Source organism: Cricetulus griseus, chromosome 2 (assembly GCF_003668045.3).
Source record: "Cricetulus griseus strain 17A/GY chromosome 2, alternate assembly CriGri-PICRH-1.0, whole genome shotgun sequence".
NCBI classification, from domain to species: domain Eukaryota; kingdom Metazoa; phylum Chordata; class Mammalia; order Rodentia; family Cricetidae; genus Cricetulus; species Cricetulus griseus.
Window position 1 is genome coordinate 19,695,005 of NC_048595.1, and position 69,266 is coordinate 19,764,270.

Sequence of the window (69,266 nt, forward strand, 5' to 3'; positions counted from 1 at the left end):
TGCATGCCTTTAATCCCAGCATTTAGGAGGCAGAGGCATGTGGATCTCTGTGGGTTCAAGGCCAGCCTGGTGTACATAGTGTAGCTCTACAGAGCTTCATAGTGAGATCATATCTCAAAACACCAAAATAAATTTTAAATATCTTTATCAAGCCGGGCATTGGTGGTGCATGCCTTTAGTGCCAGCACTCAGGGGGCAGAGGCCAGCCTGGTCTACAAGAGCTACTTCCAGGACAGCCTCCAAAGCCACAGAGAAACCCTGTCTGGGAAAAAGAAAAAAAAGAAAAAAAAAAAACTTTATCAAAAAAGAGCAGCCAGGGGCTGGAGAGAAGGCTCAGAGGTTCAGAGCACCGACTGCTCTTCCAGAGGTCCTGAGTTCAATTCCCAGCAACCACATGGTAGCTCACAATCATCCATCATGAGATCTGGTGCCCTCTTCTGGTATGTAGATATACCTGGAAGCAGAATGTTGCATACATAATAAATAAAATCTTCAAAAAAAAAAAAAAAAAAAAAAAGGCAGCCAGATCAGTTTATGTATTGAGTTTCAGGATAGCCAGGGATATACTGACTCTGTCTCAAAACAAACACCACTCACAGAAACAAAATAAAAATTCAGGTCATTTTTCTCTTCAGAACCATGAGTTGATCAAAGGCTAAGCTTCTATTCACTGTTCACTCAAACCCCCCCCCCCGGGGGGGGGGTTCCTAGGGCCTGCCCATCGGCAGCACTCAACTGCAGGTGGTGAGTTCTCTCTGGCAAAGATGGTGAGTACAGTCAGCCTGTTTCTACAGGGTTTGCACCTGCAGATCCAACCACTCTGAAACTACTCAGAAAATAACTGCATCTGTACCAACACATAGACTCCCCACCCCATCATTATTCCCTAAGTAACACTATTTGCATAGTGTTTACATTGCATTAGTTTCTGTAAAACATCTATGGAAAACTTATTGGTTGGTTTTGAGATAAGCTCTCACTCTGTAGCCTGTGATGACCTCAAACTTAAGTAATCGTCATGTCTCACTCACTTCCATAGCGCAGGAATTCCAAAATATACACCACCATAGCTGGTGAGAATTTTTTTTTCCTGATGTTGGAATTGAACCCAGGGCCTCATATAGTCTAGCAAAGTACCACTGAAATGTAACCCCAGCACTTGCTAACTTTTTTTGAGAGAGATTATTTAAAGTATGCATGAGGATAAGTATAGGTCTAAACAATTACACCATTTTGTAACAGTACCTGCAGATTTTGGTATGCACAGGGGTTCTAGAACCATTCTTGAGCACACTGAGAGCGAGTGTACAGTGGGCTGCCCCTAGTTCCCTGACTTAACCTCTGCCAAGTATGTGTGGCTAACATACAGGTCTAGGGCACAAGTTCCTCCCAGGACTGCCACCCCCTGTCCAGTACCTTTGTCGTAGTAGACACTCATGTCCACGTCCCAGTCATCGGCTGTCTGCTCATCAAAATCTACAGGGACAGAAGCAAGGGTTAAGGACTCTTGAGTTCTTTGGTTCTCAGGCAAGGCCAGACCCAGGACCTTGCACAAGCTAAAGGTGCTCTACCATCGAGCTCTGTGTCCACCCCAATGACTCTCAGTTGGGCTTCGAGCTAAGCCTACTGTTAGACAAATATTCCAGGTTCTATCCCAATTCCTCATTCCAAAACAGGATGAATAGTCTGCATTTACACAGGATGGAAGTCATTTCCTAGCTTTATTTGGACTGTCAGGGAATCCACTATGTGGAACAGAGGCCCCAACCTTGGTTTGACAGGCTTTTCCGGACAAAGCCCATGTATTAAAGGCTCAGTTCCAGGCACAGCGGGAAGTAATGGGACCCTTAAGAGGTAGAGCTTCATGCATGACATTAAAAGAGACCATAGGACCCGGTCTCTCCTTCCTTCTCTCTCCCTTGCATCCCAGCCATGAGGTGAATAGGGGTCCTGCACATGTACTCCAACCATACTGTACAGCTTCGCCACAGGCACAAAAACCAACTGCCCATGCCCTGAGACGTCCAATCTGAGCCAACTCTCCTCTTTAGAAGTTAATTCATCACCGGTGTTTGTTACAGTAACCACAAGACTTACCTCCTTCCTCCTCCTGCCAGAACTGAGCGTCGGTGTAGAACACCAGGCCAGAGCCACCCTTCTCCCACTTGAGCTCAATCTCCTCCTCGAAGAGCCGCTCGGAAGTCCGCTCCTGCCTGGTCACGTCCTCATGCAGTGCTTCATGGCGTTCCCACTCCTCACATCGGTCATCGTCCTGGGAGATGGGGAGGGAGAAGTGACCTGCCTGTCTGACCTCCAGACCTCAGGCCTAGAAGGAGGAGTTTCAGGGCCCAGCAGGGACATGGGACCTGAACCCCAGCATCACACCTTCAGACTTCTCCAGAAGCAGTGCATTTAGACCTTAAAACCTTGACTGACTCCTGGCACCATGCCCCAGCCTCCCATGCCCAATGCCATCCCTCTGCTTCTCATGCCCAACGCACTCTTAGCTCTGTGCTCCTGGCCACAGCTCCTCCTCCACCTGCTTTGCTTCTCTACTTGGTCAAATCCTCATGCTAAGACCTCCAGCCTACACAAAGCCCGCTCAGTACACAGCTCTCTCACTTGTGTGTTCCTCAGTACACACCATTTAAGCCTCCTCAACATGGCACGAAGAAGGGCAAGGGCAAGGACCAAGTAGCATTTCCTGCTGCTCAGGCCCTTCCTATAATTGAGTTCCCGGAATAATCCCAGTGGCCCTGTGAGGTAAGTGCCATTATTCCCATTTTACAGGAGGGAACCTAGGTCAGAGGTAAGGCTGCCCCAAGAACAGCCGAACCAGCAGGCAATCCTAGGCCATGATCACACACAGCCTTTCCGAGCTTTCTTGGTTAAAAATTTAGCCTCTTCCAGGGCAAGAAATGGATCGTAGAATGTCTTAGAATTGAGCAATAATTTTTGCTTTTTTATTTATTTATTTTTAAATTTTTAATTTTTTGCTCATTGGTGTTTTGCCTGCACATATGTCTGTGTAAGAACGTCAGAAGCCCTGGATCTGAAGTTACAGCAGGAGTGAGATGCCATGTGGGTGCTGGGAACTGAACCAGTGTCCTCTGGAAGAGTAGCCAGTGCTTTTAACCATTGAGCAATCTCTCCAGCCCCAAGCACTGATTCTTACTACAGTGTGCTTCTACTAGACTTGTGTAAGGACAAGATGACTCTTGGCTTGATTCCCTGGGTACCTTATCCTGGTTAATCCCCAGTAGGCCACAGGAATCAATGCTGCAGAGGAGGCTCCAGAGGAAAGTGAGGGGGGAAATCAAATCACAGCCCTGGGCTGGGTCTCTCAAACACTGTGCCTTGCTTTCTCCACCTGGGAGGTGAAGGAGAGCATGGACTACATGGGGCCATCTCAAAAGCAAAGCAAAACAAATGAACAAATAAATAAACAAAAGGTTTCACAACAAATCCCACTTCACCTGATTCACGGAGAAAGGAGATGTCTATTTTGCTAACAAAGCTAAGACTAGAGAGGCTAGTGAGGCCAGAATAGAGGTGGACTAAGGCACCCGATGAAAGCCCAGAGGTGGGAGAAGCCTGAGAAGGAACTGGGCTCCCATCCTAACTCTGCTCCTACCTCTGGATACACTTCTGGGTAGATTCCTATACGTCTCTTGCTTGGTACCTTCCATCTGTGAAAAGGAGTTTCCCATAGCCTTCAATACTTTCTAAGAATTGAAGAGAATACACTTGAAAATCTCCTGATCAAAACTTGGCCCCCATCATAAAATATAAACAGAGTTTTATGTTCACTGCTGGAGTGCTTCTACTCCATGGAGGAACCTCCATGCTGTGACAAGAGAATGGTACTAATGCCTGGCTTTTCTTTTTTTCTTTCTTTTTTTTTTTTTTTTTTAAATCAGTCTCCTGTATCCTGGGCTGGGTTTGAACTTTATGTAGCTAAAGATGACCTTAAATTTCTGATCTTCCTGCCTTTACCTCCCCTAGTACTGGGATTACAGTTGTGTACCAGGCTGCCAGGTTTATGCACTCCGGGCTTCAAACTTGGGGTTTTGTGCTCGATGGGTGAGTATTCTACCAAATGAGTTCCAGCCCCGGCCCTGGCCGGCCACACTACTCACGTCATCAGAGTGAGACTCTTCTTCCTCTTCCTGCTGCCCTTCATCCTCAGGCTCATCCAAGAGGCTGGCTGGTGGATCTTCCAAGCGGGTTTCCTGGGGGATTTCCTCTCCCTCGGCAGTGTACACACGCTCTTCCTGCTCCACGGTCTCCGAGTCCTCGTACTCGAAGGGCACATTGCCATAGCGCCGGGAGGAGCCTGTCTTGGGGAACTGGAGCTGCAGCTGAGTGATGATTCGAGGTGGCAGACGGCAGGCCCGGATCAGGTCCAGGAAGACCCGCAGGGGCGTGCCCACATTGCCATTGGGCATCAGCACTGGTGGATTCAGCTCCGGTAGCTGTCTTAGGTCGGCTAGGGTAAAAGCTTCATTCTCTGCCTTCCGACTCTGTAATTCCTTCCGGGTCTTAAAGGGAAAGGGACCTAGATCTTAGGGAGAGGCGGGGAGAAAAATAGATGTTAAAACCCTAGAAGCTTCCTTTTGGTAATATTCAAGTCAGAGATAAATCTCAGTTTAAATCTGTTTCCTATCTGACACTGTTTCAAAATCATTTGTATAAAGTTCTTCATCTGGCATTTTGAAAACCTTGGCTCCCTTTTCCTGAACCAACGTCCTTGTGTTCCGCCCCCTTCGGCTGCCCTGGTACAGTAAACCCAATAGTGATCTCCCGTGCTCTTCCGTGTTTTCCTCTGCAGAGCCAGTTTTCCAGACGCTTGTGTTAGGTTAGAAGGAACCAAATTGCCTTTGTTTTCGTTTCGAGACAGGGTTTCTCTGTGTAGCCCCGGCTCTCTTGGAACTCAGAAGAGCCAAGCGCTGGGGTTAAAGGCGTGCGCGGTCACCGCCCGGCTCCAAATTTCCGCCAGTACAAACATCAACCCCTCAGCGAAACCGGAAACTCATCTACCCAGGCCTCTGCTTTGGTTTTTGTCTTTTAAGTCCCCGAGTGACACCAAGTAACAAGCTGAGGCTGGACATGTGCAGCCCTGTGCGGAACTGACTTAAAACTCCAAACGGCGGTAAACAGGCCTGGCCTGTCCCCACTCCCCGGGAAAGTGCGTCCGCCCCGAGCCTGCAATCCCGTCCACTGCCCTCACCCGAAGCCTCGGTGGGCAGCCGGAGCCTGCGGATGACACAACGCCCCGGGAGCCAGGTGCCCTGAGAGTCCAGCCACCGACGGCCCGAGTACATGCGCAGCAGCCGCCGAGCCTGGGCCGCTCCCCGCACCGAGACCACGCAGCAGCAGGAGCCGGTCGGGAGCGGAGCCGAGGCCCGGGCGTCATCGGGCGCTGTGGTCCGGGCCGCCGCCGGCGCAGGGCCCCTCTCCGGCCGGTGTCGGTAGTGGAAACACAGGAAGCCTCCGCCGCGCTGTTCCCGGAACTGGCTGAAGTAGCTCCGCAGCTGGGCCGAGCGAACGCCGGCGGGGATACCGCTCACCACCAGGTACACCGCCGACTCTTCCTCCAGCTCCCTGGGCGTCGCCATCTTGGGCGGTCACGTGATTGTCCGCAGCCAACTCTCGCGAGAACACCGCGGATCGGATTCCGCAGTTTTCCCAGGGTCTGTTTGGTCCTTGGAGCTGTGGTTTCGCTGCGCTAGGAAACCGTTTGTTGAGATGCACGGATGGTGGACGAGGAATCCCTCCAATGGGCTGGGCTGTAGCTCAGTGAGAGCAGGCCCGGCACGTGAGGGGAGCCAGCGCCCTGGAGGATCGGACTTTATAAAGCCAATCCAGCGGGGCGTTGGTGGCGCACGCCTTTAATCCCAGCACTCGGAGGCAGAGGAGGAGGACCAATGTGAGTTCGAGACCAGCCTGGTCTCCAGAGCGAGTTCCAGGACAGCCTCCAAAGCCACAGAGAAACCCTGTCTCGAAAAACAAACAAAAATGCACCTCTGTGGATGTAGGAAACTATTCCCAGCCACATGGGTTATTAGATGAAAACCCTGGGGCCAGCAGTGAACGACCTGCCTGCAAGGTGTTTGCGTCCCTTACCCGCAAACTGTAGAGATACCATGACTACCGGTGCGACACCTATGTGCAGCGCTCAGGGGGCCCAGAAGAGGGCGATAGATCCTCTGCAACTGGAGCCGACAGTTGCGAGCTGTCAGGTGGGTTCAGGTGGGTTCTGGGACCCCAACCCAGATCCTCTTCAAAAGCAGGGGACGCTCTTACGCAGATCCATCCCCCTAGCCTCATGGTGGTTGCACTCTTGAACTCATAACAACTGCAGCTCTGGCCTGAAGTTGGCCCTTCAACCTCCTATTCATGGGGGATGGAAACGCTCAGGTGTCTGAACCCCCTCCCTGAGAATTTATATGCTGTTGAAGGTTGATGGTAGGAAGGGTTATTCTATAACAATTCCCTCTGAATTGAAACATTGTATTCTGGGTGGAGACAATCACACAGTGATTAAGAGCTCTGGCTCAAATTCAATTTCTAGTACCCACTTGGCAGTTTACAACTATCTGTGACTCCAGTTCCAAGGGATATGATGCCTTCTGTCCTCTGAGGGCACCAGGCATGCATGTGATGCGCCGATATATACTTGCAAGCAAAACAACTATATATATATATATATATATATATGTTATATATATTATATATTGGCCAGGTGGTGGCACATGCCTTTAATCCCAGCACTCTGAAGGCAGAGGCAGGCGGATCTCTGTGAGTTCAAGTCCAGACTGGTCTACAGAGTGAGTTCCAGGACAGACTTCAAAGCTACACGGAGAAACCCTGCTTCAAAAAAAAAAAAAAAAAAAAAAGTAAACAACTCACAAGTCTCACTTTCTAAAACATAAGATTCTCTAAGCAGATATAAGCAGCAAGGACTCCTGCAGAACAGAGACTTTCTAACCGATCTAGCTGCCTGCAAGTACGTCAGGAACTCCAAGTATACAGCTTTTGTGAATCATCACCCATGTTGGGGTGACTTTTCAGTAATGTAATTGACTGCTTTTAAATCATCTGTGCTATGATAAGAAACCCCTCACCCATACTCCTGTAAATAACCCCAATAAATTCATTGGTTCATCAAGCTGGACATTGGGAGAACCATTGCTGTGAATTTTATGCAGCCTTTGGTCTATCATTGGTTTCCTATCAGGGTGAGGAGACCATCGTTTTCATTTCCTCCACAAAACTCACACTAAAGGGAGGGAGACGTTTTCTTTGGTAATGTAGCCACTGTTAAGGTGTCAATGCTCCTGTAAACACCACCTTACCCATGCTCCTGTAAGCCACCTTAAAAGGAACTCATTGGTTCACAAAAAGCAAACAAACAAAAACCTTCCGGCGTTGGTGGCACAGGCCTTTACTTCCCGCACTCATTAGGCAGAGGCAGGTGGATCTCTATGAGTTTGAGGCCAGTCAGGTCTACAGAGTGAGTTCCAGGACGGCCACAGCAGTTACACAGAGAAACCTTGTTTTGCAAAACTAAAAAAAAAAAAAAAAATAAATAATAATAATAATAATAATAATAAGTAGTAGTAGTAGTAGTGATGCTGGAGAGATAGCTCAGAGGTTAAGAGCACTGACTGATCTACCAGAGGTTCTGAGTTCAATTCCCAGCAACCACATGGTGGCTCACAACCATCTGTAAAAAGGTCTGGTGCCCTCTTCTGGCCCGCAGGCATACACACAGACAGAACACTGTATTCATAATAAATAAATAAATCTTTTTTAAAAAAGAAGAAGAAGGGAAGGAACGAAAGAAAGAGTATAAGGTTTAGAGGCTGCAGAGATGGCTCAGCAGTTAAGAACACTTGTTGCTCTTACAAATAACCTGGGTTTGATTCCCAGCATCCACATGTCAGCTGATAAGTGTTTAGAACTCCTGTTCCAGGATATCCAAATTCCTTCTTCTGGTCTCTACAGGCACTAGGCATGCACATGCTGTATAACAAGTTTAAGGCCAGCCTGGGTTACATGAGAGCCTGACTCAAAAAATAAACAGAGGTCCTGTATGTATTTGTCATGAGGTGTTTTGACAGTGTAAAGCTTGACCGGAGCCCTGTGACCCAGCATGGCAATGAGGGTTAAGGACCATGCACCATTCCCTTGTGTTCCTGAACATAGCTCATTGCTTGACTCATCAGACTTACATAAGAATCCTGAGTGAACCTGTTTACCCTCAGTGAGACCAGACAGATTTCAAATTGCAGTTTTTTGCTTCATAAAAACTTAGTTGACCTTCTTGTCCCTGCCAACCAAGCCTTGGATCAACTTCCTTCTTCCTGGGTCTTTGAACTTTGGCCAGCTCTTCCCTCCTTTTCCTCCAAAGCTCCCATAGGTTGGGCTGGCTTTAGAGCCAAATATTTCCCCTTTACTGACCCAATCAGCCCACCGTGCGTCTCTGCTCATCCCTCTTGCTCTCCCATGGCTCTTGTTCACTCTAACCTGAGAAAGAGAAACCCTTTTGCTGGTGAGATCCTTGAAGATCTCATGGTCAGGGTCAGAGCCTCTCAGCTCTGTTCCTGTCGACATAATTGCAACAGTTGCTTTTTTTCTAATCCTTTTTATTTATTTATTTTGTTTTTTTGAGACAGGGTTTTTCTGTGGCTTTGGAGGCTGTCCTGGAACTAGCTCTTGTAGACAAGTCTGGTCTCAAACTCACAGAGATCCGCCTGCCTCAGCCTCCTGAGTTCTGGGACCAAAGGTGTGTGCCACCACCACCCGGCTACTTTTTTCTAATCCTTAAAATGCCCTACTGAGTCTAGTTTTGTTGCTCTCTTGTTCTTCACTTGACAGTATATGTCAGTTTTCACCTGTTCATGAGATTTTGTAAAACATTAGCATTTTGTGCTAATAATCTCAGGTCTAGGTGGAGAAAGGAAGTCAGAAGCCAGAATTGTTCAAAGTAAAAAACTTAAAACAGAATTTAAGGATATATAAATACTCTATAAGTCAGAAAAAGCCCAGGATACAAAAGTAATCTCTGCACCTAGGAGGGTGAGGCCCGAGGTTTACTACAAGCTCAGGGCCAGGCTGGGTTACAGAGCATAAACCTGTCTCAAACATATAAATGGGAGGGATGAGAGAAAGAAAGCAAAACTCAAAGAAATTATTAACTAAAAATGAAGATGGTCGTTAGCTTTGGGGAAAATGATGTATGGAGAAAGAGCCTTTGGGATTGGTGGAGATGATGACTGATGCAACAACGAAGAGGACCACTATGCTGTCGTGCTTTGTATTTTGTAGATATAGTTTATAAACAATTTTTAAAGTTATATTTGTTCATGGATTTCATTTATTTTGGGGGCTTGTGGAGACAGGATTTCTCTGGGTAGCCCTGGTTATCCTAAAACTCACTCTAAAGACCAAGCTGGCCTCCAATTTACAGAGATCTGCCTGCCTCTGCCTCCCAAGTGCTGGGATTAAAGGCGTATTGTTAGGGGCTGGAAAGGTGGCTCAGCGATTAATAGCACTGATTGCTCTTCCAGAGCACAAGGGTTCAATTCCCAGGACTTCCATGGCAGCTCACAACTGTCTGTAAGCCCTATTCCAGCGAATCTAATTCTCCTATACAAGACATACATACAGGCTTAACACCAGTACACATGAACAAAACAAAACACAGGTCATTACCGTCGACTCCCAACATTATTCTTATTTTAACTCAACATTCATCTTAAAAGCAATAAGTCAGGTGTGATGGTGCACGCCTTTAATCCCAGCACCTGGGAGTCAGGGAAGCAGAGGCAGGTAGATCTAGGTGAGTTTGAGGCCAGCCTGGTCTAGGACTATATAGAGAAGCCTTGTCTCAGAAAAACAAAACAAACAAAAACTATCTTGCCAGTAAAATTCATTTGAAGTTAAAAAATAAAAGAAGTATGGGGGTCCATGCTAATCACATATAATTACCTAGTAAATGAAAAATAACTCTTTTCTTTTTTCTGAGAAGGCTCATTCCTGTCTCTCCAAACCCTACCCACTCAGAGAATCTCTGAATAAACAGAAGGCACAAAAAAAAGAGAAAAAAATCCCAGTTCCACATGCTTGGTGGCTAAGGCAGCTTCCTCCCTGAAGTTGCCAGCCACTCAAGTCCCCACCAAAACCATTCAGCTTTTGACCATACCTGGTTTGCCCTGACTCATAAAGATGGCACAGCTTTGGCTTTCCTCTAGCCATACCCTGCCATGAACATCAAATCCCCTTTGCTGGTTGTGACTGTCACCAGTCTTTTTTACCAGATTCCTTGGAGTTTCCTTTCTCTGTTGTTCTGTTTTGTGATACAAACCCTGTTCACACCCCCAGGTCCATTTCCCGCTGACCCCACGCACACTGGTCCTAGGTCACCTTTAGGAAGCATTCCTTGCTCCCTGGCACCGCTGCCTTTGCATATTCTCATCCCTCAGAAATGCCTCTCTTCTGCAAACTGCCAAACATTTCAGAGCAGTCAGCACTCCAGGGAAGCACTTCCCCACCTCCGGGCACAATGAATCACCAGGGACTGCTGTTCTCACGCAGTTCTGATCACTATGTTATAGTCACTTAGGTGTCTTCATCTGCTGGGGTGAGAGTGCTTCACAAGGGCGGGGTCTGGTCTCACTCATTCTCTGTCTTTTGCCCTGACATCTAACACAGTCTGGCCTGAGTAAATGTCTGGAGACACTGAGTGACACAGTGAGTGAGTGAGTGGATGGACAGATCATGGCTGAGCACCTCATCTTCTGCACCAGTATCAAAGGTTCCAGTGTGCACAAAGGCCCCCGAGGGCAGGGTGGCTCATGGCTGGGCACAGCATAGTCAGCTGACAGCTTCTGGCTGCCTATAGTACAGCCAGTGATTTGGCTAATAAGCTAGAGCTAATGATGGCCATAAAGCAGTACCCTAGGCTGCCCTGGAGCCACAATCATTCTCCAGCTCTAACTGAATCATCCTTGGCAGAGCCTCAGGACAGGGATCCTGTCTTAGAAGTAGATGAAAGGTTCAGGCATTATGCTGGCCTGCCCCTGTTACCTGGTGGAATCCACTCAGGCAATACCCTGGTCAGCCCAAGGTTCCATGGGAAAGAAGTCTGCACGCAGGTGCAGAGGACCCCTTTAAAAGATAAGTCCCTGCCCCTTTACGCTCTCTGTTCCTCTGTTTCTCTGTTCCTCTGTCCCGAGCTCTGTGCGCTCTCTCTCTCTCTCTATGGCGACTGGCCATGGCGGTTAGCCATTTACCTGTTCCTCTTCTTAGTCTCCCCATCCTACCGGGCCTTATAATAAACTTATAGTCAATATGTCTGTCTCAGCAATTTCTCTTTTCTTCTTTTTAAACAAAACAATAACAGTAGATGGTCAGTAACCAGTGGCTGAACTGACACCAGACTGCCTGATTCTGTCTGTGACTCACTCTGGCCTCTCCTGATGGCAAGAATTCTGCCTCTAGCATCACAGGAGTCTGAGCTCAAGTCTCAGTACAGTGATTAGCTTCAAACATCCAGAAAATTCCATACCCCAGCTGGGCCTCCTTCTTTCTCCTCTCCCAGGAAACAGGACACAGGCCCTATCCCAGGATGCTGATAATAGAGACAGTCTCCCAGCTCTGGAAAACCCACATGGAAGGAGTGCCGCTCCCCTTGTCCCACTGAACATAATTCTTTCTTTGGTTTTGTTGTATTTTCCTTGTGTTCCTTGCAGAAGAGTTCGAGTGAGGACACGGGGAGTGACCAGGGAGATAAAGAAACAGAAGTGGGGTTAGAAAGATGGCTCAGCCTGTAAAGGCTCTTATGGACCAAACTTCAGATCGGAATTCCACCCCTCCCCCATCCCATGGTACAAGAAGAGAACCAACTCCTGAAAGTTGTCCTCGATGGCTCTCCACACTGGTGAGGAGGCAGACAAACACACATCTGCACTCACACACAGAGAGGGGAGAGAGAGAGAGAGAGAGAGAGACAGACAGACAGACAGACAGACAGACAGACAGACAGACAGAGAGGCAGAGAGAGACAGAGAGGTCAGAGAGAGAGACAGACAGACAGAGAGGACAGAGAGAGAGAGAGAGACAGACAGACAGACAGACAGACAGAGAGAGGAGAGAGAGAGAGAGAGATCACACTTCCTGACCACACAGAAAGAGCAAGATTTTAAGAAGGAACAAGACAGAGTTAACAAGAAAAGCTATTTGGATGAATGAAAGATTAGGGAAGTTAATGGTGTGGCCTGGGAAGAGGAAAGAGAGAGACAAGAAGATGGCTTGAGGACTTGAGGTGGCCCAGCAGTTAACTAATAGAGGCCATAGACAGAAGATGACTCCAAGTGCCGGAATCCCTTTGATCAGGTCACCTGGAGGAAACACCTCCTGTGTCAGCACTGTGGGAGGGGCTGGGATGTGCCAGAGGGGGGCCTGGCAGGGAGAGGTGGGTGGCTCAGGCCAGGTCTGGAGATGGGGGCAGTGAGGGGCTTTTTCAACTCTAAAGGATTTCACTAAAAGGTTTCTCTGGGCTAGGTTGGTGGGGAATGGCTGAGAAGGTGAATGTCCAGGTCACCATAAAGGTCACTATGAGTGATTCTCTAGTTACAGTCCTGAATGCTGGGTAGAGCAGTTTGGCCTGCACTGTAGATTCTGAGAACAACCTGAAGATGTATAGGCATAGGTCTACCACTTAACTTTTCATTCATTCATTCATTCATTCATTCATCTGCTGAGACATCTCCTGTAGCCCAGGCTGGACTTGAACTCATTATGCAGCCGAGGATGATCTGGACCTTCTGGTCAATCTGTGTCCACTCTCAGATGCTCAGATTAGAGGTGAGCCTCACTCACGGGATTGGAGGTCAATTTAGGACTTGGTATATGCTGGACAAATTGAGCTACGTTCTCCAGCCATAATTTAATTTTTTTTTTTAAGTTTTTGATGTTTTGAGACAGGGTTTCTCTGTGTCGTCCTGGCTGCCCTGGAACTTGTAGACCAGGCTGGCCTTGAATTCAGAAATCAGCCTGTTTCTGCCTCCCAAGTTCTGTGATTAAAGGCATGCACTGCCTTTTTTTTTTTTTTTTTTTTTTTTCAGACATGGTCTCACTAAGCTGGCCTTGAACTCAGCATGAAGCCTGAACTCACGGCAATCCTTTTGCCTCAGCCTCCTGAGTGCTGGATGATTGGCATGAGCCTCCATGTTTAGTGAGGTCTGCCTACCTTTCTCTTTACTGTGACACAGGAGAGGATGAATCCCACAGACCTCCCAGCAGGTGGCATTCTGGAAGATCTCAAAGCCAGCCTGGTTATATAAGAAGACTCTATCTCATTTAAAAAGGGAATGGGGCTGGCGAAATGGTGTCTTAGTTACTTCTCTGCTGAGATAAAACACTGTGACCAAGGCAAAGTGTAACAGCCAGAATTTAATTGTCTTATAGTTCCAGAGGCTTAGAGTTTGTGATGGAGACAGAGGTAGGTGGCTGGAGTGGTAGCTGAGAGTTCACACCTTGATCTGTAAGCACCAGGCAGAGAGCTAACTGGGAATGGGGTGAGTCTTTTTTTTTTTTTTTTTTTTCCAAGACAGGGTTTCCCTGTATTGTTTTGGAGCCTGTCCTGGAACTAGCTCTGTAGACAAGGCTGGACTCGAACTCACAGAGATCCGCCTGCCTCTGCCTCCCGAGTGCTGGGATTAAAGGTGTGCGCCACCAACACCCGGCTTGAGGTGAGTCTTTTGAAACCTTAATGCCCACTCAGTGACATACCTCCTCCACCAAGTCAACACTTCCTAATTCTTCCCCAACAGCTTCCCCAACAGGGGGCTGTGTAATCAAACATGAGCTTATGGGGGCATTCTCATTCAAACCACCACAGATGGTTCAGCACCTAAGAGCACTGGCTACTCTTCCAGAAGACCAGGTTCAATGCCAAGAACCCATATGGTGGATCACAGCCATCTGTAACTCCAGTATCAGGGATCCTATGCCTTCTTCTGGCCTCTGAGGGCATTGGGCATGCACACAATGCACAGACATATCTGCAGGCAAAAATATCCACACACATTAAAGAAATAAACAGAAGAGCATTGCAGATTGAAGGTGTCTCCAAGCAGTATGCCCACTGTTGGGTGCACGGGTGCATTGTATCCTGACTATGTGGCTTGAGTACCTATGTTTTTCTGGGGGGGATCTGATACAACATGCTTTTCAATACTATGTGGGGGTCAGCTGTGTGTGTGTGTGTGTGTGTGTGTGTGTGTGTGTGTGTGTTAGAGAGAGAGAGGGAGCTGTCTGTGTGGGTGACCCTGGGCTGTATATCTGAGTTCTGTGAATCCTCGTTGTGGCATCTGAACTGTGTGGTTCTATATTAAGGAGGCTGTGGGAAGAAAGCACAGGGGTGTTTTTGGTGCTGGCACTGGGTATCCATAACTGGGAGGAGTCATGGTCCTAAGCTGAGAGCTTTAGAGCCAGGCCTGCCTGGTGATTCCTAGGCTGTTGCCCCTGAAAGAATGACCTCTCTCTAAGCAATGATTAACTTGGCCCCAGGAGAAGGATCCAGATTGTGGAAGTGAAGGGGTGGAGCCTGCTCAGCACAGGAGCAGATCTGAAAGCCCTGTAGGCAACTGTGCAGTTATGATTTCCTCCTGCTCAGCCTTCAGGTCAGTCACCCCAACCCAAGGTAACCAGGTCAAAAGATTCAACAAACAAAGAAGCACAGACATTAACCAATCAACACAGACTCTGGCCAGGCTCTGAATGGAGTAGGGCTGGAGGCTGTGGCCTGGCCAAGCACAACCTAGGTGACTAGAACACTGGGAATGGCCCTCTGAGGGGATGGTCCCAGGACTAGGGCAGAGCAGGGGACAATGGAATGGAGGAACTCAGGGACTCAGGACACAATGGTTTCAGACTTTGACAACTATAGTGACCATGCCATATGTTAAACCTCTGCCTGCCTCTAACACCTAATTTGTTTCCAGAGCAGCCCTGGCTGCTTTGTTCCAGTGCTGGGAGAGTACTGGACCAGTATCCTCTGTCAATACTAGAAGTGGGGACTTCAATGGTCAAAAATTCTTGAAAGTGAAGTGGCCTTGTCTATTTTGGGAATGGGGTGTTTCTGTGATTAGCTGCAATCCCAATTCCCCGGAGGAGGCAAGAGAGACAACCTCTAGGGAACAGTAACCTGAGAGGGGACAATGGAGACTCTGGAGACAAGGACAGAAAGTCCCTCTGCTCAGGGAGAAGGGCAAGAAGGTGGCAGGTAGTAAGAGGATGCTTTCTGGTGGCTTCTCATTCAGTTGTAAAATAAACCTTGTCCCCAGCATTGAGGTCACTGTCCCTCTCTAGAACACTAAGGAGCTGGTTTCTGCTTACATTCCAGGAGTTCCATCTGGCAAGAGGAGCATGCACCCTGAAGAACGGCTTGCCCCTTCCATAGGCAACCGTGGTGTCAGCAGGTCATACCTTTTATTACAAAAATCAATAACTTAATTGAGTTCTATACAAAGTCAGGAGGAATTCTGGCCTGAAGTACAGCCTCATTCATGCTCCCATCTCTGTCCCTGGCCCAAAGACTTTGGGGGGCCACCAAGGACCTATTAGGCAGTTAGTATACTGTGTCCAAACCAAGGAAGTCCAAGCTGGGGGCATGGCTGAGGTGAGGGCTGCTCCTGGGGAGTTGAAGCTCCCCTTTGGAAGCCCTGGATTCCACTCTGCAGGTCACCTCAGCCAAAGCATGTCTTCCAGCAGTTCAGCGATGTCAACATCTCCGATGATAGGGCGGAAGAAGAGATCCACCAGAAGGCTGCATGAAATGTTCTTGAGAGTAGAGGCCATGAGGAGGATTCGGGCCAGGCGGCCTTGGCTAGCAGGGTACCAGGGCTCCAGGACTTCACACAAGGCCCAGTGAGCCTCCTGCTGCAGGTGGGAGATGTGGCAAGAGGCATGGAGGCCTGGCACATCTGTGGCAGAGAGGGTGAAGAGGGCTGGTGAGCAGCTGCTCCGTGGAGGCTAGCCCAGGGTGTGAGAATGTTAGTGGCTCCCCCCCTCATATGCCGGGGTGCAATGCAGGGCCTCGTGCATACTAGGGCATGCTTGGCAGGCATTCTACATTTGGGCTGAACATTGCTGGTTCCTTTAACATGCCAGGCGATAGTTGTACCACTGAACTACATTCCCAGCCCTTACAGATACAGAAGAGACCTAATTGTTTGGTGGTGTTAGGCAACAAACCCAGGACCTGTAGCTCGGGAGGTAATACTTTACTAATGAGTTCCACGCATTGGCCCACTCTGCCACCTTGGAGGTTTCAATCACCATCTCCTACATTTTATTCCATTTATGTGGAGATAAGGGCTGAGACATACGAGTTAGAGAGATGGCTCTGTGGTTAAGGGCACTTCCTGCTATGACTGAGGACCTGAGTCCGGTTCCCACCTACATTGTGGCTCACAACTGCCTATAATTCCAATTCCTGACACCCTCTTCCGGCTTCTGTGAGCTCCCACCAGATGATACACATACATACAGGTAGAAACTTACACACATAAAATAATATCTAAATAATTCTTTTCTTATTTTGTTTTTTGAGACAGATTTTCGAGGTGGTGACACACTTTTAATCCCTGTACTTGGGAGGCAGAGGCGGTTAGATCTCTGTGAATTCAAGACCAGCCTGGTCTACAGAGCTACTTCCAGGACAGTCAGAGCTGTTACATAGAGAAACTCTGTTTCAAAAAACAAAACAAAAAGCCAAAACCAAAAAAGAACCAGAGGCCGGTTGTTCGTGGCAGGCCTTTAATCCCAGCACTCGGGAGGCAGAGGCAGGCGGATCTCTGTGAGTTCGAGGCTGGCTGAATTTGAATCCCAGCACTGCCACTGTGAGCTCAGTGATCTTGGACAAGTAGTTTCATCTTTCTGAGTGACCTTAGATGAGTAGTTTAAATCTCTGTGCCTTAGTTTCTTCATCTATCTAGTGGGAACAATGACAATACTTGTTGCCCACTACTGCTGTGAGGTTTAACCAAATCACTATTTGTAAAACCCTTAGGCTAAGTCCTGACATATGGGAAATGCATGTGATTCTTTGGTACTGTTACTGCCGTTTGGCGTTACACTTTAACTTCCAAGGCCTGTCTCTTGTCTTCCTCAAAGTTACAAAGAATATTTTCCCATGCCAGGCATGGTGTTAGTTTGAGGTCAACTTGCTTTACGTAGTGAGTTCTAGGCCAGCCAGGGTTCCGTGGTAAAACCGCCTCATTTCTCCTCATCGCCCCTCACCCCACCCCATCTGCTCTCCACCCAAGAAGTGACCACTCCCCACCCTTCCATTCTTTCTGTGTGGCCGCTCTGAACCCACGGAGGACTTTAACCTTCAGAACTTCACTGTGCAGCCTGCCCTTGAAGAAGGCAGACACTGCACACGGCGGTGTCTGCCTTACCCACTCTACCCTTCCAGCACAGCGGCAAAGACCAATCTCTGCATTAGCTTGACTTGCATTCCCAGGCCTGTTCTGCCTCTGCCTTACTGTGTGGCCTTCAGGTAGTTGCTTAACCTCCCTGTCTCTCCTGGGAGATACCTGTTTGGAGCTAACAAGGACGCAAAGAGACAACGATTCTTTTCCTGGACGGGTCCTGTCCCCTCCCAGCGTGGCCCCCATCCAGGAGTGTCTGGGAGCTCACCTGGGTTGAAGAGGATGGTTCCTTTCAAGTAGGCATACTCCTTGGGACCCAGCTCAAGGCTCCAGAAAGACTCCAGACAACGCTGGAGCCACTGCACGGCAGCCAGTGAGGGCTGTGGCCGGTCGGGTAGCTGGGTACCCTGCGTACCACTGCTGGGTTCCTCCAGAAGGATTTTTTTAAGTATACTGGGCACTGGAGCCTCAGCTATCTCAAAGGTCACAGTATCTTGGGCCAGCCCAAGCAGGAAGAGAGGGCCCCAGCAGACCCCCAGCAGCCGTCGCTGATCCTCATGGGGCAGGTGGCAGAAGGACGGCAGGTTCCTGAGGAACGCTACTGTCTTGGCTAGGACATCCAAGGCCTCCCGGCAGGTGCGCTGTGGAGCACTCAGACGGACAGGCCGGTGCTGCTGGCAGAGGCAGTGGCTGCGAGATGCGGGTGCAATGGGCCTGGCCCTGAGGCTGGGGCTTAGAAGCGCGTACAGAATAGCAGGGCGGCCTGCAGAGCCCTGGCAGGGGCAGCCCCCAGACTGGCTGGAGTTCATGGTTGGTATCTCGCTCCTGTTTCTTCCCAGCTATCGGTCCTCTGTACTGTGAGTGCTATTTATATCCTCGATGGCGGGAGGGGGAATGGCCGTGGAACCTTGACTCCAGAAGTCATGTTCATTGAAAAAAAAAAAAAAGCCAACATACACACACAATGCACACATACACTGACCCTGGCAGGACCGGAGGGGGAGGGGCACTGGAGCTCCACGTGGCGTTGCTATCGCTTTAGTCAATGAAGTGGCCATTGCAGGGCACAGGGCCACCTGCCCACTGCCTGGATGCCCTTTATCGGATGACTCAGTGTATAAACAAGGTCATTAACCCAGGCTGTACCAGGGCACCAAGGTCTCAGGTGCTCAACCAGCCAGTGGCTGTGACTGCTGCTGTTTCGATTGGAGCCCACTTTCATGCACACAAGACCAGGGTTCTCACTGAGCCAAGGAGCCAGCCAGAGAAAGCCAGCTAAGGCCTTGAATGCCTGACCCAGCCTGGAAGTGCCTTATCGCTGCTGTGTTTGCCTAACCTTGGGGCTCTGCTCCTGTTGTCGGTAAGGAACAGGCTGCAGGGAAGGGAGCCAGGTCCCTGGGGGACTTTGCTCATTGTACAGTCTAGGAGGTACCCCCTCCTGTGACTCCAGTGCAGAGGCCCCGTTGGAGGAAGGCCATTCCAGAGCCCCCTGCTCCCATTCTGTGCTCCAATAGCTCCAGAGGGGCTGGGCCTGCTGGCCCTTGCAAAATTGTTACTTACAAGGCTGCCAGTTACTGAGGACCCACTCTATATGGATCACTTTCCCTTGTAATGTTGAGAACTTCCCAGAGAAGTGACCTGCTCAAAGTCACTCCAACCAGAAGGGACAGAGCACAGATATGTCTGACCTCGAAGTCATCCTTGTTTGCCCCTCCCCCCCCCCCAATCAACTGTGCAGCTGAAGTGTGAATTTCCCAGCACAGGTGGCTAGCAGCTACCCCCACTCCCAGCCCCCAGCCCCTGCCTGGTCTGCAGGTGTGGCCCACCTATGGTGCGACTGGAAACATCTCTGCTAACACGCCGCTTCTCTGCCCTGGATATTTGTCTTCAGTGGTTAGAGGCGAGGTATGAGGGAAATGGGAGGTCCTTGGCTGTGTCAGGTTCCTGACCTTTGGCTAGCCTTGCCTAGCAGGTTTGTTGTCGCCACACTCTTGGGCAACCTGGTGCTCCGGATGAGGAGCCCTGGCATCTGGTCTTGGCTCCATGATTCCCAGTCAGCTGCTCTCCAGGGTTCTGTGAGCCTTGGTGGAGACAATCAGGGCTCCTGTGGTATTGGGACTTGACAGAGCAAGGTTCTGTGTAGGCCAAGAAGCTGCCCCCACTCTATCCTTTAGACAGGCAGCCACACTGCTTTCACTGTAGTGCTGTCTACCTCAGCCCAGGCCTCCTTAGGAAAAGAATAAACAATCTGTATGGCAAGGAACGGTAACAGTGAAAAAGCAAACACAGATGGACTGACAGAACCCAGTGAGGTGGTCCTCGAGTGATCCCGGAGGTTACATTCAGGTCTCAATCTCTTTCCCAGAATTGACACCAGAAGGATGATGCTCCTTTTTTTTTTTTTTTTTTTTTTTTTTTTTTTTTAATTTCTTGGAAGATTTATTATGTATACAGTGTTCTGCCTGCATGTCTGCCTGCTGGCCAGAAGAGGTCACCAGATCTCATTGTAGATGGTTGTGAGCCACCATGTGGGTGCTGATGAACTTAGGCCCTCTGGAAGAGCAGCCAGTGCTTTTAGCCTTTGAGCCATCTCTCCAGCCCTGGTGCTCCATACTTTTACTGTTGTTTGTTTTGTGTTGTTTCTCACTCTGTAGCCCAGGCTAGCCTTGAACTTGCACTGTTTTGCCTCAGCCACCCAGTTGCTAGAATTACAAGTCTGAGCTATTGAAAGATTTTAGTTTGCTGAGAGAAAAGTTTTGAAAGATTTTAGTTCACAGAGAGAAAAGATTTTAGTTCCCACAGGCCTCCGCCCATTACAAGGCAGTTGGCCCCAACCCCAGACACATCCTATGGTTTAGACGGGGGCAATCGCCAAGACAACCCTCTTTGGGTCACACCTGGCTGGCGGTTTTTCCTTTGTAGAAAAGCAGGTCACACCTGGGTGACCACTCTTAACATGAGATCACACTTTGTAATCAATCACTTTGTGCCCCTTGCCTGTATGCTGATCTGCGTTTTTTTCCTATATAGGGAGCTTGCACCCCATGCTGGGGTGTGCAGCTATCCCGATATTGCTGACACCCAAATGCGCATTCGTTCAATAAACCCTCTTGCTTTTGCAGCTCTTGGTCTGGTTTCTGAGTCTCGGGGGCTCCTCGGGATCCTGAGGCCCTTAGGGGTCTGGGGTCTTTCATTTGGCAAGCCAGCAAGGAGGTCAGAGGAAACCCCAGACTCATTACCGAGACTAAGAGGAGGTAAGTCCAGTCGGCTTATTTGGATTTATGTTTTCTGTTTGTCTGTCTATTTGGAAGCCCTGTATAGGCTATGCAGGCTTTGTAGAGACTCATGAGGTAGACTGATGGGTCATTCCCCTCTGAGTCTGCCCCTGGAGGACACTCCATGGGGAGTTTGGGTGGGCGAGGGGGAGCAGGCAACCCTCATCCCTGGGAGCGTACGACGCAAATCTCCGTTCCTGTTTGAATTTGTGGTTTCAGTTTAGCACCGATTTGCAGCCGCTCGGTCTTTGTTGTTTGGCCTGACTGTCTGTCTCAGTGTTTGTCTCTTTGTCTCTTTTTGTTTTTCACCATCTGACCACCATGGGACAACAACTAACAACCCCCTTAAGTTTGACTCTAGACCATTCAGGAGACGTTTGGGACCGAGCCAACAACCAGTCCCTGGACGTCAAGAAGAAAAAATTACAAACTTTCTGCAGTTCCGAATGGCCAACATTTAATGTTGGCTGGCCTCGGGACGGTTCTTTTAATCTTGAAATTATTTTACAGGTAAAAGAAAAGTGTTTGATTCTAGACCCTAAGGACACCCCGACCAGGTTTATCTAAGATGGGGATGTCTAAGAGAATCAAAAAAAGAGCAAAAAATAATAAAAATTTAAAGAGGGTCAAAAGAAAGTCATAAAAGTGTCAAAAAAGAATGTAAACTGTTTACTATGGGCTCTCATCTCTATTTATAATAGTAATATGGGTTAAAAATATTGATCACACCAGGTTAATTCTGTTTAAAGGTTTTAAAAATTCTGTATTAATTCTGTATACTTGTTAAAAGGTTCTATCTGTGATTTCTGGTATAAATGTAAATTTTATTATAAGCCAAAAGCCAAAACAAAAATGGTTCAAATATTTTTACTGTCTAATTCTAACAGCAGCCAGTCACTTATGGACATAGCTCAGAATTTATCTCCAAGCTCTAGTCATTAAATTTGGGTTATCAGAAATTCAGTTGTCTTTTTAATAAAGATAATATTAAAACTGTTTAACAATGGTTAAATCTGTCAAAAAGTTAAAACTAGTAACACTGGGAATTGACAACATAAATTTAGTAGTCACCCAGATGATAATGATTTTAAACACATCAAGGGTGCTTTATTTTTTATATTCTTACAAAAAGACATTAAAAGATTTTTAATTGTTCAAATTTATAAGGTTATAAGATATTTATGCTTCTGTTATATTGTTAATATTTGTGCTTAAATCAAAAGAGCTAAAATTTAAATTCACAGTCATAAGTTCCATATGTTAATAAAAAATTAAGCTGTTTATTTCTTATGGTACAGAAGACAATGACCTAAGTTTAACAAAGGGCTTAAAATAACTTCTAAGTCCATGGGTCTCAATTCTTTGGAGTTTTAAAAACAAAACTCTTTTATAAGGGTAGCCTAAGACCACCTGTATGTCTGATGTTTACACTGATTAAAGATAAACCTGACAATATAAAGTCTTAGTTTTATAAAAGTTGCTAACCTGTTATAAGATATTTAAAAATACAAGTTACTAGCCATTCTTATAAATAAACAAGTTGCCAGACTTACCTAGGCAGACTTCTAATATTACAGAGATCTACAGAATATGGCATTTAAAATGTTAACTAAAAAGTTTATAATATCAGACAGAAAATTCCAGATCCTGACAGTGATCCAAGGTCTCTAAAGAAGATTATGGGGCTCCATGGATTGTGATAACGCTGACCAGTGAGCATGATGCTCAGATGCTACACCTGCTGCCAGGCAGGACCAGGCTCAGACTGTGGACAGGCTACAGGACACTGGAGAATTGATTGCACCACCTTTGCCTAGACAAAATAAGGTCAGTCTTTACCATGTCCCTCTTCCACAGAGAGAAAAAAAAAACTCTCACTTTATAGACCTGGCGAAGATTTACTTCTGCCCCCAACACTATTGAGACTTGGATATGGCTAACTTTACATAGACTGGACCCTGTCATTTTTAATAGATTCAAAAACTATATAAAATTTGTCCTTCTCAGATCTCTGATAGTATTAGTGGTTAAACTATAGCCAGCTTAATAGATCATTTAATAAAGTTCTGATAAGCTGATAAATCAACTGCCTGCTGTTCAGTCACAAGCTCAAGGTTTTTGGGTTTACTTTGGTTGTCGTCTAAATGTAAACTTGAGGGGCTTTTCATCGGGCCAGGGGCACCTCTGTCCAATCTATGCCTGACTCTCTGGACTGAAGAAAAATGTACAAGCTTCTAACCCAAATCTGTAATTTTTGCTAGAACTCAAAGATATAAATATATTTCTGTCATTCTACAAATACCCAATATCTGCTTTTTCTGCAATGTGGATTTCAATACAGATTGATAATGATAAAATGTCTAAAACTTCTATGTCCTATTATATAATAAAATTCATATAGGCTTCAGAGGATCAAAAAGTCATAAAGCTTGGATCCACTTCTCATAGGTAAAAAAAAGGACTCCAGATAAGTACAACTTTTTTAATCCCATCTATTTGTTCCTGAGGATGGGATTTTCTCCCTTGTCTTGGAACTCCTGTCCTTCTTGATCACTAAAAATATGGGCCTAGAGTTCCAATGAGATATATAAGTTTTAACTTCTGTTCCCAGTTTAAACATGTCTCAACAGGTTTCCACTTCTGGCAGACGAATATCAGTTGCTGACTACAGCCTGCTCCTAAAGACTGCAAGCCCTAGACTTGCTGTGGATGTGGACCAGTCCAGCTGATATGGACACCCTTTGTCTCTGCAAAAGAGTCTGCCAACCAGAAGCTCCTGATGGATTCCCCATTGCCTAAATTCCCTTTTTTTTTGCTTTTGACTAGCATTTCAGCTTTCTTGGGTCCCTAACTTTGTCCCAAAGTCAGCAGGAAGTAGTATAGAAAAAAATACGCCACCCATTTTCCCTGGTTAAAATGCTAAGTCAAAAAAAAACTCCCTTACATGAGGAAATGCCAATATCTCTCACTCCCTGATGGGGACTCGAGATGACAGCCGGGGTCGGCACTGGAACCGCAGCACTGGTCCAGGGACCCCACCACTATAATGAGCTAAAAACAGCCATAGATAAAGATATTAAAGCCATAAAAGGATCCGTCACTAAATTAGAGAAGTCTTTGGCTTCTCTAGCAGAAGTTGCCCTCCAGAATCTTAGGGGACTTGATCTCCTTTTCCTTAAGGAAGGCGGGCTCTAAGCTGCCCTAAAAGAGGAGTGCTGTTTCTATGTTAGCCATTCTGGAGTTATTGGGGATTCCATGGCCAAGCTCAGAGAAAGACTCAACCAGCGGTAAAAGGAACGGGAGTCCCTACAAGGCTGGTTAAAAGGATGGTTTAACAGCTCCCCTTGGCTCACTACCCTAATCTCCCCCTAGTTCTTAATCAACAATATCAGGCTCTCAGGCAATAAGAAGGACCATAAGTTTTAGAATTAAAACCTCACCAAAAAAAAAAAAATGGGGGAATGAAAGATTTTAGTTTGCTGAGAGAAAAAGTTTTGAAAGATTTTAGTTCACAGAGAGAAAGTTCCCACAGGCCTCGGCCCATTACAAGGCAGTTGGCCCCAACCCCGGCACATCCTATGGTTTAGACGGGGGCAATCGCCAAGACAACCCTCTTTGGGTCACACCTGACTGGCCAACAGACAATCAAGGACTTTTCAGGGTACGTTCTGTGGTTTTTCCTTTGTAGAAAAGCAGGTCACACCTGGGTGACCACTCTAACATGAGATCATTCTTTGTAATCAATCACTTTGTGCCCCTTGCCTGTATGCTGATCTGCGGTTTTTTCCTATATAAATAAGGAGCTTGCATCCCATGCTGGGGTGCGCAGCTTTCCCGATATTGCTGACACCCGAATGCGCATTCGTTCAATAAACCCTCTTGCTTTTGCAGCTCTTGGTCTGGTTTCTGAGTCTCGGGGGCTCCTCGGGATCCTGAGGCCCTTAGGGGTCTGGGGTCTTTCACTATCACACCTGCGTGCTGGCTGCTGCTGCTGCTTTTAAATTTAATTTATTGCATATGATGACTGCTGGCAAAATAAAAAATAAAATCAATATTTTTGTGTGTATGAACTGGAGTTAGTTTTACCTTCCACTTTATGTGGGTTCCAGAGATTGAACTCAGGCTTGTCCAGGGGAACTGCCTTGATCTGCTGATCCATCTCGCTTAATCATTTTTAAAATGCTTTTTTTTTAATTTGGGGCTATAGAGATGGCACAAAGATTAAGATCACTGACTGTTCTTCCAGAGGTCCTGAGTTCAATTCCCAGAAACCACATGGTGGCTTACAACCATCTGTAATGAGATCTGCTGCCCTCTTCTGTCCTGCAGGAATACATGCAGGAAGAGCACTGTATACATAACAAATAAATCTTAAAAAAAAAAAAGAAAAAAAAAAAGCTGGGCAGTGGTGGCACATACCTTTAATTCCAGCACTCAGGAGGCAGAGGCAGTTGGATCTCTGGGCGTTCAAGGCTAGCCTGGTCTACAGAGCTTGTTCCAGGACAGCTGGGACTGTTATACAGAGAAACCCTGTCTTGAAAAAAAAAAAAAAAAGTCTGAACAAGCCAGTAAGCAGCTCCCCTCCATGGCCTCTGTGTCAGCTCCTGCCTCCAGGTTCCTGTCCTGACTTCCTTTGATGATGAACAGCAATCTGGAAGTGTAAGTCAAATAAACACTTTACTGCCCAACTTGCTTTTGGTCATGGGGTTTCATCATAGCAATAGGAACCCTAAATAAGGCACATTGTATGTCCTAGAACTCTGTAGATCAAGAGGGCCTTGAACTCATAGAATCCACTCACCTCTGTCTCCTAAGTGTTGAGATTAAAGGCACGTGCCACTGTGTCTGATTAAAAAATTATGGTGCTGTGCATATGGATATCAGAGGATAACTTCTGGAAGTTAATTCTCTTCTTGCACTGTGCGGATGCTGGGGGTTGAACTCACATCATTAGGCTTGGCCACAAGTGCCTTTACTTGCTGAGCCACCTCACACTAGCCCAGTGTGTGCATTTATATGGGTTTGAATTCATGGACTCCCATCCAGTAGCTGATATAGTGATACTGTCATTATTTATACTCATGAGCAGATGATCATGCTGTCACCAATTTGGCAACTAGAAGCCTGGTTACCGTGCCTGTGCCGTGGTGTCCATGTCCTCTTGATCTGCCATGTTGTCCTGTGAATATACCTTTGTTTTCTGCTATAAAAGACACAAGTCTTCAAGTTCCTCCAATCAGCCAGTATTCCAGTCTGACTCTGGCATGGGAGTGTAGTTATGGAGGGAGCTTGCCTACCATATACAAGGCCCTGGCTTCTGTAACATGAATAATTTAAGACCCAGAGACAGATATTGGGGTTCAAGCTTCAAGCTGGAGACCAGAGAAGCAAAGGTACCAGCCATTAGCTATTACCTGTCTCCATGACTCTCCAGAGACAATGCTATCTCCATGAATCCTCAGAGGCAAAAGCTCTGTGTTCCTGTGTCCTCCTGCCTTATATTCCTTTCTCTGCCCAGCCAGATCACTCCTGTCTCCACCTCTCTAGTTATGGGATCAAAGGAGTGATCTCTGTTACTCTTCACTCTTGTGTAAGTCAGGGTGGCCTTGAACTCAGAGAGATCTATCTGCCTGTCTCCTGAGTCCTGGGATTAAAAGGTGTGTGTCACCATCATTGCCTGATCTCTATGACTTGTGACTAGCTTTGCTTTCTGAACCCTTCAGGCAATCCTTAATACATCATAAACAATATATCATCACAGGCTTCTATGCTCAACCAGAGTAAGGGGGGGTTAGAAAGAATAATGCAGAAAGAACAAAACCCAGAACAATCCTATATTGGATGGGAATTGATCATGTGATGTGATGTGTGTGTGTGTGTGTGTGTGTGTGTGTGTGTGTGTGTGTGTTGTGTAGAAAATGAATGTAGAGGAGATGGTTCATCAGTCAGTGCACTCCATATTTTTTTTAAAGATTTATTTTGTATACAGTCTTCTGCCTGCATGTCAGCCTGCAGGCCAGAAGAGGGCACCAGATCTCATTACAGATGGGATCCACACCCCCATGTGGATGCTGGGAATTGAACTCAGGACCTCTGGAAGAGCAGCCAGTGCTCTTAACCTCTGAGCCATCTCTCCAGCCCCTTCAATACTCTTGTAGAGCACCAAGGTTCAGTTCTCAGTACCCACATGGCAGCTCACAACCAAACATCAATAACTCCAGTTCCAGGGGATCCAACAGCGCCAGACACTGCATACACATGGTGCACAGACATCCATGCAGGCAACACACACACACACACACACACACACACACACACACAGACACACACACACAATCTACAGCTGGGTGGTGGTGGCACACACCTTTAATCTCAGCACTTGGGAGGCAGAGGCAGGAGGATCTCTGTGAGTTCGAGACCAGCCTGGTCTACAGAGTGAATTGCAGGACAGCTAGTGCTGTTACACACAGAAAGTCTGTCCTGAAAAACCAAAAAAAAAAAAAAAAAAAAAAAAAAAAAAAAATCTAAAAAATTTAAAAACGAAATAAAAATTATTTCTAAGCCTCACAGAAACTGCTTCGACAGTGCTTCCCCTTGTCTGTGGGGCTCAAAGTAGATGTGATATACCTGGTGCACTCAGGCACTACCTGAGTAGTTCTTTGGAAGAAGGAGTTGAGAAGGTGGAGCCTCTGCCAGGCTGGAAGCTAAGTGTATGGAGAGATCACTAGGAACCTGTACCTCTGACCACGCCCATTTGGTTGTGGTCACAAGAATGTACAAGGAGTGAGGAATAAAGAAAGGGCTGAGAGAGAGGTCACAAGCTGTCTCTTGGGTTTGGTTTGGGTCGCAGAGAGCAACTGAGCTTGATCCTCGGAGCTGGAACTTGGGGTTTATCAGTTTCTCCCAGAATAAAATTAACCTTTATTTTACATCCACACTATGGGGAGCTGTATTTCCTGTGCCGTGGATATGATCTTAAGGCCAGATGTCATTTCTCGAATCCCTAGAGGGGGGAGAAAAGGCTGTGGCTAGGATTGCTATAGTCCAGGGCCTGTCTGGAGCCACTTGCTCAGAAAAGTCCAGGGCTTCTGTCTTAGGGTTTCTATTGCTGTGATGAAATACCGTGACCAAAAGCAAAAATGGGAGGAAAAGGCTTATTTGGCTTACACTTCCATATCTAAGGAAGTAAGGACACGAACTCTCAAGTAGGGCAGGAACCTGGAGGCAGGAGCTAATGTAGAGGCCATGGAGGGACGCTGCTTACTGGTTTGCTCCTCATGGCTTGCTCAACCTACTTTCTATAGAACTCAGGACTACCTGGCCAGGATGGTGTCATTCTTAACGGGCTAGGCCCTCCCCCATCAATCACTAATTAAGAAAATGTCCTACAGGTTTACCTCTGTGGGCTCTTTTTGTTTTGTTTTGTTTTGTTTTGTTGTTTTTGAGACAGGGTTTCTCTTGTACTGGTGTGTGCCACCAACGCCCGTCTGGAATTCTTAACTTTTCTGTTCTTTGGCTTTGGAGTCTGTCCTGGAACTAGCTGTTGTAGACCAGGCTGCTCTTGAACTCACAAAGATCCACCTGCCTCTGCCTCCCTGAGTGCTGGGATTAAAGGCGTGCACCACCAACGCCTGGCCCCCTCTGTGGGCTCTTAAGGAGGCATTTTCTCAATCGAGGCTCCCTCCTATCTGAGGATTCTAGCTTGTGTCAAGTTCACATAAAACTAACCAGTACATCTTCTAACTGGCAGATGACACAGGCCAGCCTTCAGAGACCTGAGTCTGACAGGGGAGATGAGTCCTGCTCTTTGGGAGTGTTTAGCTGAGGTTCAACCCCTCTGAGTCCCTATTCCATGGAGAGAGATACAGCCAGGCTCTCAGTAAATGTTTGGTAATAATCTTCCAACAGTATAGCACTTCCAGGTTTACAAAGTAAAAAATAAATGCACACTCGAGGGTGGGGGGGGGGCTCTTAAGGGGATACACATGGGCTATCTCAGTGCTTGGAGATGAAGACAGGTGGACCAGTACAAGGCCGTCCTTGCCTTCAGTACGCCATCCCTGTCACAGCAAAACAAATCAAGCCATCACCATCACTCCAACCACCAAAACAAAGAACAGAAAAGTTAAGAATTCCAGACAGGGGCGTTGGTGGCTCACACCTTTAATTCCAGCACTTGGGAGGTAGAGGCAGGTGGATCTCTGTGAGTTCGAGGCCAGCCCGCTCTCCAGAGTGAGGGCCAGGATAGGCTCCAAAGCTACACAGAGAAACCCTGTCTCGAAAAAAAACAAAAAAAACAAAAACAACAAAAAAAAAAGTTCCAGACGGCAGGGGAAGAGCATTAATCCAAGTGCAAACAGTTTCTAAGCCTGGGCTTTATGCAAACTACAGTTTTGTGCACTCTTCCAAAAGCCTGGTCCTGGATGACGGAGTCAGTTGTCCCTTTCGGGAGCGCTTTCTTGCTGGGTCTCAACTGTCGCTCGCAGCTGAAGGTACTGCTTAATCAAAACTTCTCCTAACTTCCAGCCCTATCAAGATGCGAGCTCAGAGCTTTCTAGAAGGCTCCTCCCGGGTATCTGGTGACCATAGCAACTCAAGCCAAACTCTGCGGCCGCAAGTCCCGCCCACCGCTTTGGGGTCGCGACTGTTGATTTGCTCCTCCCGTTAGCCAATGACCGGTGAAGCGGGCTGCGTTCCGGGAGCGCAATGGCCACCGATGGGCTGGGAGGCGGGAAGAGAGCAGGGAAGGGCGGACCCGGGAGGCCGGGGCCGTGCGTGTTTCCGGCTCCGCTGCGGAAGGCCGGCCAGGGGGACCGTTGGGCCCGACGCGAACCGTGCGGAGCGCGGGCATCGCCGAGCGCGAGTGCAGAGCTCGCAGTGCAGCGCGATGGGCGGGGAGCAGGAGGAGGAGCGCTTCGACGGCATGCTGCTGGCCATGGCGCAGCAGCACGAGGGCGGCGTGCAGGAGGTAAGCGGCGTGGCCCGCGCCCCAGCCCTTCTCCGCCCTGGATCGCCCAGACCTCCCCCACCCCGGCCGCGCGGGTCCCCGAGGCCCCGCGGGCTGCCCTCGCGCCCCAGCTTCCGGTCCGCCCACCCCGCGAGCCGCCAGCGCCCCGCAGCCGGCCCCCGAGGGCAATTTCGTGGTCCCAGAGTGACCCCAGAGCTTCGGCATCCACTCTGCGCCCCACGCGGGCTTCTGCTGGCCTTGTAATGGTTGCGACTCTCCCGGACGTGATTTCCATCTTAGCCACAAGCGCAGGCAGCCTCCCTGTCTGTCACCTATCGCTCATTGCACGCAGGGGAGTGAGAACCGCGTGAGGTCAGCACGTGGCCCCCTTAAGCTTGAATCGGGGAAGTGAACCGCAGACCTCTCCGTTCCCTTCTGCTGGGTTAAGCGCCCCGCACCACCTAGCCTCAGTTGTCTAGTCTGTGAGGTGAAATTTAGAAATGCCACATCTTGGGTTTTGCTTTTGTTTTTTGACTCAGGGTCTTTGCTGTGTACCCCTGGTTTGCCCAGAACTTGTTATATAGACCAAGGTGGATTTAGGGTCGTCCTCCCGCCTTTGCCTTCCGAGTGCTGAGATTCAGGTGTGTGCCTAGTTTTCTTGAGTTTAGGAAAGTCTTTCAAAGGGAAAGACCAAGTTCATAATAATAAGGTTTGTTCATCAGGTGTTTGTCATTATCTTGGTACCTGACATAGAAGACTGGTCCTGAGGATGCAGACACAGCCGGAGACCAGGCATTGCCTTCATGAAGTTACTGATATATAAAGAGAACTTCTTGCATGCATATATATTATTTTGGAGCCAGGTGTGCCTTTAATACCAGCACTCGGGAGGCAGAGGCAGGAGGATCTCTGTGAGCTCGAGGCCAGTCTGGTCTACAAAGCTATACAGAGAAACCCTGTCTCAAAAAAATCAAAAAGCAACTTTGGGAGGAAAGGTTTATTTCACTTACTGTTCCATATAATGGTTCATCATCAAAAGCAGTGAGGACAGGAACCCAGGACAGGAGCTGATGCAGAGGCTATGGAGGATGCTGCTTGCTTCCTGTGTTGGCCCTCGTGGCTTACTCAGCCTGCTTTTTTATAGAATTTAGAACCACCAGCTCAGGGGGTGGCACCGCCCACAATGGCTGGGCCCTCCCACATCAGTCAGTAATTAAGAAAATGCAGGCTTGCCTATAGTTTTATTTATTTATTTATTTATTTATTGTTTTTCGAGACAGGGTTTCTCTGTATTGCTTTGGAGCCTGTCCTGGAACTCTGTGAACCAGGTCGGCTTTGAACTCACAGAGATCTGCCTGCCTCTGCCTCCTGAGTCCTAGGATTAAAGTCGAGGGCCACCAATGCCCAGCAGCCTATATCTAATCTTATGCAGGCATTTTGTCAACAGAGGCTTTCTCCTCATGTGACTTTAGCTGTGTCAGGTCACTACAATTCCAAGTCATTTTATCTAGGTGGTTATGTTGTTCAAGGACTTCTGAATCTCTTGAAGGGGCAGAATGTGTCAAATCTGCAAATGTCCTAAACTGACATAATATGGATCTGGGAGTGAGTTCACTTTCTGTTTTAATACATTTAAAGTGCCTAGAAGTAGGGATTGCACACAATGGGCTAAATTCTCCTGTCAAATTTAGAACCATAGATGAACCTTGAAGACATTTATGAATTAAGTCATATAAGAAAGGACAAACACCTTTAATCCCAGCACTCAGGAAGCAGAGGCAGGCAGATCTCTGAGTTCGAGGCCAGCCTGGTCTCCAGAGAGAGTGCCAGGATAGGCTCCAAAGCTACACAGAGAAACCCTGTCTTGAAAAACCCCCCAAAAAAAAGAAAGAAAGAAAGAAAGAAAGAAAGAAAGGACAAACACTGCCGTCAGTGGTGGCGCATGGTTTTAGTCCCAGCACTCAGGAGGCAGAGGCAGGAGGATCTCTGAGTTTGAGGCCAGCCTGATCTACAGAGTGAATTACAGGACAGCCAGAGCTACACAGAGAAATCCTGGCTCAAAACAACTACCAAAGGCTGAAAATGTAAGTGGAAAGTCTGATAACAGAACCTTCCGAACATTACAGCTTAGCAATATAGTGCAATGTAGGGTATTGGTGGTTTGCTTTTGTGGTGTAGTATCGGACTGGGAGCTGACTCTGGCTGCCTAGGGTTGCAGGACACCATCTGTACACATAGTCCAAGAAAGACCAAATAGATTCTATTTCTACTTGGTGCATGCTGCTGTTGTACCAAGATGAAGTCTAAGCCCTAAGGTACCTACCATCATCAGCTGGTGACCCTCTGTACTCTGAGCCATGGCTCCTGAGTCTTATGTACGAAGAGTCTGCCATTCTCTAGCCCATCTCCCTTTCTGTGCCAGACACTCACTGCCAAGGGTTTACTGTGTAGAGAAAGAGTCCTAGCATTCATTGTGCTCAGCTTCTCGAGGATACCATATGACCATCTGCCCCAAGTTTCTCTTCAGCTCTTCTGTCTGTGATGGACCAAATCCTGGACTATAAACCAAAATAGACCCTTTCTCCCTACAGTGACTTTCTGTGGTGTTCCGATGTCCCATGTCCCCCGCTTCCCCATTTCTCTGTGTTATAGCCCCAGCTATCCTGGATGGCCTCGAACTCCGTAAGATCTGCCTGCCTCTGCTTCCCAGGTGCTGACAGCAAAGATTCATGTTACTGTCACCCTGCTTTTCTCAGGTTTCCATTTTTTAAAAAATACTTATTTTTGTTTTATATATATTGGTGTTTTGCCTGCATGCATGTCTGTGTGAGGGTATCAGATCTTGGAGTTATAGACAGTTGTTAGCTGCCATGTGGGTGCTGGGAATTGAACTCAGGTCCTCTAGAAGAACAGCCAGTGCTCTTAACCACTGAGCCATCTCTCCAGCCCCCAGGTTTTCCATTTTTGCTTTTAGTAACAGCAACAGGAAAAAACTAAAACAACACTGGGAAATAAAAGTACTCTGCTCTTTTGAGACAGAGTCTCACCAGAGAGCTGAACCAGACCAGAAGTAAACCCATGATCCTCCTGCCTCAGCTTCCTGAATTTCGGGCTTCTCAGGAACTGAAGGGACTTGGTGGAGAGGCTGGCTGTTAGGTGGGAGCTTCAGAAGTAAAGATTCAAATTGAGATTCTCTCTTAAACTGAAACTTTGTCTGCAGCTGAGGCCCCACGCTGAGCCCCAGGCCTCAGTTTCCACCCCTGTCTTTCAGCTTGTGAACACCTTCTTCAGCTTCCTTCGACGCAAAACGGACTTTTTCGTTGGAGGAGAAGAGGGGATGGCAGAGAAGGTGAGTGCTGGGGACTCCTTTTCCTTGGGTGGATCTGTTGCTGGGAGACAAGCCTGGCCTGGCTCGTCTAAGCAGGAGCAGGACGCCAGCAGGATGGGGGCTTGGAAGGGGAATGAGCTGTCACCCAGGACCCACTCTTGGAATGGTCCTTTGTCCATGAACTTCCTGTGGCTCTTGAGTAGTTTCATGGGTGTCAGCCGTCCCCATTTGATGGGTGAGGAAGTTCACTCAGGGGTGTTTTACACTCTGCAGAGTCCTGAGCGGAACTGTAGAAACACCATGGAGACTGTCTGCTGTAGGTTTGCTTTCTGTCTCCGAATCACCCTCCACCCCACAGGGTTTTTGCCAATTACCTGGCTGGAGATGAGTAGACAGACATTACATTTGGAGGCCAGCCTGTGCTACACAGTGAATTCAGAACTGTGGTATGTGTCGCCATCACAAAAAAGAAAGCAAAAATTTAAAAAATCACGCAGCAGTCCAGGCCTGTCATTTCAGCACTTAGGAGATGGTGGCTCAGGGCCATCCTTGGCTGTATAGTCTACTGGGCTACATCATTAGACCCTTGTCAGACAACTCTACTCCCCCTTTCCGCCAGGATACAACGAGCTCCTACCTGGGACTCACTTGAACAGCTTCCATCAGAAAGACAAGAAAAGCTGTGTGTGATGGTGCTACACAGGGTTACTGTGGAGGCTGAGGCAGGAGGGTGGCTTAAGTCTGCAAGTTCGAGACCAGCTGGTACACTTGAAAAGTGACAAAGACGTGCAGAAGTTGGGATCACTGGGCACAGCCAGAGGGGATGTCAGGTGGCTCATCTACTATGGCAAAGAGCCTGGAGTCACCTGGAGAATAAAAATAGAATCACCGTGCCCAGCAGTTCCATTTCTGGGCACGATAGGGAAGATTCGGTTGCACATGCCTCCATTTCTGGTGACAAACATTATTCAGAATAAGCAGGAGGTGGGCGGGGCTGGAAGAGAAGGCTGTGTGGGAGGGCTGGCCGCAGCTGCTCCCAGCACCCGAATCAGGTAGCTCACAGTTGCATGTAGCCAGCTTCCTGGGATCTGACGCCCTCGCCCAGCCTTCTTGCCCACTTGGACTCGGTTGTGAACACCAGCTCAGAGATGCGGATGCGCATAAGTAGGGTTTTTTTTTTTTTTTTTTTTAAACTTGTTTTTGTTTTTCGAGATGAGGTTTCGCTCTGTAGACCAGGTTGGCCTCAAACTCAGATCCACCAGCCTTTGCTTCCCGAGTGCTGGGATTAAAGGCGTGCACCACCATGCCCAGCATGAGATCTTAAACTAAAAGCCCACTGGGGAGTGGCTTGTAAGATCCAGCCTCAGTTCTCGCTGAGTCTTCCTAGCAGTCTACCAGTCCTGAGCTATGAGATGGGATTCTAACAGACAGGTCTATCAAGTCTATCAAGATTCTTCCTATCAAGATCCATCCGCTTGGAAGTACCAAGGACTTAGGAGTTTTGTGCCGGGAACCTGGGACAAAGACTTGGTTTCTTTACTGTAGCTCACGTCCACCTTGCGGGTGCAGGGTTTCTTTTTCTTCCCTAGAACTACACTGTAGATAGACAGAAGTGGTTTCTCTCTGGCGCTGTCAGTTCTTGGTCATGCCTATACCTATGGACCTATCATTGTTCTACCTCTTTCCTTTATCTGGAGAAGCTTCCCATCACTCACTCTTTGCTTCTGTGCAGGAAGAGCCCATGTTTCTGCTTTCAGAATAATTACTAGTATGTTTTCAAGGTGACTCACGAGGTGGGTTTTTTCTCTACTCATTGCCGGGCGTGGCGGCGCACGCCTTTAATTTCAGCACTCGGGAGGCAGAGGCAGGCGCATCTCTGTGAGTTTGAGACTAGCCTGGTCTACAAGAGCTAGTTCCAGGACAGCCTCCAAAGCCACAGGGAAACCCTGTGTCGAAAAACCAAAAAAAAAAATCTCATGGGCTTGAGTAAACATGTTCCAGGGTTGTTACCAAGTCAATCAAGAGGGATATCTGTTACAGGACACAGGCTTGTTTTGCTTTTGATCCTAGCATGAGCCTCCCTATCAGGCCCCGTGTAAACTGCTGTCAACTTCCATCTTGGGAGTTTGTCAGGCTATTGTCACCTTCTTCCCTGATTCCCTCTACCTAGCTTACTTAGGTTAGCCTTCCCTGCTTCCTTTGTTTATAAATGTTTGAATAGATATACTTCCTAGTTAGCAGCTTAATGAAAGGTGTTTTGTACTGCCGGGTGGTTGTGGTGCATTCCTTTAATCCCAGCACTTGGGAGGCAGAGGCAGGCAGAGCTCTGTGTGTTCGAGACCAGCTGGTGTACAAGAGCGAGTTCTAGGACAGGCTCCAAAGCTACACAGGGAAACCCAGTCTCAAAAAAAAAAAAAAAGAGGTGTCTTGTAAAATTCCCCTGCGTTCAGAAAAATGGTTGAACTGCTACAAAGAGAGGTATCATCTGTCTCTGGAGGGCATGGGCATAGTCGTCATGATGCCACTCAAGTGAGGAGGTGCTGATGGCAGGGTGAGGTGCAGGTCAGGGGCCTTGTTCTTCACAAGACAGGGAATTTGACTTGGTAAGAAACAAAAGGTGCCCTGAAAGCCACCTCAATGGGGCAGGGCTAGCCCTGGACCAAACAAGGCTGTCCCAAGTAAAGGAAGCAACAATAGTAAATGAAGAGCTGTGGAAGTTACTAAAAGAAAAAGTTGCATGAACACACACACAAACGCACGCACGCACGCACGCTCGCTCGCTCGCTTTGCAGGCCAGATAGAAGGACCTGGGCAGAGGCTGAGCGCATAGGCTGCGTGCTAGGAAGTAGTGGGCCATTCTGTGTAAGGCTGGTACCAGGTGGGTCTTCATGGGTGACTATTTGCTCTGGCCTTGGTCACTTGGATGACAGTTATCACTCAAAATGAGGAGCTTCCTAGGAGAAAGTTGCTGGGGTACTGGTTTGTGGGGTGTGGGAGTGTAGCAAGCTTCCTTGTCTGACTATCTTTGGATTGGCAGCCTCCAAGTAAGGACACAGAGACTTAATATTAATTCTGAAAGCTTGGCCTTAGCTTAGGCTTTTCCTTAAGTAGCTCTTAAAACTAACTTAAATGAACCTGTCTGTATTAATCTACATTTGTCATGTGGCTCAGTCACTTCTGCTCTGTACCGTGTGTCCAACTTAAGAGTTTCCCTGGCATCTCCCTGCCTCTCCTTCCTAGAATTCTCTCCGCAGAATTGCTGCATATTCTCTCCTGCCTAGCTATTGGAAATTCAGCTCTTTATTAAACCAATCACAATGACACGTCTTCAGTGTACAAATATCCCACAACAGGTAAGGGTGGAGAGAAGCCATGTTGGTTCTGCCTGTTCCTTAGGTAAAGGCTGCTGGCTCTGTATCTCTCCCATCCCAACTCTAGGCATATCCTTGCTGAGAAATCTGGGGCCTGTGGGGCAACTTGAAAGTTGAGAAAGGGCAGGAGCCAGGTATGCGGCTCTAACACAATCTGGGAAAGGGAGACAGATGGTGGGGTAGGCAGGGCCAAAAGACAGAATCAACAGGACACTGTCTCCCTGAGCACCCTGACCAGATGATGCATCCCTCTGTGGTCCACTGCTACCCTGAGTAACCTGAGCATCCCTCTGTGGTCCACTGCTACCCTGAGCATCCCTCTGTGGTCCTTTGCTTGTCAAGTGTTACTAACCCTGAGAGTGATCAAGGTCAGGCTCTCGGCCTTTCTTTGGGTTAGGCATAAGTGGCTCTGCAGTGTGCCCTTCCAGACTAGGAACCATTCTTATCCCCATCAGTTCTGTTAAGAAAACACCTGTGTTCGCCGGGCGTTGGTGGCGCACGCCTTTAATCCCAGCACTTGGGAGGCAGAGGCAGGCGGATCTCTCTGAGTTCGAGACCAGCCTGGTCTACAAGAGCTAGTTCCAGGATAGGCTCCAAAGCCACAGAGAAACCCTACCTCAACCCCCCCCAAAAAAAAAAAAAAAAAAGAAAAAAGAAAAAACACCTGTGTTCAACCCACCAGGTCCAGAATACCTCACTCTGTCCCGCCTGCCAGCCTGTGGCTCCTAACCCTGTGTCAGTGGCTGAAGCTTGACTCGAGACCTCTACAACCTCTGCTGCATAGGCCACCTCTAGCCTATGGTGGGAGGGGACTGGCAAGAAGGGTCAGAGGCTGTTCTGGTTGGCTTTGACATTGCCTGGTGGCTCGTGTCTGTCCTCTTTTAACCTCCAGTGGCTAGGAAGTAATAGGACAAGTGGATTGTGACATGATTTATGGGGCTAGAAGAGGGAGGGCCCTGTTCCTGTCCCTCCTTGGCCAGTGATTGTCAAATGGCTTGAGTTCAAGGTCCCCCTGATTAGAAACTGGGGACAAGGCCCTTTGGTGGAACAGTCTCTTGCAGTTGCTTCATGACCTGTTTCTCTCCTCAGCAGCATGGCCTCTGAGTTCCTTGTTTCTTTCACTCCCATTATTACTCCTTTTTAAAGAAATAGTTTACTTATTTTATTTTATATGTATTGGTGTTTTGCCTGCATGTATGTCTGTATGTGGCAATCAGATTTCCTGGAACAGTTGTTACAGACAGCTATGAGCTGTAACGTGGGTGCTGGGAATTGAAATCTGGATCCTATAGAAGAGTAGCGAGTGCTCTTGACCACTGAGCCATCTCTCCAACCCCCGTCATTACTCTTAAGCTTGCTGGCACTGTGGTGTCTTCTTTGCTTGCAAAGTCTGAAGCTATCTCAGTGAGGCATGGGGCTGGGGATTGGAAGGGAGGGTCACAGATGAATGAGTCTGGGGACATTTGACAGAACCTTGGGTATAGGAGACTTCTGTGACTGCGCCTCCTTCCAGCTTAGGTGCAGACGTGCTTGGAATATGGTTCATTGAGCACTGATCACGGGGTGGTTGCCCTGGGGACTCCTTAGGTATGCACTTTGTATGAAGTGTGGGTGGCCACAGAGTTGCAGTAGGGTCTGTTCAGAGTCGGCTAGAGACATTTGAGCTGGTCCTGGAGACTGACCAGTAAGACAAAGAGCTCATTCTAGGTGAGAACAGCATTTGCCGAGGCTGTGTTTACAGAGAGACTGAGATGACTCAGGTCGTTCTTCAGACCTGTGGCAGGTGCTAGGTGGGGAGTCCTGGGTGGCAGGGAGGACATCTAGCAGGTCCTGGGGTTAAAGCATCATGGGATACTTGCTCAGTGGACATGAAAGAACTTGAAATTGGAAGTTCTCTGTTTAGGAAGGAAAATAGATTCTTCCCTTGGGAGGGGAGGGGTCTACTTGCTGATTCTGAGTGTGACTTTGAGTGCTGCCATCTGGGGCAGAGAGACAGCCAAGGAACAGGAAATGTAGACCTGGGTGCTAGGGCAGGCTTCTTAAAGGGACTGAGCTTGAGATCTGTTTGTAACAGAAGCAGTACCAGCACCCTCCTCACCAGTGCACAGCTGTGTACCTGGCACCAGTTGCAAGGCAGAGGTGAGCAGGGCTTTGTCCCTAGGCCTTAAGACATTGTCCCTGCTCTGATGTTTCACTGCCCTCCCCAGCTCATCACGCAGACCTTTAACCACCACAACCAGCTGGCACAGAAGGCTCGGAGAGAGAAGCGAGCTCGGCAGGAGACTGAACGTCAGGAGAAGGCAGAGCGGGCAGCCAGGCTGGCCAAGGAGGCCAAGGCAGAGACTCCTGGGCCGCAGATCAAGGAGCTGACTGATGAGGAGGCCGAGAGGCTGCAGCTGGAGATTGATCGGGTGAGGCCGAGTGTCCCTCCTCTGCCCCCTCCCTGACTGCATCAGTCCTGGGAAGTAGGGCTCTGTTCCAACTGTGTACCCTTTGTCACAGAAAAAGGATGCAGAGAATCATGAGGTCCAACTCAAAAATGGCAGTCTCGACTCACCTGGGAAACAGGTAAGATAGACCTGGCACCAGCTTCCTCCCTTCAACGGGATTCTCTCCTCCCCTCTCCTGCCCCCAGCCTTGAGGACTCTTCCCAAACATTGAAAACAGAACTAGTGTGGTGGTCCACACCAGTAATCTCAGCATTTAGGGAGCTGAGTCAGAAAAATTGGTGTAAATATGGGCTATATAGTGAGAACCTTTTTTTTTTTTTTAAATCTTATTTTATGTGCTTTTTTTTTTTTTTTTTTTTTTGCCATGGGTGTCAGGTTCCCTGGAACTGGAATTACAGGCAGCTGTGAGCTGCTATGTGGTTGCTGGGAATTGAACCCAGGGTCCTTTGGAAGAGCAGTCAGTGCTTTTAACCACTGAGCCATCTCTCCAGCCCCCGAGAACCTATTTCAAAAATATTAAAATTTTTTTTTTTTTTTCTTCAACCCAGCCATAGTGGCACGAGCCTTTAATCCTAGCACTCAGGAGGCAGGGGTAGGCGGATCTCTGAGTTTCAGGGCAGCCAGGGTTATGTAGAGAGATGCCGTTGATGATGGTGATAATTTTTTTGATGATTGGCCTTAATCCTGGGACAAGAAAACCCACAAGTGGGCTGAAAAGTGGTTAGGAGCATTTGTTGCTTTTGCAAAGGTCCCAGGTTTGGTCCTCAGCACCCACATGGTCACAACCATCTCTAACTTCAGTTAGATGCCCTCTTCTGTACTCTGTGGGTGCCAGGCATGCACACGGTACACATGCATACATGCTGGCAAAATATCTCTGAAAACCGCTCACAAGTCAGAGGGCACCAGGAAGGGTGGGCTGAGGGGCGGGGCAGTGAGCTCTGCCATATCCTTTCTCACAGGATACATTTCAGGATTGGTTTTTACCTTTGGTTCCCAGTGACCCAGGGTGTGTAGGTGTGCAATGCTTAGGTCTGCTCTCTTGTGGCTGTTGTGTCCAGTGGCAGTTCTGGGCCTGGCCTGGTGGAAGTCTGGTCTGTCAGGTAAGTCATTGAGCACCTCTGACTGTGAGCAGGATGCTGAAGAGGAGGAGGAGGAAGATGAGAAGGACAAAGGGAAGCTGAAGCCCAACCTGGGCAACGGGGCTGACCTGCCCAACTACCGCTGGACCCAGACCCTGTCGGAACTAGATCTGGCTGTGCCCTTCCGAGTCAGCTTCCGGCTGAAAGGGAAGGATGTGGTGGTGGACATCCAGCGGCGGCACCTCCGGGTGGGCCTCAAGGGGCAGCCGCCGGTGATTGACGGAGAGCTGTACAATGAAGTAAAGGTGGAGGAGAGCTCGTGGCTCATTGAAGACGGCAAGGTGGTGACGGTGCATCTGGAGAAGGTACGAGAGGCGCTGCCTGGCCAGGGTGCGGACTGACTTCCTCTGACAGTGTTGCGGGCCTTCGGGGCTCACTCCTCACTCCGCCCTTGCTTTGTAGTCAGGAAACAGCTTGGATTCAGCTGTGTGGCTTGCTTAGGGCAGGGCAGGCAGAGTCAGGTCTTCTGTGTCAATCCTGTTCCTTCCCATCATGCTTGCACGTGGGTTCAGTTCCACACATGCTTGAACACCTACTGTGTGCCAGGCACTGTTCTCAGGACTGGAGAACAGTGAACAGATGGTAGAAGAATTTGCCCTCATAGAGTCCACATTGTCTTCCTAGAGGTAGGGTATTTACTGGGGTAAATAAAGGTGGTGTCTGCAAAGGGCCAAGAGTCCAAGCTTCCCCTGGCACAGAAGGTGACTCGGCTGCTGCTCACTCTGCCCTTGTACGGGGTTTCCTCCCAGCCAGAGTCTCCTTTCTTATTTGCTCTTTTCCCTTCCTTCTTGTTTACTGCTAATACCTTAAGTTACGCTAGCCTCTCCTCCATGGAGTGGCCACGGCACACTGGCTTGCCCTGATGCATTGATTTGTAACTGCTGGCCTGTGTCTTCCCCTGGCTGCTGGGTGGATAGAGGTCCAGATCTTCTGTACCCTGCTCCCAGCACAGGCCTGCATGGGGCTTGGATACAAGATGTGGATGGGAGGAGTTTAGTTCTAAAGGGATTGAGGTATAATTCCTGAGTCACAGAGCTTTGTTTCCCCATTGGAAACCTTCCTCCTCTCAGATCAATAAAATGGAATGGTGGAACCGCCTGGTTACCAGTGACCCCGAAATCAATACCAAGAAGATTAATCCTGAGAACTCCAAGGTGCGTCCCGGTTGGCTGGGAAGCTTGTTGTGAGTCCCGGTTGGCTGGGAAGCTTGTTGTAGAAGTTGAGGGCTAGTTGGTCCAGTGCTTGCTTCATCCCTCTCCCTGCCTCTCTAGCTGTCAGACCTGGACAGTGAGACTCGCAGCATGGTGGAAAAAATGATGTATGACCAAAGGCAGAAGTCCATGGGATTGCCCACCTCTGATGAACAGAAGAAACAGGAAATCCTGAAGAAGTAAGTAACTCAGGGTCAGGGAGGATTGCTCTGGGGACTTAGGCCTGGGAGATAACAGTGTGGTAATTAATATCTTGCTTCTACAAATAAAGCCCATCTGGGGGTCAGAGAAACAAGGTATCACCAAATACTGAATGGGACTCTAGACTGTCCTGTCCACTTCCAGCACAGCCAGCCAAGTTCATGGTTCTGTGGCCTTGGCTTGCCTGTGCTGACCACCTGCCAGGGTCATCTCCAGGACAAGGCTACCTTAAGAGTAGGAAGCAATAGGTAAGAGGTGGTCATTGCCACCTACTGGAAACTGGTGCTACTGCTGGCCCGTCCCACTCCCAGCCTCGAGGGCTCAAACAGGCTTCAGCTATCTGAGGCCCCATGTGGCTTAGCCCAGTGTTTTCAGGGTTCTGAGGAGGTTAGGCCCAATGTCAAGAATAGAAATAGCAGGCTAGCTTAGAGTGTACAACTCCCTTCACTCTTACATTTCTGCTTCCCAGGTTCATGGATCAGCACCCAGAGATGGATTTCTCCAAAGCCAAATTCAACTAGCTCCTGTGTTTGCCTTCCTGAACTCTTGGGATTGAGCCCCTAAACTTCCTTTCCCACCTTTTCCTGGGACCTTGGAACCTTAGGGCTGGGGCAGGCATGGGACATCCTAGGCATGTGAGCTCCAGGGCTTCACCGGACATGGGCTGGGTCTTGGGGTCTTCTCCTCCCCATTTGGCCTGTTACACATTAAAGCTCTTTATCCTGCTCCATTTGTGTCCTCCCTTTAGCCCCTCCTTGGCTGCTGCAGAGAGCTGGGGTTTTGGCTTCTAGCCCAGATTTGCTGTGTAGAATTCTACCTACTAGGCCAGGTTCCTGACTCTGGCTCTCAGCCCCCACCTCTACCCTCCATGACATAGGGAGGACTATGACACAGGTTTTATGTATTTATTTATAATGAGACAGGGTTTCTCTGTATCTTGGAATTTCCTGGAACCCCCTTTGTAGACCAGGCTGGCCTCGAACTCAGATAAACCTGCCTCTGCCTCACTCGTTCTGGGATTGAAGGTATGCATCCCCACCACTCGGCCCTGGTAGTTGTTACCGTGTGTTGTGTGTAGACATTCTATAGCACACGTGTGAAATTCAGAGGACAACGTTGTGGGTCACTTCTCTCCATGTTTATGTGGGCTCCAGGGATGAAACTCAGATTGCCAGACTTGTGTGCCTTGCCACTCTGAGCCACCTCCCCTGCCACATGTGTGGTTCTGAGTGAAGGTGATTCTTTATGGCCAGATTCCCAAAGGGACCAAGACCCAACAACATGTAAAGCAGCTGTGCTTAGACATCACCAGGAGCCCAGTTCCAGAGTCAAGTATTCAGACTGGACTATGTGCAGAGACAGAAGAGTAATAGAGCCAGGTGGACATTACCTGAGGGTGAGAGCTGGGAAGGTGGGGTACAGTCCAGTGGAGCCCCACCATTTGTCTCTGACCTGCTCCTCAGAGCCAGCCCCTATGCAGTAAAGGGCTAAGGAGACATTTCTGTCCACATTTGCTTCCTCTAGAGGGTGGGGGTCACTGAGTGCAGGGGCTGGGCAGGCTAAAGTAAGTACCCAGCTGTTTTGATAAACCTTTTCTGGGAATACAAACAATACTTCACAAAGCTGTTGGGAAATTGGCTTCTAGGCCAAGGCTAAAGTTTAGGGACTGTTAACACTCTTACTCTGGTTTCCCGTCCATAATCTTTTCCTTAAAAAAAAAAAATACAGATTAATGTGAATGTTTTCCTGCATGTATGTATATGCACCATGTATGTGGCTGGTGCCTATAGCAGTCAGAAGAGGGCATCAGATTATCTGGAACTGAAGTTAGGGATGGTGTGTGGGTACTGTACCCCTTTTTGAGGCAGAATCTTGGTATGTATCCCTGGTTAGCCTTGAACTTAGTGACCCTCTTGTCAGTTTCCTAGGTGGGATTAGAGGTGAACACACACCCTTTTCCTCTTGCAGTGGTGGAGATCAAAGCCAGGATCCCACACACATGCTAGGCAACACCAAGCTGCACCCCTACCTGGTTATTCTATTTATGCCTATATCTGGATAACACAGCAGCTCCCAAAAAAAGGGCCAGTTTGATTGTTATAGCTCTAATGAGGGCCTGTTGTCACAGCCCCAGGGGACCATCTGCTGTATCTCTTAGGAAACTAGATAAATGATAAGTCACCACTTTCCAAAAGGGTGCCCCCAACAGACAGTAAAAAGGTCATTAAAGGAAGCTGGGAAATAGCTCCCTTTGCTAGCCTGTGGTCACTGGGCTAGCTGAAACTTAAGATGGGGCCTTACTCTGTGGTAAGGAGTTGACTTTAAACCCACAAACTTAGCGTACCCTGTCCTTGTGACCTGCCTCACCCTCTCAAGTAGCTGTGATTGTAGAACTTACTGAGCCAGCACCTGAAAAGAGCAGCTAAGGAAGGGCCCTGGATGGAGTGAGCCCTGTGCCCAAACAAGGGGAGCCCGTTTTTGACTCAATGAGCTCAGCCCCCAAGTGTGCTAGTTGCTAGCTACAAGGATGTCTTGAACACGAGGCTCCCTCAAGTTGCCAGTAAGAGCAAGATAAGGTGAAAATCAGAGTGCTGTATTAGCTCCAGGGAGAGGTGAGGGGTCATTGACAAGTGATGAGGTACTTAAAACTGAAGGGTGGCCAGAAGCAATGGACTGGGGGAATGGCAGTCCAGACAAAGCCGCCATAGTGTTCTTTTTCTTTTGGAAGTGAAGCTAGTCTGTCTTGCTCCAACCTTGCTCTTCTCCATAATGCTGAACAGTAGTTGGGGCAAATGGCACAGGAAGGCCATTTAACTAACCCTGAGGACCCACATGTGTGTATACTTGCAACTGTGGTCATGTTAACAATATAGAACAGCCAAGATCCAGTAGGAACTGCTCAGCAATATAACAAGTGGGCACTGCCCAGATAATCACATATAGAGACCATGCTGTCCCCAACCTAACCTGTGTAGTTTCCACAATTGCTTAGGGTGCCATGGGAATGGAACTGGGAAGTGACTTCCCGAGGATTTGCTTTCAGGCCACAGGAAGAAGCAGGCCCAGGCAGTGGTCAGTCCAGCTGGAGAAGCAGAGCACGGGCACCATGGCCCTGTGAAATGTACGTGGTCTATATCATTCAATGAAAGCAGAAGCCAGAGGTCACTGTTTCTGGGCTCAGGATCTGGCCTCCACACAGAGGTCCTGCTTCTTCAACTCCACTGGCTATGCTTCTTCCAAGGAGGCTATGACTGCTGGGCCAGTAGGGGTTAGCAGTACACCTGCAGCAGGGGTGCCCCTGAAGAGTCTGTGTCCGTGCCCTGGAAGGACGAGTCTTGGCTGGCTGGGTACCCTGGTTGGAGGAGGAAGCAGAGGCTCAGAGAGGGGAAGGAGCTCGCCAAGGGCCTAAAGCCAGGGAACAGAGCAGGGCTTGAGCCTGGTCAGCTGTTAACAGCCTTTGCAACCCACTCCTGATGTTCAAACCCCCGCAGCTATTTGTAAAAGGATAATGACTTGCTCCTAGGGGTGGTGAAGGCCCAGAGGATAGCAGCAGAAACCATAAGGAGAGTTTCTGAAGCTGCAGACTGGATGGCCTTCTCTCCACCTTACTACGCCATCACTTTTTTTTTTTTTTCCCCCTGAGACAGGGTTTCTCTGTGTAGCTTTGGAGCACATCCTGGCACTTGCTCTGGAGACCAGGCTGGCCCATCCTCACCCACCCCCAAAGGAAGCTGGAAGGTCACCCAAAGGGCCCCTAGTATAGTTTCCCACCCTCTGGTTAGGTCAGGACCACACCTGGGGCTCCATATGGCCTCAGCTTCCTGGCGATGGCATCTGCTGTTGTCTCCTGGGAGATCTGCACTGTCAGTTCTAGGGAGGGGATGAGTAAGCAGTGGTCATTATCATATTTTATAAAGTTCAGTCCCTGTTTCTTGTAGCTCAGTGAAGAAGGGTGCTTACTGTACGTACACAGGCTAGAGAAATGCTTAAAACAAGGATGTGTGGGCGCAGCTGGGACTTTGGCTAGGCCAGGTCAGTGGTGCAAATTCTTGGTTTTGTTTTGTTTTTGAAACAAGGTCTCTCTAGCCCAGGCTGGCCTGTAACACTTGGGAGATCTTTTTTTTTTTTTTTTTCTATTTTTATTCAGCCTCTAGAGTTCTGGGAGTACAAGTATGAACTCCTATCACTAGCCTTTCTTGTTGAAGGCAGAGGTCCAAATTCTTGAGTTTTGGGTCCTTATCTAGGCCAGGCTTGGGAGCTGCTCTGTCAAGTAGTTCTAGGGGTAGAAGGACTCTGACAGATGCAATAAGTGAGTAAATAAATAAATACTGGGGACAAGTGCAATGGGGGACAGTCTGCCTGTCCCCCACAATTCTCAGTGGGCCAAGAACCCAGCCCAACCTCCTATAAGCCAGAGCTTCCCTTCTTGGGCCCGCTTACCGTCCTGGCTGACGCCAGAGCCCACCATGGTCTCATGGCCACTGTCGGGGGCAGTGGCAGGGGCTGTAGAGCGGGCCGAGCGCCCCTCGGAGGTCTGTGGGCGGGAGCGGCTTTTGCGGGTACTGATGCGGATGATGCCACGCACCAGGCGGCCCTCGGCGTCTTGCTCGTCCAAGTGGTAATCCTGTGTGATGCTGCTGATCAGGTCTGAGATCTTGCTGGTCTTCTCCAGGAACACGGTGTCCGACGTGCACTTGGCCAGCTCATCGATCTGGTGTACACTGAACAGCTCGGTCAGCTTCTTGAAAATAAGCACGTCGATTTCCCGGCTCGACATGGAGCCACTGCCCATCTCGGGCAGGTCCAGGTCCGACTCGTGGAAGGAGTAATACTCCTCGGAGCCGCGGGGGCTGCTGGGGAGGGTGCTGGGCAGGCTGTGCCGCGTTGGAGGAGGCTCGGGCAGGGGCTCCTTGCAGCAGGAATCCGCGTCAGGGACTGGGGAGGTGGCATGGCGGTAGGGGTAGACCGGAATGCCCTTGAGCTTAACGTCAGGGTAGCTGAAGCTGCTGCCCATGCTGGACTTGAGCCGCTGGCCATCCCGGCGGCTGGGGGGTGCACGGTCCGGGCTGGGCGGCACGCCATTGTGCTCCTTGACCCAGGTGGCTTCCGTAGATCTCTCAGTGGGGTCCCCAGCAGATAAGCAGGGGCTGCAGCCCCGCACACAAGCCCCACAGCGCTGCAGGCAATCCCTGCAGCGGCGGAAGCAGAAGGCAGCCCTGCACCAGTCCCACCCCCAAGGTCGCCAGAGGAGGCAGCAGGTTGGGGGCTCGGTTGCCGGTTCTGCAGAGCCTGAAATGAAGGTGATACTTTCTGGCCCATGGTGGCCAGGGTCCTTGGGGTCTGGCCTGCGGGTGCGGCGGCCTGGTGGGGGCTGGGAGCGCTCATCATTGGTTTCCAGGCATAATTCTGTTGGCCTCTCCCAGGGACCCAACCGTGGAGGCCCAGACGATGGGCGAGGCTGTCCCGGCCTGGGCATGGCTCAGAGCATGGCTTGTTGCAGCCAGGCACCTGCAGGGGAGAAGCCAGTAGGTCAGAAGCAGAGGTCAGGGACAAGCTTCTGGGCTGACCTGAAGAGCTTTAGACTTCTGGGAAGCCTGTGATGAGGATGGATGAAGCATCCCGTAAACACTTGAATGCTGAGCTCTTCTTGCCCCAAAAAGAAAGTTCTCTTTGTGGTCTAACTTAGGCTTTAAAATTTCTGTACTTCCCAATAAATGGCTATTATTGAAAACAAAACATAGAAAATTACAAGTGTCAGTGGGGATGCAGAAAAAACGGATCACTTGACAGGTCCATAACTTTTCCTGTAAACGCTAGCTCTAGGCTGTAACGCCCTCTTCTGTCTTCTGCCCACACTGCACTCACAGGGAACCGCTCCCACTCCACCCATACACAAATACATTTTAAAAATCTTTTTAGATTTGTTTTGTGTATGAACATTTTGCCTGTATAAATGTGCGTTTACCATGTGTGTCTGGTGCCCATGGAGGTCAGAAGATGGTTGTAGGAGCTCTTGGAACTGAGGCTATGGATGGTTGTGAACTATGTCATGGGTGCTAGAAATTGACTCTAGGTCCTCTGGAAGAGTAACCCCTGTTCTTACCCACCCAGCCATCTTTCCAGTCCCCCCCCCCCCCCCGCCCCTCCCACAGGGTTTCTCTGTGTAACAGTTTCGGCTGTCCTGGAACTAGCTCTTATAGACCAGGCTAGCCTCAAACTCACAGAGATCCACCTGCATCTGCCTCTGGAACGCTGTGATTGAAGGCGTGTGCTACCACCACCTGGGCCAGTCCTTATTTTTAAAAATTTTGTGTATATGGGGGCTGGAGAGATGGCTCATGGTTAAGAGCACTGGCAGCTCTTCCAGAGGACTTGGGGTTCAATTCCCAGCACCCACATGGTAGTTCACAACCTTCTTTAACTCCAGTCCAAGGGGATCCGCCATCCTCTTCTGGCTGCCATAGCGCTGTATGCACAGGTGTACAGACAAAATGCAGGCAAAACATGCACATCAAATAAACATAAAGGTTCAGAAATTAAAAAGCACATCACTGGATGAATGGACTCATAAAAATGAAATATTTTGGGATATCATTTAGACCTTAAAAAGAATGTAATTCTTTTGTGCTTTGACATGGATAAACTTTGAAGACATTCTAAATGAAATAAGCTACACAAGAAAGAACAAATATTCTATAACTACAAATTTAACAGACATAGGAAACAGAGTGGAAAGTGCTGGGGGCTGAAGCGGAGGAGCATGGCAGAGTTACGTGGAATGGACACAGAATTTCAGCTGGGAAGGCGTCACAGCTCTGGAAAACGTGTAGATGTATGTATTTAATGCCACAGGATGGTGTGCTAAAAACAGCACGTGAAAGATTAAAATGGAAATTTTGATGTATATTTTACCACAAAGAAGGAACAGGAACGCTTGACAGGGACCTTACTTCCTAAGAACTGATCCCACTTTCCTGCCATCACTGAGCCCGGTGCAGAGCCTCTGTCTGCCTAGCCACAGTCATCACCACTATCCTTCCCTCCTTCCCACCCTTCATCCTCAACTCTGGCATGAATGGGTCTCTCATCTTATTCAGATTTGCCCTCCGAGAAACATTTGCCATCAAACAGGTCTCTGTTCTTCTTTTTGGAGAGGGAAGGATTGGTTCTGTTAAGACAAGAGGGTCTCGAATTTGCTAGGTAGCCAAAACTATTCTAAACTCCTGGCCTTCTACCTCCCTTCTCAAGTCCTAGGATTAAAGGAGTGTACTACCTTACCTGGCAACACAAAGCAGTTTTGGTTCCTTGCCACAAAAATAATCCTCATGGACTAGGGAGATGGCTCACCGGGTGAGAGCACCAACAACCAAAGAACCCACATGGGAAGCTGGATGCGGTGACAAATATCTGTAATCCCAGCACTTCTACAGTGAGATGGGAAAGAGAGAACTGCCTGGAAGGTCACAGGCCAGCCAGCCTGGAGTACACTACACTGCACAGCAGAGCAGAGCAGAGCACAGCACAGCACAGCACAGCAGCAGAGGTGAGAGACCCTGCTTCAACAAGGCACAAGGTGAGAACCAACTCTTAAAAACTGTCCTATGACTTCCACACGTGTACACCTTCAAAGAAAACAGCTCTGTCATAAAATAGCACTGATCTTCATTCCTCTTTGGGTTTATTTGCTAGGTATCTCAGAGCTATGACTGTTTTTGATGAACACTGAGCTTGGCCATGTGTCAGGAAAGGCAAAATCAAAGATAAATGATCCTCATGGTTCAGTTTCTAGAAAAGTCTCTCTCTCTCTCTCTCTCTCTCTCTCTCTCTCTCTCTCTCTCTCTCTTTTCCAAGACAGGGTTTCTTTGTGTAGCTTTGGAGCCTGTCCTGGAACTCACTCTGTAGACCAGGCTGGCCTTGAACGCATAGAGATCCGACTGCCTCTGCCTGTGCGGGGATTAAGGGTGTGAGCCACCAACGCCAAGCTTCTAGAAAAGTTTCTAAGACAAGCAGAGTGCAATAATACCTGTCTGAAAACCTAGCATTTGGGAGGTGAAGTCATCATCCTGCACTAAAAAGTGAGTTCCAGGCTAGCCAGCCCAGCACATGAGATCCTATCCAAACAAACAAAACCCACCTAGCCAGGCATGGTGATCAGTTTCTGTTTCTGTGTGTTTTTTCCAAGACGGGGTTTCTCTCTCTAGCCCTGGCTGTCCTGGAACTTGCAGAGATCCACCTGCCTCTGCCTCAAGTGCTGCGATTAAAGGTGTGTGCTACCACCACCTGGTGGTGCTCACAATTTTAATGCCAGCATGGTGTAGGCTTAGGTGGAAACAAGTGATCTCTCTGAGTTTGAAGACAACCTGGTCTACGTAGAGGGTCCTAGTCCAGCCAGGGCTATATAGTAAGACTGTCTCTCAAAACAATCAACCAAAAACCTCCTAAGGATGAAGCATGTGGAACTCAGTAAACCACAAAGGCACCAAGGGATGATGCCGGGCCATACTCAGGGGTACCTTAACCACAGTTAAGCCTTTGCTGGGCATCGACTGTCCGCAGCCTATATTTCAAGCCACCATGTGTGTGCTGGGAATTGAACTCAGGACCTCAGGAAGAGTGGCCAGTGCTGTTAATCTCTAAGCCATCTCTCCAGCCCCAGCTGTCACTTAGCCTTGTACCCCTGAATTAATCACTACAGAGTCCAAGCACTAGGGAGGCAGAGGTAGGCAGGTCTCTGAGTTGCAGGGCAGCCTGGCCTACAGAGCAAGTTCCAGGACAGCCAGGGCTACATAAGAGAAAACAGGTGTATTTGTTTTAGTGTCAAAAAAACAAAAACAAAAAATATTGCATGCCATGGGCAAAACAGTGTCACCTCCCCAAACACCAAATGCCAACAGCACTCCTGTTCTGGCCTCTTCCATATGCTGCAGCTAGTGACAATTTTAAATCCTACAGGGCTGGAGGGACCTCCCAGGTGCTGCTTTAACCAAATGGTCAAAGGCAATGTCACCAACAGTGAAATGACATCAAATATGAAGAGAACACACTGTGAAGTATTTCCTGCCTCAAACACAGAACTGGAATGTGTCCTTGAAGAAAGGGCTGACAGCCAGCTGCAGAGACACGACAACTAAATCCAGTGTGGGCCAAGGATCTGGGAACTTGGATAATGTGAATAACTAGTAAAAGTAGAAAACACCATATGTTTATATGTAATTTTTCTAATTTTATATTTATTTTGATTTTTCAAGTCAGAGTTTCTCCTTGTAGCCCTGGCTATCCTGGAACAAACTCACTCTAGATCAGGCTGGCCTCAGAAATCCACTTGCCTCTACCTCCTGCTTCCTGAGGTGTGTATATATTATTTATTTTGAGATGGGGGTCTCACTATGTAGCCCTAGCTGTCCTTGCTAAATTGACTGGGCTGGCCTTGAACTTAGAGATCTGCCTGACTCTACCTCCTGAGCACTGGAATTAAAGGTATGCCATCTGTCCAGCCCCACCAGATATACACATTTCTATGAGAAACAGAATAGCCTAGTATCTTTGCTTAAGAAACAGACTAAGGGACACATATCTGCAGTGTGATCATCAATGGTTTAAACCACCAACCAGCAAATGCCTGGAGAGCTTGTGTACAGGCAGACAGGGAGGCAAGGAACATTCATAGTGTTGGATGAGGAAACAGTTCTTTCTTCCTGAAACTTTACAGCCTGCTCTGGAGCCTTAGACAAATGGGAGCCCCTCTTTCCATACCCTTCTGCTGAGATATCTCTCTCTCTCTTTTTTTTTGGGGGGGGGGTTGAGACAGGGTTTCTCTGTAACTTTGGAGCCTGTCCCTGAACTCACTCTGTAGACCAGGATGGCCTCAAATTCACAGAGGTCCACCTGTCTCTGACTCCTGGGTGCTGGGATTAAAGGCATGAACCATAACTCTACCCTGCAGCCCTCCCCCCCCCCCCCCCCCGTGTCTGCTGAGATCTCTTGATGACTGGGCCAGCCTTGTTCCCACTGTTTCAGGATAAGCCGAATTCCCCAGAGACTTTGACCCGAAGGGTCTGCCTCCCTTCTGTCTCAAGGCCTAGAAGAGGGTCAGTTTGAAAGGTGTCATCATGGCACAGACACATTCTATGTGACTTTATGGTAGGGCCAAGACAATTGGATGGAAAGAAAAGGACATGGGTTCCAGGTAGACCAGAGCAGGAGCCGGCACTCTTAGGGAATGGTGTGTGCCTATGTGGGGTGCGACCCCATCTTTGGAAGTCTATAAACTGAAGGAGGTATTTCCCCCTTGGAACACCTCCTACCCTGCTGCTCTATTTTAAAACAAAGGTATACAAACTGAAATTGTAATAAGTGACCTTAAATATTTTTCACAACTGAATGTGGTGAGCCACACCAGTCATCCTTGTATCACAAAGGCTGAGGCAGAAGGGTCATGACTTTGAGACCAACATATACTAGATAGCAACACCCCAACTCAACAAAACAAAATGTTCTTCACAATCCAGAGAGAGACAACTAAATGTCCTGATTTGATCAACATGAGGTTGGGCATGGATTCAGTCATTTAACAAGTACTGAGGACCTACTGTGCATCCTCAACTCTGTGGACACAGTGGTAAACAGACAAACTCCCAAACTCAGAGATCCACCTGCCTCTGCCTCCTGAGTGCTGGGATCAAAGGTGTGTGTGCCACCACCGCCCGGCTCACACCTGTTTCTTGAGATAGGCTTTTATGTATCCCAGGCTGGCCTTGAACTCATTGTGTAGCTCAGGATAAGAGTGACATACTGATTCTCCCGTCTTCACAAGTGCTGGTTTATGCAGAGCTGGGGCTCTAACTCTGGGTCTCATGCATCCAAAGTGCTCTGACAATAGAGCTATGCCCCCAGTCCCCACAGACACACTTCCATTTTCACTCATTGGCCTGGCCTCAGACCCTCATCCACTCCTCATCCAAGTCCTCAAGGACTCCTCCTCACCCCATCCCATCTGTGGACTTGAGAGGAAAGGGCCAGTTAAAGGTGCTAGCATGAGCTGGTACCCTTTGAGGGCTTGCAGCTGGAGTCCCAAACCATCCACCCTCAGCATCCACACAGTGTTCATTCTCACCAAGTTAAACTCTGTGGGTCTGTGGGAGTATCGTGGTTACTGACACTGGGCTGGGTCCCTGTCTCTTTCTCCCCTACCAAGAATTTAGGACTGACTACTATAGATTGTATTCATAACCAACCCATTTATCACGGGCCAGCTCTGCGTTAACTACTGAGAAACAGCAGTGAATGGGCCAGGAGCCGGCTCTAGCCAGAGACCTTTCCCATTACTTAGTTCTCTCCACAGCCCAGGATTCTGACGCTCAGAGAAGGGAGGGGATTGAGCAAGACAGCAAACTGGAAAAAACAGGATTTGCTGTGGTGGGCTGGGCTCTTCAGCCCAGGCACCTTGCTCTGTGCCCCATCTCCAGTCAGGGAAGAGTGGAGAGAAAGGGAGCAAAGCCCAGGAGAAGCCGGTATGGTGGCTCACGCAGGCAATCCCAGCTCTAGAGAGGCCAAGGTGGCCGGATTCCCTTAAGTTCAACGATTAGCCTGGGCTACCAAGAGAGACCCTGTCTCAAAACCAATCAACCAACAGTCAGCCTCCCTACTTTCGGTATAATAGTGTCTGGCCTCAGTCTCCCTTCAAAAAGCCCATTCATTCCAAACTAAGTCTTCCTTTCCCTTCCGCGGACCCTGCTCTTCCCCTCCTGCCAATCAAGTCACACTGGTCACTTACTTTAGTGGGACTAATTCTTGCCTCTATTTTAGCTTGGAACAACACTCTTGGTTCCAGCTTCCTCTCCTTTAAATAGGTTCACCTTAGATCAGTGAGGTGGCCATGTCCGTAATCCCCGCACAAGACAGGGTTGATTAGGAGCCTGAGCCGTATGAGGCCCTGTCTCAAAAACCAAAAACTAAATATATAACTTATTAATTAAATTAAATATAATAATTAAAACAAATACATAAAAAATTAACCAAAGAGAAATAAAATATAAATAACATTTGAAAACCTCATCTCCCAAAACGGAAGAGAGTAACGTCTTCATAGCACTCCGCTGAGGTATTGGTGTTTAGCAAGAGCCTGGGAAGATAGGTTCAGTCACTGGGCATTTGAAGGCATCACAAGGATGCTCCAGGGTCTGGCGGCCCCAGGACTTTCTGACTTCACATTGCCTTTGCCTTTACACACACACACACACACACACACACACACACACACACACACTTGGGGCTCTCTTTGGACCTCTTCCCTGCACACACACACTCACACACACTCGGGGCTCTCTTTGGGCCTCCTCCCTACACACACACACACACACACACACACACACACACACACACACGGGGCTCTCTCTGGGCCTCCTCCCTGCACGCGCACACACACACACTCACACTCGGGGCTCTCTGGGCAATCGGGGCTCACACACACACACACACACTCGTCCACAGGGCCGGCACACACACACTCGGGGCTCTATCTGGGCCTCCTCCCTGCACGCGCACACACACACACTCACACTCGGGGCTCTCTCTGGGCAATCGGGACACACACACACACACACACACACACACACACACACACACACACACACTCGGGGCTCTCTCTGGGCAATCGGGACACACACACACACACTCGTCCACACACACACACACACCACACTCGTCCACACTGCACACACACACACACACACACTCGGGCTCTCTCGTCCACACACACACACACACAACCACACACACACACACACACACACACACACACTCGGGGCTCTATCTGGGCCTCCCTCCTCCCTGCACACACACACACACACACACACACACCACACACTCGTCCACAGGGCCGCCGGCCGGCTGCACTAGCCTCCGCCTGGGCAAGCGTCGGGTCACCACACGCTGCGGTCGCGCGGTCCCGCTCCGCAGCCGCCCTCCTCTGCGCGCGCAGGCACGCACTCTGTCGCCGCCGCAAACGCCATCGCCGGCGAGTCCCGACGCCCACTTAGGGCTCCAGCCCCGGCTCCGAGAGCCCGGCCCCGGCCCCCAGGCCTCCCGGCCCGCCCAGCCCCGCGCCCATTCGGGCCGCTGCGGCCCGGCCCGCGCACCCCGGAAGTGGGCGTCGGGTCCCGGGGAGCCAGGCCCGCGGTCCGCCGCCGTCCAGGAGCGGCCTCCAGGGTCACCCAGTCGGGGCTGCAGCGCTCCGCGCCCCCGCGGGCCCGCTCCGGACTTACCTGCCCCGCCAGGTGAGCCGCCTCCAGCCAGCCCTTCCCCCGCCCCTCTCGGCACTCACCTGGATCGCAGGTGAGCGTCTCGCGGGAGCGCCGCACGGGTCGCCGCTTGGGACACACTTCCCGGCTCCGCGAAGCGCCGCCGCGCACCTGGCCGAGGCCCCGCCCAGCCCCGGCCTAGGCCGGGAAAGTGAGGCCCGTAGAAGGGCAGCTCGGGTCCCTTCTGTGCTGTAGTCCCGTGTCCTGGAAGTCTCTGTAGGGCCATGAGGGCCTTACCGGGCCTCAAAACTCCTACTTAAAGAGCATGGCTCCCGGGAACTTGTCCCTGACCCTTGAGCCCCTAGCTCTCTTAAGTGTAACAATTCTCTGTGTTCTTTATTCCAGTCCCCAGCAGGCTGTTTCTTTCTTGTCTTCTGTCTCCTCTTTTTACTGTCTGACCTTGAAGGTAAGGTCTGGTCTTGTTTCCCTAGTGCAGGGTCCGATATACCAGATGCTCAGCAAATAATCTTCACTGTTTGAGTACCTAGGCGTTGATCTGTCATGGGTCTGTCTGTCTACATACTCACTTATTTAGGTTTCTTTTTCACATTAAATTTTTTTCATATGTTTGGGGTTCTTGCCTGCATGGACATCTGTGCACCACTTGCATCCCTGGTGCCCTCAGGGGTGAGGAACAGAAGCGGGCATGGGAGTTACAGACAGTTAGTACTTGAGAATCATACTTGGGTCCTTGGGACTTGGAAGAGCAACTTTTCCAGCCCCGATTATTTAGGTCTCCCCATCCAACTATAACCAGATCCTATCCTGCTTAGCTTCAAGATCAGACTAGACCAGGCCTGTTCAGAAGGGTATGGCCACAGACTGTTTAGGTTTTCTGAGATGTTCTCTCATGCATCCCAGGCTAGCCTCCAACTCACTATGTAGCCAAGGCTGGCCTTGAACAGTTGCTCCTCCTGCTGTCATCTCTGGAGTGCTGGGATTCCAGGCATGTGCTACCACACCAACATAGGCTCTGCTTGCTTTCTTTGCTCTGGGACAGAGCTAGGGGCTCCCGATTGGCTGGTCGGTTCGTTTGTCATCAGTGTGTGCAAATGTGCCACTGAAATAGAACTTACCTCACTGCAGAGACTCTGTGCCCTGAGTAGAGTGAAGAAGTCGGTCAGGCTGTGTGTGGCCCCGAGAGACACATGGGAGGTCACTAGAGACCAAAAGCATGGTGACTGTTGCTTTCCCCGGGAGGCCCCACAACAGGCAACAAACAGGATTCGGTGGCAACAAGTGGTGGCTAACTCTACCCTGACTACCTGCTCTCCATAACTGGACAGCAGTGCTGACTGACACGACCCTTAAGGTCCACGCTAAACCCCTCACTTGCATCATACTGTTCAGTCTCCCACTAATCTTCAAGATACAGATCTTGTTCACAGTAGCTCCAAACTAGAACCACACAGATAGCACTGACAGGAGAAAAAGCCATGTGGGAAATAGCTGTGAGTGAGATACACACACACACACACACACACACACACACACACACACACACACACACACCCCCGAGCGCCATTGCTGATGCACAGAAGGGAGACACTTATCAGTCAGTTGGTATGAACTATTTGACAGGGAGTAAGGAGTTTTCTGTCTTTCAATTTCCTCTCTGTAGATGATGGAACATCTCTAATCAGATGTGGTGGTGTACTCCTGTCTGTAATCCCAATCACAAAAAAACAGACCAAAACCAAGACCTAAGGTGTGTCTGCTACCTCGGGCAGAGTGGTGCAGGCCTTTAGCCCCCAGCACTTCAAGAGGCTCTGTATTCCAGGTCAGCCTGGTCTATGTAGTGAGTTTCAGGATAAGCAGGGCTATGTAGAGAGATCCTGTCTCAAACAGAGTACTGCAAGGCAGTGGTGCCACACATCCCTTTAATCCCAGCACTAGGAAGACAGACCAGCCTGATCTACAGAGTGAGTTCCAGGACAGCTAGGGCTGTCTCAATCTGTCTTGAAAAACAAACAAACAAAAAAAAATAGAAAAGAAAAAAAAAAGGAAGATAACCTCTGTTAACTGGGGAGGATGAAAAAAGATAACAGATTCAGGAGGAAATCACTGGGGCAAACACACAGGTGTGCTGCTCCCACAAAGACCTGATGCCAGGCCTTCCCACCACAGACATCCACATTTCCTTCTAGGGCAAGGGGCACATTCTCATTTGGAGCTACGAAAATGAGCCCCATGGTGTATATGGTACTTCCGTGTACTCTAAGACCAGTAAGGCCTGTTCTAGGGCACTTTCACAAGAAGCTCTTTCAGTGCTATGCCAGGAGGAAGTGTACAAGGGTCTGGTAGAAAATGTCCAGCTCATTGGGTGCTGACGGCACAGCCTTTAATCCCAGCATTTGGGAGGTATATCACTCTGTGGGTTCGAGGCCAGCCTGGTCTACAGAGTGAGTTCCAGGACAGCCAGGGCTGTTACACAGAGAAACCCTGTCAAAACCCTGTCAAAACATCAGTCAACAAACAAAACATACCCCCAACACACAAAAGAAAAGGAAAAAAAAAGAAAAGAAAAGAAAAGAGAAAGAAGCTGTTCAACAGGGTGTGCTTCTACAGCACATCATTCCAGCAAGATCAGGAGTTCAAAGTCATCCTGGGCTACAAAGAACTATCTCAAAAACCAAACCGACCATCAGGTGTTGGTGGCACACACCTTTTTTTTTTTTTTTTTCCGAGACAGGGTTTCTCTGTGTAGCTTTGGAGCCTATCCTGGCACTTGCTCTGGAGACCAGGCTGGCCTCAAACTCACAGAGATCCGCCTGCCTCTGCCTCCCGAGTGCTGGGATTAAAGGTGCCAGCCTGGTCTCCAGAGCAAGTGCCAGGATAGGCACCAAAGCTACACAGAGAAACCCTGTCTCGGGAAAATAACAAAACAAAACCAAAAAACCAACCAACCAACTGAACAAAAACCATTGTTCCTGGTAGCCTCAAAATGGAAATACAAACACCACTAACAGGAGATAAGGAAATGCAGAGAAATCTTTACAGAGCACAGGGAACAAATGGAGACCAGAGGCATGTGCCAGTGTGAGCCTAACAGGCCAGTCCGCCATGATTCCCTATGAAGAGGGTCCTTTTCATGTAGCCCAAAACCAACCAGAATCGCTTTGTTTAGGCATAATATTAGGCTGAATCATATGACGTTGCTGTTGTCTGGGCTATTTTGACTTAAAAAACAGAAAGTTCATATAGTTCAATGTATTTTATAAATCAACAAAACAAAAAAGAGTCATGGGCAGAAGAGAAGGTTCAGCGAGTGGGTAATGGTGCTTGCAGCCGAGCCTAATGACCTGGGTTCCAGTCATGGGAAGAGAACCATGAAATATGTTGTCCTCTGACTACTACATATACTCATGGCATAGCCCTTAAATGAATAAATCAATAGGGACATGAATTATGGTGGTGGTGGCTTAAAAATTTTAAAGTTGTTTTTAATTATGTGTGTGTTTGTCTGTCTGTCTGTCTGTGTCTGCATGTGTGTGTGTGTGTGTGTGTGTGTATGTGTGTGTGTGTGTTGTGCATCTGAATGCAGATGCCCACAAAGGCCAGATGAGCTGAATTCCCCTGAAGCTGTCGTTACTGGCAGTTGTGAGCTGCCTGACCTGGGTGTGGGTCCTCTGGAAGAGCAGACAGTGCTCTTAACACAACCACCTCTCTAGCCCCTGTTGTTTTTTGTTTTGTTTTGTTTTAAACTTGCTATTATTATTTTTTATTTTGTGAGCATTGACTGGTGTTTTGCCTGCGTGTGTGACTGTGTGAGGGTGTCAAGTCCCCTGGAAGTGGAGTTACAGACAGTTGTAAGTTGCCATATGGATGCTGGGAATTGAACCTGAGTCCTCTGAAAGAACAGCCAATGTTCTTAACCCCTGAGTCATCTCTCCAGGCCCCTGTTGTTTTTGAGACAGGGTCTCACTATGTAGTCCTGGCTAGCCTCAAACTCAGTTCCACCTGCCTCTGCCTTCCAAGTGTTTGGAGTAAAAGTGTGTATTGCCACGCCCAGATAAGTAAATAATTTTTCAAACGGGAAATTACTGAGTGCAGTAGCACTTAGTAACCCCAGCACTTAGTGGGTAAAGCAGGAGGGTCACGGGTTTATGGTCAGCCTCAGCTTTCTAGTGGGGCCAAAGAACAGGGAGTGATTTTATTTCCCTAACTGAGTGCTGTTTCAATTATTTTTCCTGTTGCTGTGATTAACAAATAAAGCAACAAACAAATGAGAAAACCTAAGAAAAGCAACATAAGGGAGAAAGGGCTTATTTTATACTCCTGGTTACAGCCCATTGCAGTGAAGTTATAGAAGCAGAAGCTTGAGGCAGACGGTCACATTGTGTCTGAGAGTTCGACCCTTTTTCACCTTTTTTTTTTTTTTTTTTTTTTTTTTTTTTTTTTTTTTTTTTAAACACAGTTCAGGATCCCAGCCAGGGAATGGTGTCTCCCACAGAGGATAGGTTTCCCACCCTGGAGAGGACTATTGCAAGTGTTGTGTGGAGCCTGGCAGTGGTGGTACACGCCTTTAATCTCGGGAGGCAGAGACAGGTGGATCTCTGAGTTCAAGACCAACCTGGTCTACAAATCGAGTTCCAGGACAACCAAAGCTACTACACAGAGAAACCCTGTCTTGGAAAAAAAAAAGACATTGTATGTTTCTACAAAAATAAAATATTGAAGTCTAGGTATATAACTCGGTGGTAGAGTGTTTGTCCAAAGTGTATCAGGCCCTGTGTTCAATTCCTAGTATTGCATAAAATAAAATAGATATGTGAAATATTAAACATAGTCAGATTCACAGAGGCTGAAAGAGTAGACGTGACTCCCTGCTGGACTGGAGGTCACAGGCAACTATTGCCTCATAGGTACAGAGTTCTTCGTGAATGATGAAAACATTTTTGAAACAGAGATTGTGTAATACTACAGATGTAATTATTGCAGTTAAATTGGTGCTTCAAAGTGTTTTAAGGGGTCTGGGGTGATGACTCAGTGGGTAGAGCACTCATTCTGAAGGCATGAGTTCAAATCTCCTCTGGCTTCTGCATACACACACACACACACACACACACACACACACACACACACACAGGACAAAATGACTGAAAATAGTTTAAGCCACGTGTGTGGAAAGCTAGAAGCAGGAGGATTTCAAGTCTGAGGACAGCTTCAGTGAACTCAAGGCCAGCCTGAACTACACAACTAGACCCCGTCTCAAAAACTATAGAAAATGAGAATAAACAAACAAAAACTAAAAGAATATGCACAATTTTTACTTCTCATTAAAGTAAGCAAAACAAAAGAGGACATTCTGAAAACAAAACAGTGTTTCATTGGCCTAGAATTCAACAAGACGCAGAAAAGAACAGGCTTCTGGGGGAAGGTCCCAGATTAACACCCTTTCTCCTGGAATGTTTTTTTATGATTTATTTATTCATTTATTTTTATTTTGTGTGCTTTGGTGTTTTGTTGTGTGAGGGTATCAGATTCCCTGGAATTGAAGTTACAGACAATTGTGAGCTCCCCTGGAAGAGCAGACAGTGCTCTTAACCACTGAGCCATCTCTCTAGCCCCAAGTGTTTTATAGTTTATAAAACAAATGCCTTTGTTTGTTTGTTTGTTTGTTTGTTTTTGAGACAGAATCCCATATACCCTAAGCTGGCCTCAAACTCTCTATTGGTTGAGGATAACCTTGAACTTTTGATCACCCCCTGAGTGCATGGATTAAAGACCCACCTGCAGTTTGCTGTGCTGGAATGGAACCAAGACTTTGTGCATGTGAGCACTCAACCTAATGAAAGCATCCTTTCTGTTTTTGTTTTTTTGTTTTTTGTTTTTTTGGCATCGTTTCTGTTTTAAATAAAAGAATTTTTCTAGTATTAGAGCCAAAACTCTGGGCCTTGCACATGCTTGGCAAGTGTTCTATACCACAGCACCAAAAATCACTTTTCTTTTTTCCTCTCAGTGTCAGAAATGGAATCCAAAGTGTGTTCTGGGTACATCCTCTACCTGCTGGGTCACTCCCATCCCATCCAGCCTAGGAGCACTGGCTTTGTAACCAGGGCCCCCAGATCTCCTTTGGCCTGATGACTTTGATCTGAGGCCGTTGTCCTGACCCTCTGTTCTCACCGTTGTTGCTCTGCTCTGCTTTTCTGGTCACCTTCTCTGGTCTCTAGTTCAGGTGCCTGGGTTTGTGTGACTGGATGGACAGACAGCTTCAGGTGTAACGATGCTAACTTGGTTGTTGGGTTTGAGGGTCGTCGTGAGGCAGTCAAGCACCTTACAACTGTACACACGGATGACTGTTTTGAAGCTGACACACAGCAACTTTGGGGCTCAGGGGACTGTGGATGACTGGACATCACCGTCAGGCTTTCAAGTCTCCCTGCCTCCTTCCCTTGAGAGCGGCCTGCTTCTGCTGTACTCTCCCATGGGAGCACTAGGGGGCAGCACACAGCAGTGGAAAGGCCCAGACTTGGCTCACAGGCTGAGTTGGAATTGTAGGTGTGCACCTACCTATACAGCTGCTGTTTGAACCTCATAGTGGTTGGCCTCAGCTTCGGCTAAGATACCACAGATTGAGCAGCTCTATTCCTTAGTGGGTTTGTGAATTTGGTTAAATCACGGAACTTCTCCGTACTTCTGAAGTATCTGTAAAGTGAAAGCACACTAGCCTTTCCCTGCTGGCGGCTTCATTTTCTACAATTTCAGTTATCTGTGGTCAATTACGAAATTACAGAGAAAGTTCAGAAATAAAGCCCAGTATGGTGGCGTATACCTGTAATCCCGGGATACCCAAGAGGTAGAGGCGGGCAGATTGCGGCAGGTGGAAGCTGAGCTTGACCCTTTTCATTCCAGATCAGCTAGGGTTAAATAAGGAGAGATTATCTCAAAAAACCAAACCAAACCAAAACAACGAACAGTAACAACAAAAACCCAAACACACACAAAACAAACAAACAAAACAAACCAAACCAAAACAAATTCTAGAAATAAATATTCCATGGGTGTTTTAGAAAGATATTTTAAAATGTTGGGACTGGAGAGATGGCTCAATGGTTCATAGCACTGGTTGCTCTTGTAGAGGACCCAGGCTTGATTCCCAGCACCCACGTGGTGTCTTACAATACTTCATAACTCCAGTTATGAATTTTATGTCTTTTTTGAACTTAATGGGCACAATGCATGCACATGGAGTACATGCATACATACATACATATGTGTGGGCAAAACATGCATACACAGAAAATTAAATAGTATTTTTAAGGTCTGGAGACATGGCTCAGTGGTTAAGAGCACTGGCTGCTGTTCCAGAGGTCCTGGGTTCAATTCCCAGTACCCATATGGCAGCTCACAACTGTCTGTAATTCCAAAGCCCTTTTCTGGCCTCTGCTGGGCACATGGTACACAGATGTACATGCAAGAAAAACACTGTGCACCTAAATAAATTTAAGAAATTTTTAAAAATCAAAATAATAAATATTCTTTAAAGGATTAAAAAATGTTAAGGAGTGTGTATGTGTGTGTGTGGGTATATGTGCATGTGTGTGTGCAGTTGCTCAAGGAGCCCAGAAGAGGGCAACCCTGGAGCTTGACTTACAGGGTCATCAATTCATGACTTTAAGTGTTGTAGAATAATTTTTTTGTACACTGTGAAGATTTGTCACTCAGATTGGTTTCATATAAAGCTGAACAGCCAATAGCTAGGCAGGATTTTCAGGCACAGAGGATGCTGGGAAGAAGAAGGGTGGAGATGCAGAGAGTCGCCAGCCAGCCAGGAAACAGCATGGGCAATACAGGGTAAAGGTAATAAAGCCGTGAGACAGAACGCAAATTTATAGAAATGGGTTAATTTAAGTTATAAAAGCTAGTTAGAAACAAGCCTAAGCTAGCAGCTGATCTTTTATATATTTTTTGATCTTTTATAATTAATAGTAAGTCTCTGTGTGGTTATTTGGGAGCTGGCAGGCAGGACAGAAAATGTCCACCTACATGTAAGTCAGGTGCTGTTTTGAGCAGCATGCTCTATCCTGGCACCATGTATATGCTACCCTCTCGGTAGTCGCTTGGTATCCTCTGGTATCAGTTGTCTCTACATTGCAGAGCCTGTGCAGAAATAGTCCTCTTTTACTTAATTACAGCCCCACGGTACAAGAACAGCAATGCTGCTCATCCAGGCCTGCCAGTTCGAAGCTGTAAAGTCAAATGGTGAGAGTTCTGATGAGAGCATGGTGTGTACATCTGTAGTCCCAGCACTCGGGAGGCAGAGGCAGGAGGATCGCTGTGAGTTTGAGGCCGGCCTGGTCTACAGAGTGAGTTCCAGGACAGCCTCCAGAGTGAGACCGGCTCATCATTTCTCTCCCTCAAAACAGGGAGCAGAGCGCCATGTTTTCCACCACTGTGAACTCGCCTTCCAAAACCTTAATCAGAATTGACTCTTTTTTCCATAAGCAGATTTATGTTTTATCACAGCAACAGAGGGTTGGCTAATATAACCCCCTTTTGTTCACACAGGTTTCTTGTATCCCAGACTGACCTTCAACTCATTGTGTAGTTGAGGATAGCCTTGAACTTCTGATCCTCCTGCCTCCACCTTCTGAGTGCTGGGATTACAAGTGTATAGCAACTTCTTGTGCTGGGGCTCAAACTCAGGGCCTTGAGCAATTTAGATACATCCTGGTCCCGTATGTCCTGCTTTTCCTGTGTCTTTCTGTTTAGAGGGTCCACCTCTCCTGACATACTTGTGCATGTTTTGTTTTTTGAGACAGGGTTTCTTTGTGTAGCTTTAGAGCCTATCCTGGCACTCGCTCTGGAGACTAGGCTGGCCTCGAACTCACAGAGATCTACCTGCCTCTGCCTCCTGAGTACCGGGATTAAAGGCATGCACCACCACCTCCCAGCTTGTTTTTGTTTGTTTTTTATTTTTATTTTTTTTTGTGGGGCCAACTAAAGCCCATCTTCAGGAATGGGCTTATTGCGCTGTCCTGGCCAATGAAGCTATACAGAGATGTTTTCTGGAACTAATGGGCAAGAGAAACCCTCTGCCTAAGGGCTGCTGACTAAGTGGATTATAAAGTAGCTACATGCTCTGTGCACCTGTGGGCACAAGGGAGGTGTCTGTGCAGGAGCCCACCAGCAAGGAGAGCCGGGAAACCAAGAGGAACCTGACGGATGCTGCAATGGCTTGAGCACCTCACGCCAGCTGTATCTTGTGCTGCCCTGAATGCTTCATTTGGGTTAGTGGGTAAATAATCTTATTTTCCCTTAAGCCTTGGTTTTTTTTTTTAAACACATTTATATTGTATTTATGTGAGTGTGTGCATGTGTGCATATATGTGTGATAACACACATGTGGTAGTCAAGAGAGAACTTTTGCAGGCTGGAGAGATGTCTCAGTGGTTAAGAGCACTTGTTGCTCTTCCAGAGGACCCAGGTTCGGTTCCTAGCACCCACATCAGGTGGCTCACAGTCACCTGCAACTCCAGTCTGGTGTGGAATAATCTTTTTGTACACTGTGAAGATGTGTCTTCACCAAGGTGCCTTCTGATTGGTTTAATAAAGAGCTGAATGGTCAGTAGATAGGCAGGAGAGGTTAGGCTAGACTTCTGGCAGAGAGAGAAGGCTAGGAGAATCTAGGTACAGGAGAGATGCCAGAGGAGATGGAGAGAAAGCAGGACATGCAGGGGGAGAGGTAAAAGCCACGAGTCATGTGGTAACACGTAGATTAATAGAAATTGGTTAATTTAAGTTTCTAAGAGCCGGTAAGAAACAAGCCTAAGCTAAGGCCGAGCTTTCATAATTAATAAGTCACTGTGTGATTTTTTTGTGAGCTTGTGTCCTCTGACCATTGAAGTCAGATATGGTACATTGTACTCATAAACACACACATACACATAAATTTAAAAAATGAAAAAATATTTTAACAAATAAATAAGCAACCTATTTTTCTGTCTCAGCTGAAAAAAATCTAGGCCAGGCATGGTGGCACAAGTCTATAATTCTAAAATGTGGGAAGCAGAGTGAAGTGAATTTGGAGTTCAAGGTCATCCTTGCCAACCTGAGACTGTTCCCAGAACCAAAACAAATAAATGAAAATAATGGATAAACCATACAGTTATCTTTGTAAGACACAGATAACTACCTAGGAAGGGAAGTGTGGACTTGAGATGTTGGATGAGTTGGGCTGCATCCCCAGCACTGTATAAAACAACAAAACAAAATAAAGAAAGGACTAGACTGGACTGTCTTACCAAACTACTGACAGGGGCCGGATAATCATTTAAATTACATATTGATTCATACTTACATAAACACAAGTGTATGTGTGCCTATCTTTGCCTCCTATCACGTTTGAGGCAGGGTCTCTCTGTGGTTTGCTGTGTGCCCACCAGGCTGGCTGTCCTGTGAGCCTCTGGGGATCCCTTGTCCCTGCTTCCCCTCTCACCACAGGAATGAGGGAGAGTGAGAGGAATGGTGACTTCTTCCTCCCAGAAGACATTGCAAGAAGAAATGGCAGGAAGGCACAGGTGTGTGTGGGTATCTAAACAGAAGCTGTAGGGGTAAGGCCCCTATAAAGCTCAACCCAGTCTATTTAGCAGACTCCCATTTAGGGGCCCTCTAAGGTCCCTTCCCATGACAGAGGGTGCTGTTTGCACTGAAGTTGTCCTTTGACTCTCTCCCAGAAGTTCTGTGTCCATCCCATGGGTCAGTCTTCTAGATGACCACCGGCACTCCTTTACAGATGCACTGGGGTTTCAGGCACGTACTCACACACTCTGCTTTATATGGGTCCTGGAGATTCAAATTCGTCTTTGTGCTTGCAGGGTGAGTGTTTTGTCCACTGAACATCTCCATGGCCTCACTCTTGCTTCAGAACCTTTCCGCCTGGGATGGTGGCACACATCTTTAATCCCAGAGCTTGGGAGTCAGAGGCAGCCTGGTCTATCTACATAGCAGGATCCAGGGCAGCCAGGGCTACATAGTGAGACCCTGTTGAATAAGAAAGAAAGAAAATTTTACCTGAGTCATTTTGCCTGATCGATCCTATGGGTGGACCAAGGTACTCCTAGCATTTCCCTCCAGCCACCAGAAGCCCTAAACACTTCACAGCCTTGTATTGTTCTTTCCCACAGCCCTCCATAGCTCGCCACCGCCGCTGGAAGCCAGCAGCCATGTCAGCAAGGAGGGTGCAGGGAGTACAGTGAGTGGAGGGTGGTCTCTCCGCCCCTGTCACGATGGAGTCTGAATCAGCATCAGACGTCAAGAAAAGCTGGCTCAGCCAGTGTCAGAGGAGGCCTCCAATGCCAGACCTAAAAGCAGATGGCAGGGGTAGAGCCGTGGGCTGGCACCGTCATCAGCTGCCTGTCAAGCATTTCAGGCAGATGGCAGGGCCTAGAATGCAGAAGCTGATCCAATGTCACTGGCCAAAGTGTCACAGTTGGCGTCTTACTGATGCTGGGCCCTCACAGCGTACATGCAGTAAAGGAGAAGGAGAGTAATTAGGGGACACACAGAGCAATTGTGGGGGTGACTTGGCTGAGCTGGATCCCAGCAGCAGTGATGGGTGGGGAGGATAGAGTGAACCCAGGGCAACAGAAGGGGTTACAAAGCCTGACCATTTGTCTTGCCCAGGCAACCTGCAGCTAAGTGAATGGAATTTTCTGGGCTTTCATTTTGTTAATCAGTCAGATAAAGCTTTAGGTCCAATATCACATCAAGGAGGCTCCTCATGGCTGTCCTCACAGGACAGCAATTCGTGTCATCTACGAGCCACTGTGGCATCACTCTGGTCTCTTTCCTCAGCTCTGGCTTGTTTTCCTAGCCATCACTTTTGACAGCTTAGGGACATAGTGCTTTGTGTAGAATCATTGGTTGATTGGATTGAAGAAATGCTACATGGGTTTTTCTGTAAGGTGGTGGGGGAGGCGGAGGGGGTGGAGATGGTGGTGGCAGTGGGGGTGGGGTGGTCAGTGTGTGTGTGTGTGTGTGTCTGTGTGTGTGTGTCTGTGTGTGTGTGTCTGTGTGTGTGTGTGTGTGTCTGTGTCTGTGTGTGTGTGTGTCTGTGTGTGTGTGTGTCTGTGTCTGTGTGTCTGTGTGTCTGTGTGTCTGTGTGTCTGTGTGTGTGTCTGTGTGTATTTCTGTTGTGTGAACTTTGCTTGGGGAGATGAACAAATGCCTACTTGTTCAAAGAGACAATTCCATCCTAGTAAAGCATCGCATTTAACCAGAGGTGCTTATAGGAGCGACCAGGAGGGGCTCCTTGTAGGAACAGGAAGACTTATAAGCAACTACAGCACTGAAGAAAATGTCTCCATAGCCCCAGAGAGAGGCAGAGCTTCACAAATCCCTCTCTTCCTCTATGAAAGAAAGGTAATGGGTCCAGTTTTGGGCAGGTCTCTGGCAGATACAGTGGCTGAGAGGTCAAGATGGCCACATTACGCTCTGTGAACAGGTTTTGTTTGCCTGGTTTATGTTCTGGTTTTTTGAGTTTCTCTGTGTAGCCCTCACCTGCCTCTGCCTCCGGAGGGCTGGGGTTAAAGGTGTGTGCCACCACCACCCAGCCTCCGTGAACACTTTCCTACATGGTTTATGTTGTTTTCAGTTTTTGAGACATGATCTCACTATCTAGTCCAGGCTGACCACAGACTCGACATCTTCCTGCCTTCTTCCCCACAGCTGGAATTGCAGATGTGCGCCATCATGCCCTGGTCCCTCCAGCACGGGCTGCGTGCGGCTTTCTGCACCGCATCCTGACCTCACTGTAATAAATAGTGCCTCAGGCTTTTGTCCTCCCAGCCCCCCTCATCTCGTTACTTTCTCCCAAGGCCGTCATTCTTTAAGTACCATCTGTATGTTGATGCCACGCTGAAGTTAGATCTCTACCCCAGACTGTAAATCCTATTTATTTGTGTGTGTTCTCACACACGTGTGTGTACAGTGCAATGGCACACATAATGTCGGGGACACCTTCAGGAGTCACTTCTCTTCTTCCACTAGGTAGGCTCTGGAGATGGTTCCTCTATCCTTGTGCAGAGCCTCTCTGCAAATGCATTTGTCTTCTCTGCTCTGTCTCTCTGTCTCTCTCTTCCCTCTCTTCCTTTCTTTCTTCTTTTTCTTCTTCCTTTTTTTTTTTTTTCCAAGACAGCTCTGGCTGTCCTGCAACTTACCCTGGAGATCAGGTTGGCCTTGAACTCACAGAGATCCACCTGCCTCTGCCTCCCAAGTGCTGGGATTAAAGGGGTGCGCCACCACCACCCTGTGTGGAATATTATTTTAAGATGTGTTACATTTGCTTATGCTGTGGGAAATTTGTTTAATGATGCAAAGATGTGTTTCATTCTTTTTTTTTTTTTTTGGTTTTTCGAGACTGGGTTTCTCTGTGTAGCTTTAGAGCCTGTCCTGGCATTCGCTCTGGAGACCAGGCTGGCCTCGAACTCACAGAGATCCACCTGCCTCTGCCTCCCAAGTGCTGGGATTAAAGGCGTGCGCCACCAACATCCGGCATGTTTCATTCTTTTAGGTTGATTTGCTTAACTCTATGAAGCTGTTACTTTGCCTGTCTGAAACACCTAATTGGTCTAATAAAGAGCTGAATGGCCAATAGCTAGGCAGGAGAAAGGATAGGCGGGTCTGCCAGGCAGAGAGAAGTTCCTATGCCTCACACAGGTTCCAGGGTTGAACTTGGGCCATAGGGCTTGCATAGCAGGCACTTTTACCTGTGGAGCCATCGCATCAGCCAGCTGTAACATAAATCCTTGACCTTGATTTCTCCCCCAAACCTGCTTCTCCCCCTGTTCTCCTCTCTGCTGAGAACACCATAATGCATCTGCTGTTTTCCAGGCAAAACCAGAGGTCATGTCCCCACCCCCACCCCATCCCAACCCCCACTAATCCGTTCTCAAGTCCTCTCTTTCCAAATTGAACCCTAACCCATCCGATTCCATCCTGGCCATTAGGTCGGTGCTGTCCCCTCTTCTGTGGATTACTGCAGTAATCTCCCGCCTCCCTGAAGCCCCCGCCCCCCTTCCAGTCCAGTCTCTTCACTCTACCTAACAAAAGCTTCATCTATTAGAAATGAATCAGATCACGTCAATCCCCAGCCTAATGGCTCTGCCTGGGCAGAGTCACATCTGAAGTGCAGGCTCTCAGAGCTCAGGGGGTCCTCCCATTTTCCTGAATGCTCACCAGATAAATGAGCACACTGACTTTTCTGCCCCAAGGTCATCCCACTTTCCCCAGCTTGCTCATCATCGTCCTTCAGGTCTCAGGCTAAATGTCACCTTTGTAGAGGAAGCCCTCACCTATCCCTTTTCTATGGAGTCCCTAGCTTCTTCCCTGATTTCCCTGGGAAGCACCGAGAACAAGATGGCCTGGGGTTGGTTCCACCACTCCCTGGGTGTGACACTCACCACACCCCTCTGTCCTTCGGTCACTGTACCTATAGAATGCCACCGGCAACAGCATCTCTAGGAGCCATTCCTGGCACAGAAGGAACATTCAGGAAATATGGTCAGATATTTCATTACCCTTTAAGGCACATTTTCTAGGATTGTTTTTTTCTTCTGAGATTTGTCTCCTGTCATCACACAGTGGCTGTTCA

At 48.3% G+C, this 69,266-nt stretch overlaps 5 protein-coding genes across 6 annotated transcripts in view; 2 read left to right on the plus strand and 3 right to left on the minus strand.

Annotated features, from left to right (window-relative positions):
* The window catches only part of Gpatch3 (G-patch domain containing 3), an 8,007-nt gene extending 2,377 nt beyond the window's left edge, over positions 1-5,630 (minus strand). The window contains exons 1-4 of the mRNA XM_027399585.2: positions 5,231-5,630; positions 4,140-4,564; positions 2,098-2,272; positions 1,417-1,476 (exon numbers count right to left, since the gene is read on the minus strand). Of these exons, the coding sequence (XP_027255386.1) occupies positions 1,417-1,476; positions 2,098-2,272; positions 4,140-4,564; positions 5,231-5,618 (1,048 nt within the window). The 5' untranslated portion in view covers positions 5,619-5,630. The remainder of the gene's footprint in view (positions 1-1,416; positions 1,477-2,097; positions 2,273-4,139; positions 4,565-5,230) is intronic.
* Positions 5,631-15,491: 9,861 nt separating this feature from the next.
* Positions 15,492-30,789, minus strand: Nr0b2 (nuclear receptor subfamily 0 group B member 2). 2 transcript variants are annotated; one of them, XM_027399584.2, is made up of 2 exons: positions 17,716-18,256; positions 15,492-15,995 (listed from the first exon to the last, which is right to left on the minus strand). In XM_027399584.2, the coding sequence occupies exons 1-2, from the start codon at positions 18,254-18,256 to the stop codon at positions 15,754-15,756; spliced, it is 783 nt and encodes a 260-aa protein (XP_027255385.1). In that variant the 3' UTR covers positions 15,492-15,753. The 2 variants fall into 2 exon arrangements, 1 of the variants encoding a protein (XP_027255385.1); XR_004768144.1 differs by lacking the exon at positions 17,716-18,256 and adding an exon at positions 30,680-30,789 and having other exon boundaries at positions 15,863-15,995.
* On the plus strand, positions 29,507-42,102 carry Nudc (nuclear distribution C, dynein complex regulator). The gene is made up of 8 exons (XM_027399583.2): positions 29,507-29,690; positions 32,941-33,018; positions 38,576-38,779; positions 38,871-38,936; positions 39,954-40,265; positions 41,031-41,114; positions 41,232-41,350; positions 41,842-42,102. Exons 1-8 carry the CDS (start codon positions 29,610-29,612, stop codon positions 41,891-41,893), a joined length of 996 nt encoding a protein of 331 aa, XP_027255384.1. The 5' UTR covers positions 29,507-29,609; the 3' UTR covers positions 41,894-42,102.
* A 2,539-nt stretch (positions 42,103-44,641) lies between these two features.
* On the minus strand, positions 44,642-46,848 carry Kdf1 (keratinocyte differentiation factor 1). The gene is made up of 3 exons (XM_035439542.1): positions 45,813-46,848; positions 45,168-45,242; positions 44,642-44,724 (listed from the first exon to the last, which is right to left on the minus strand). Exons 1-3 carry the CDS (start codon positions 46,846-46,848, stop codon positions 44,642-44,644), a joined length of 1,194 nt encoding a protein of 397 aa, XP_035295433.1.
* A 5,557-nt stretch (positions 46,849-52,405) lies between these two features.
* Positions 52,406-54,650, plus strand: LOC118238161 (translation initiation factor IF-2-like). The gene is made up of 3 exons (XM_035438646.1): positions 52,406-52,413; positions 53,473-53,589; positions 54,410-54,650. The coding sequence occupies exons 1-3, from the start codon at positions 52,406-52,408 to the stop codon at positions 54,648-54,650; spliced, it is 366 nt and encodes a 121-aa protein (XP_035294537.1).
* Positions 54,651-69,266: the final 14,616 nt, after the last annotated feature.

What these genes read in the sequence shown, in the direction of transcription:
- Kdf1 (XM_035439542.1), bottom strand. Translation starts at nt 46,848, where the DNA reads ATGCCCAGGCCGGGACAGCCTCGCCCATCGTCTGGGCCTCCACGGTTG. An exon ending in CTCTGGCGTCAGCCAGGACG is followed by an intron (nt 45,243 to 45,812) that starts GTAAGCGGGCCC and finishes TCCCCTCCCTAG; the next exon opens with AACTGACAGTGCAGATCTCC. An exon ending in GAGGCCATATGGAGCCCCAG is followed by an intron (nt 44,725 to 45,167) that starts GTGTGGTCCTGA and finishes TCCTCCAACCAG; the next exon opens with GGTACCCAGCCAGCCAAGAC.
- Nr0b2 (XM_027399584.2), bottom strand. Translation starts at nt 18,256, where the DNA reads ATGAACTCCAGCCAGTCTGGGGGCTGCCCCTGCCAGGGCTCTGCAGGC. An exon ending in AACCATCCTCTTCAACCCAG is followed by an intron (nt 15,996 to 17,715) that starts GTGAGCTCCCAG and finishes TCTCTGCCACAG; the next exon opens with ATGTGCCAGGCCTCCATGCC.
- LOC118238161 (XM_035438646.1), top strand. An exon ending in TCTGACTTCACATTGCCTTT is followed by an intron (nt 53,590 to 54,409) that starts GCCTTTACACAC and finishes ACGCCCACTTAG; the next exon opens with GGCTCCAGCCCCGGCTCCGA.
- Nudc (XM_027399583.2), top strand. Translation starts at nt 29,610, where the DNA reads ATGGGCGGGGAGCAGGAGGAGGAGCGCTTCGACGGCATGCTGCTGGCC. An exon ending in TCGACTCACCTGGGAAACAG is followed by an intron (nt 38,937 to 39,953) that starts GTAAGATAGACC and finishes GACTGTGAGCAG; the next exon opens with GATGCTGAAGAGGAGGAGGA. An exon ending in AAACAGGAAATCCTGAAGAA is followed by an intron (nt 41,351 to 41,841) that starts GTAAGTAACTCA and finishes TCTGCTTCCCAG; the next exon opens with GTTCATGGATCAGCACCCAG.